This window comes from Polypterus senegalus, chromosome 17 (assembly GCF_016835505.1).
Source record: "Polypterus senegalus isolate Bchr_013 chromosome 17, ASM1683550v1, whole genome shotgun sequence".
NCBI classification, from domain to species: domain Eukaryota; kingdom Metazoa; phylum Chordata; class Cladistia; order Polypteriformes; family Polypteridae; genus Polypterus; species Polypterus senegalus.
Genome location: NC_053170.1, coordinates 75,894,509 through 75,966,597, shown reverse-complemented (window position 1 = coordinate 75,966,597; position 72,089 = coordinate 75,894,509).

The window sequence follows — 72,089 nt, the reverse complement described above, 5'->3', positions numbered from 1 at the left end:
GTAGGGAAAAATGGAAGAAACCTCGGGAAAGGCAGTTCAAAGAGAGACCCCTTTCCAGGTAGGTTGGGCGTGCAGTGTGTGTCAAAAGTAGGGGGTCAATACAATACAATACACAGAACAGAACAATTCCTTAATACAGCATAATAATAAAAATTTTAGAAGTATGGTTTAACAGTAGATTATATGACATACAGTAGTGTGAAAAACTATTTGCCCCCTTCCTGATTTCTTATTCTTTTGCATGTTTGTCACACAAAATGTTTCTGATCATCAAACACATTTAACCATTAGTCAAATATAACACAAGTAAACACAAAATGCAGTTTTTAAATGATGGTTTTATTATTTAGGAGAAAAAATCCAAACCTACATGGACCTGTGTGAAAAAGTAATTGCCCCCTGAACCTAATAACTGGTTGGGCCATTCTTTTCAGCAATAACTGCAATCAAGCGTTTGCGATAACTTGCAATGAGTCTTTTACAGCGCTCTGGAGGAATTTTGGCCCACTCATCTTTGCAGAATTGTTGTAATTCAGCTTTATTTGAGGGTTTTCTAGCATGAACCGCCTTTTTAAGGTCATGCCATAGCATCTCAATCGGATTCAGGTCAGGACTTTGACTAGGCCACTCCAAAGTCTTCATTTTGTTTTTCTTCAGCCATTCAGAGGTGGATTTGCTGGTGTATTTTGGGTCATTGTCCTGTTGCAGCACCCAAGATCGCTTCAGCTTGAGTTGACGAACAGATGGCCGGACATTCTCCTTCAGGATTTTTTGGTAGACAGTAGAATTCATGGTTCCATCTATCACAGCAAGCCTTCCAGGTCCTGAAGCAGCAAAACAACCCCAGACCATCACACTACCACCACCATATTTTACTGTTGGTATGATGTTCTTTTTCTGAAATGCTGTGTTCCTTTTACGCCAGATGTAACGGGACATTTGCCTTCCAAAAGTTCAACTTTTGTCTCATCAGTCCACAAGGTATTTTCCCAAAAGTCTTGGCAATCATTGAGATGTTTCTTAGCAAAATTGAGACGAGCCCTAATGTTCTTTTTGCTTAACAGAGGTTTGCGTCTTAGAAATCTGCCATGCAGGCTGTTTTTGCCCAGTCTCTTTCTTATGGTGGAGTAGTGAACACTGACGTAAATTGAGGCAAGTGAGGCCTGCAGTTCTTTAGACGTTGTCCTGGGGTCTTTTGTGACCTCTCGGATGAGTCGTCTCTGCGCTCTTGGGGTAATTTTGGTCGGCCGGCCACTGCTGGGAAGGTTCACCACTGTTCCATGTTTTTGCCATTTGTGGATAATGGCTCTCACTGTGGTTCGCTGGAGTCCCAAAGCTTTAGAAATGGCTTTATAACCTTTACCAGACTGATAGATCTCAATTACTTCTGTTCTCATTTGTTCCTGAATTTCTTTGGATCTTGGCATGATGTCTAGCTTTTGAGGTGCTTTTGGTCTACTTCTCTGTGTCAGGCAGCTCCTATTTAAGTGATTTCTTGATTGAAACAGGTGTGGCAGTAATCAGGCCTGGGGTGGCTACGGAAATTGAACTCAGGTGTGATACACCACAGTTAGGTTATTTTTAACAAGGGGCAATTACTTTTCACACAGGGCAATGTAGGTTTGGATTTTTTTTCTCCCTAAATAATAAAAACCATCATTTAAAAACTGCATTTTGTGTTTACTTGTGTTATATTTGACTAATGGTTAAATGTGTTTGATGATCAGAAACATTTTGTGTGACAAACATGCAAAAGAATAAGAAATCAGGAAGGGGGCAAATAGTTTTTCACACCACTGTAATTAGGTTTGGATATTTTTAGAGTCCTGGAGACCTCATCCATCTAGCTGCCTCCCCATTTGGCCATGCCACGGCTGAAAGCGTTGCTCGATGAAAGGACCCTCTTTCCCATGATTCCTGTGATCCTCCATCAGGGATGACTTTACCATAGGCAGGCAAACAACTTGGCAGGTGGGCGTGGCACCAATGCCACATTTGGGTACCGAGAAAGAAACAGAATAGGTGAGGGTTAGTATTCAAATATAATTATCATGTTACTTATGTTTAGTGCTAATGACTAACAACAGAGATGCAGTATGTACAGTTAATCAGCAGCTCTAGTCAGGATATGCTAAACTGAAGTAGTGAGTCTTCAGCCGGGATTTAAAGGCTGAGACTGAAGGGGCATCTCTTATGGAAGCAGGAAGACCATTCCACAGTTTAGGGGCCCTGTAACTAAAAGCTCGACCTCCCACTGTTATTTTATTAATCCTTGGAATCCTAAGCAGACCGGCATCTTGAGATCTTAATGTGGCTCAGGTTTGTAAGTCATGATAAGTTCAGACAAGTAAGCGGACCTTGGCCATTTAATGCTTTATATGTTAAAAGGAGGATTTTGAAATCTGCCCTAAACTTAACCGGGAGCCAGTGTAAAGATTTAAGAACTGGAGTTATGTGTTCATATTTTCTTGTTCTTGTAATAATTCTTGCAGGCATTTTGGATTAACTGGAGGCTGTATAGAGAACAGTTTGAACAGCCAGTGAACACCGCATTGCAGTAGTCAATCCTACTAGAGATAAATGCATGAATTAATTTCTCACAATCCTGTTTATTTAGAAAGCGCCTTAATTTCCTAACATTTTTAAGATGGAAAAACATGTTTTGGACGACTTTGTAATATGTGCTTTAAATGACATGCTAGAGTCAAAGATAACTCCTAGATTGCGGGCTGATTCAGTAAAATTAATTGGGATTCCAACTGAGTTAAATGATGACAAAATATTGCTGTGATCAGCGTCATTCCCTCAACAATTAACATCTCTGTTTTATCTGTATTTAAAGACAAGTAGTTCTCATTCATCCATTCCTTTAATTCACTAACACAACTAATTAAAGACAACATCGGAGAAACTTCATTTGATTTAAATGAAAGGTATAACTGGGTGTCATCTGCATACAGTGAAAATTAACATTATGTTTCCTAATGAGAGATCCCAGTGGAAGCATGTAAAGTGAAAACAGTAAAGGTCCCAGTACTGAGCCCTGCGGACACCATATTGAACTTCTGTGTATAATGATGGAGTACTGTCTGCACATTTCTGTACATACTGGAATCGATTTGATAAATAAGAACTGAACCAAGCGAGCACGGGCCTGTAAGCCCAACATCGTTTTCTAGCCTGTGCAGTAAAATAGAATGGTCAATGGTGTCAAATGCTGCACTTAAGTCCAACAACATAATTACAGTGGAGTTTCCTTCATCAGAGGATATCAGAATGTCATTTACAACCCGTGTTAGTGCGTTTCTGTACTATGACCAGTGCGAAAGCCAGACTGGAATTTCTCAAATAAATTGTAATGCGTAAGGTGTGACTGAAGCTGACTGGCAACTACTTTTCTAGTATTTTAGAGAGAAATGGTAAATTTGAAATAGGCCTATAGTTATTTAGTATGTGTGGGTCTAGGTCTGACTTTTTAAGTAAAGGTTTAATGACTGACACTTTTAGTGCATCAGGTATGTGCCATGCAGTAATGAACTATTGATAATGGTTAGAATAGGCTGCAAGAACATCCATTGCACTTTTACTAGTTTTGTTGGCACTGGATCTAGGGAACAAGTAGTGGGCTTCATTTTAGTAATTAAAGTTAAGACTTCCTGGTGAGTTACAGGATTAAAATTACTAAAGTGCTGAATGCAATGCGGCAGGGTCTGCTAAGCTAGTATTTGGTTTGTACTGTGATGCTGAGATCTGGGATCTTATATTTTTAATTTTCTCATTGAAGAAGTTCATAAAGTCTGTACTGCTAATATCTGTTGGTATTTTGCACTGTTGATCTGAATTCCATTTGTTAATTTAGCCACTGCTCTAAACAGTACCGAGGATTTTTATTATTGCTATCTATTAATGTAGAATAGTATTCTGAGCGAGCTTTAAAGAGGGCTTTTTTATATTTATTAACACTCTCTGTCCATGCAATTTGAAAGACATGTAGCTTTGTTGTTCTCCATCTGCACCAGTTTTCGACACTCTAATTTAAGAGCTCGAGTATTTTCATTAAACCAGGGAGAGTTTCTATGTGCTTTGATCACTTTTGTTTTAGGGAGCCACTGTGTCCAGAGCATCTCTCAAGGTCACATTATAATGTGATATTAGCTGATCTAAATGGTTTTCCACAATTACACTCGACTTACTCAAGGTATCTATAAATTTTGAAGCAGAATTACAATCTAGATGTCGCACTGTCTTTGTTTTAATCTGTGAGTGCGTTGGCATGGGCAGAACTAAATCAAATGTAATTAAGAAGTGATCGGAAATAACTACATTTAATGGAGTAATATTTAAATTTTGAATTTCAACTTTGTAAGTTATAATTAAATCTAATGTGTGGTTATGATTATGAGTTGGACCTTTGACAATCTGACAAAATCCTACTGAATTTAACAAATAAGTAAAACATTTGCTAAAAGTGTCAGTTTCCACATCAATGTGTACATTAAAATCCCCCATCAGAACTACGTGATCATAATTTATAGCCAAATCAGACAGAAGGTTGCTAAATTCAGTCATGAACAATGAATATGGCCCTGGTGGTCTGTAGACTAGCACTATAATTGTGTTGGAATCTGTTTTAATATTTAAAATGAATGCCTCAAAGGATGTAAAGTTGCCTAAATTTTTAGGAGTGATTTGCATTTTGTTACAATGAATTATTCCAAGGCCTCCTCCTCGACCAGAATCTCTAGACTTATGAAGGAACGAGTATCCATCTGGTGACGCCTCAGCTAGGGGAACAGTGTCACATTTACTAAGCCAGGTTTCAGTAAGAAGACACAGATCAGATTTTGTACTTAATATATATCATTTACCAAAACAGCTTTAGTGCCAAGAGAGCAATGTTCAATAAACAGCATTTAAAACTGCATGGTTCTTTCTGAACTGCTGATATATTTTTGTTTTAATTTGAATTAAATTTCTATTACAGATGCCCCTGGTGGAGTGTCTGGTTTTATCCCTTGGTCTAATTATACACCTTATTTTTGGTTATCAATTAATTTAAGGTTTGTATCAAGACTAAATTTACTGGATGCCCCACAACAGGGATTATGGGTAACAGCTTCAGGAAAATAACAGGTGGGATAAAGAACAGCCTGTGATTTAAGATCACATGACTGCGGCCTGGATGGTGCTCTAATCAGTCAACCAGGCAGTTTTGCTGCCATATTTTGGGATAATACATAAGATCCCTCCAGTTAGGATGAAGACCATCTCTTCTGAAAAATCCAGGCCTTTCCCAAAAATCATCCCAATTGTTCACAAATGCTATGCTTTTATTTGCACACCAGGTTTCTAGCCAGCAGTGAAAGGAATGCAATCTGCTATAAATCACATCCCTCTATATAATCTTGGTAAGGGACCAGATACAATTAAATTCCGACATTTTGTTTTAGCTTTGGTGCATAGAGATGAAGTTCGCTTTAATACCTCAGATTGCTGTAAATAAATATCATTAGTGCCGACATGCAGCAATAAGGTAGATACTTCATCGTCGGCAACACGGTCCAATGCGGCCTTTATGCCAGAAATCTTGGCCCCTGCAGGTACTTAACATTAACTGCTGGTTTAACATAGTTTGGAATTCTAACATTCTGCACTATGGAATCGCCAATTATGAGCACTTTATTATTCTCAGTTTCCACAGGCGCGCTGCGGAGAGCTGAGAACCTGTTCTGGGTCCGAATTGGTGACCTGGGTGCTGGGGACTAAATTTTGGATTCTTAGACCTCCGTCTTACTGTTACCCACTTGCTCTGTGGCCGAATTGGTGCTGCTGATTTCGGCTGCGCACTGACTACAGTGGGACCTGGAGAGACTGAAGCCGAATCAGAAGTAGCCGAATTGGCTAAACAAACCGAGTCGATCCAATTTTGGTTTGCCTAATCGCTATCAGATTCCTAACGCGGTCCTCCAATTCGCGTATTTTCCCGACCAACTCTAAATTAACTAAACATTTTTGGCAGGGGAAGCTATCTGCACTGTCGGCCGGAAAACCTGAGCTGTACATACTGCAGGACACACAACATATAAACGTGCCCTCGATGGGCAGAGAGCAGATAGAACTTACATTAAGTGTTGAAGTCATCTTTGCCGTTTTATAGGTGCTTGCGCTTTCCGTGTTCAGCTGAATCACCGTCGCTTTAAGTTTCCACCACCCGCTGAGCGATCGACTTTAATTTCTCACTGCCGGTTATTTGTACTGGTCAGCTGCCGGTTTTACCTCAGGTGAACTTGCTCGGGTGCTTTCGAAGGGTTACATGCCTGTGGGAGACGCCGCCGCTCTCTGCTTCCGCTCGCTGATCTGCTCTCTGCTTACGCTCGCTGATCCGCTCTCTGCTTCCATCCACTAATCCACAATACCGACTGTCGCAATAACGAGACATACTCAAGATAAAGATTTGCGGCAGCCACCCGTATAATCTGGTATCCCGGCTGCAAAGTCGTTCTTTTTTTCAGAATATACAGCACTGAAGTGCATACAAACAAGTCCAAAACAAGACTGAGGGAAAAGGGAAAAGGGGCAGGTTTTTAAAGGGGGAGACAGGAAGTGAGGTCATAAGGATCGACCACGTGGTCTTCAACCATTGGATCACAGCCGGACGTGACGTCAGAGGGACCGGAGCTGGTGAGGTCGACTTCCATTGGCTCGGTCCCGGAAGTGATGTCAATAGAGCCAGGTGGACTCCCCCGGGAATGGTCTACAGGGAAGGGAGAAAAAGAGTCAGTGTACTCTGCCACATCCCGGCATTCCTCTGAACTGCCTTCACTCAAGCCCTTTAGCTGTCTCCCATGCGCATGTGTATGACAGTGTACTCTTCAAATTCGTTTCCGGGTTGGTTTACTGTCGCACCTTAAGATTAACACACACATACATAGATATATGCACACACACAGACCCTAACGAAAAAAGTACAGTATGAAAGACATGTACACATGCATGTTATTTCCTAGCACTTTAACTCACACTAGTACCATACGAATAACACATGCACAGTCCGCTTCCACTAGTACTCCAAGTGAGTTACCTTTCATAGTCACAAACAACGTGCAATGTCTTAGATATATCTCAGACCTAAATATTACCTTTGGTCTCAAAGAATAGATTCAGACATTAAAAGGCTCAACATCCCTGGCTATAGGCCATTTATCAACCAGTGAATGTTTTACTTATAGTACTGTTCATTATTGGACAGAGCTCTACGTCCTCAGCTCGATACACCTTGCAGCTTAAATCATATGGCACTTCCTCACTGCTCCAGGTGCTCAAAAAAATTACCTTATTACTTCAATTACTCTACCCATGAAGACAAAGTATAAAAAGGTAAAAACAATGTGGTATTTATTAAAGAGCAATAATACCAGTAGAGAAAAGCATAAAAGATAATGTGGATACCTACATCTGGATATACATAGACTTTAGAGAAAGTCTTATGAAAAGTTAAAGATGTCAAAGATGACTGCCCCAGGGCAGCACTGATTTAGCAATTGATGATGTTCATGATATGCTTTAGCAGACGATCAGAAGAAAGTAGTCGTATGTGGCTGGTGCTCTCTTCTGATGTTGCTCTGTTCTCTTCTAATGTCGCTCTCAGATGAGGCATATTTATTATAGAATTCCATGGGGATTTTGCAACATTTGATTGTTACATACTCTCATTGGCTGGCTGTCAATTTGATGGATGAATTAGCTCAAACTCTTTAATCTGCTTGAGTAGTCCTTTTTTGATATTTTAAGAATCTCCTGTCTCAAGCTGTAAGCTGTGTAGCATACAGCCGGGGCCCTTGCCCAGCTAGGACACCTCCACACTGAGAGGACAGAGGGAGCAGAGTGTTACCTTCTCCGGGACGCTAGATGGCAGCCCCCCTGGGGTTCAGCGGAGCCTTGGACTCTCACAGGGCTTCATGGAAGTTGGAGTTTGGTGCAGCCCTGTTGGGATCAGTGGGTGCCATAACGGGGTGCTGCAGCAAGAGCTGTTGAGCCCTTTTGGGCAGTTCTTCCGCCACACCTGGAAGTGCTGCTGGAAACTAGGTCATCAAGCACCTGGAGCATTTCCAGGTGCAGTATAAAAGGAGCCAGCACCCACTACTTGAGGAGCCAGAGTCGGGAGGAGGAAGATGAAGCTTGACCAGAGGAGTGGAGAAGAAAAGAAAGAGAGAAAGAGAAGGAAGAGTATTGTGCATTGTGCTGGGAACTGTGCTGTTCATGTGGGAAACGGGGGAAAGCGTTTCCCACGAGATAAAAAATAAAAAATAAAAATTGTGTGTGCCTTCAACTTGTGTCCCATGCCTGTCTGTGTTGGGTTGAGGTGGCGGTGCCAGCCTGGGTGGTCCACAACTAGTATGGCAGTTTCTAGTCCCACAACATCTCCTTCTGTTTGCAGGTTATAAAGTAATCGGATACAAGTAGGATCCTAAGCTTTAAACCAATTTAGTCCAGGTAACCATCTCATCACAGATAACAAAATCATCAATACACCATGAGGCATCTCCTGAATTCCTGCTCATTTCCAACAGATGTTGGTGTGATATTGATATTGGTACAATTGAGGAAAACCGAATGCTGTGATGTTAAACTGTCCATGCAAGTGTCCTGTATTTCAGTTCATTTTGTTTTGTCTTGAGAAAAATATAATGAAAATATAGACATAAATTTGCAGGTTTTGCACACCACAACAGTATATATGTAATTTGTGTGTGTTTGTGCAGTTAGTTAACAATATATTGATTATAATTACTCATCCATCCATTTTCTAACGCACTTATCCCTTATTCCTTTTTTTCCAATAGATATGTTGCCCTTCAAGTTCAGGTGATGGCACCATTTTAACATACTATTTAGTGACAGAAGAAGATGAAATTCAACCATATTCATCTATTAAACCAAATAATATGTTTTCAATAATGTCACTATTTGCTTCATTAAGACAAAACAATGAATCAGTGAAAATGATCGATCCTTAAATTCAGAAAAAATGATCTTTATGAGAGGAAAGTAATTCTGTGAAAGGTAAGGAAATATAAACAGCTATATTTTCAAAGAATTTAACCTTGAGACATTACAATTCCATGTCAAGACTTGTATTCTCCAACTTAGGAATGGTACTACATTAGGGCAGTTTCATATGAAACAGAACATTAAATAACTGGTTCATTAAACTATACTTACCAAGCATTATTGACTGTTCCAATGTTTTATTGTCAGACTTTTGAATTCAGTAGATTACTACTTTATGCATGTTTGCATCATCTAGTTGCACTCATTTATTCAAAAACCAGTTGCACCCATATGTCGGGGCACTGACTCTGAAACACACCTGAGAAAGCTATCAAGAGAATTCTGAGGGCAGTCTCTTGGGAGTACCCTGCTCTGTCACTCTCCAAAATGACTGAATATCTCTGAAGTTTCCCTTTGAAGCTAAAAAGATGACGAGCCAACAATCTTTTCTCTTTGTGGACAAGAAAGCTGAGATCTTGTCTAGTTTGAGCACTGATCCCAGTCTGAAGACTGACAAGCAGTTATTACATCAAGAACACAACTTCAGCATCTTAACTCTTATACCTGAAAAAGCAATGCTTTTCTCTATGAAGTTGCAGATGAAACAGCAAAGGGCCTAAATGAAGATACCACTGCACGTGACAAAAGATCACGTGGCAAAGAGAAAGAGTGCACTCCAATGCAAGAAGGATCTTCCACCTGAACCTGGAGAAGCAATAAAGAAAGAACTCCACACAACATAGGACATCTTCTTTAAAGACTTGGTATTGTAAAAATATTTATCTGTGCCAAGATAAATTACAACTCTAAATAACCAGTAAACAGCCAGCTTCTTATGTGTTATATGTTTGCCCGTCTGGTCTGTCTGTATCCTGTCTTATGTATCAATATATATATGCAGTTACCATATTTCTATAATCCTTGTACTTATCAATCAATTGTATTAGTCTGTCTCTTAAAAATTAGGGGGTTTCAGTCACCTTGATATAAACCTAATGGCTGGAGACAATTTGCTACAACAGAGAATTGTCAAGTAAATAAAGTAGGAGCCTTATTCATTACTGGCATTGAGAAGATGTTCAAATAATTAAGCAGGCCACATCTCTTCCTATTCTTAAATTACTAATTTAAAGAAAAAGATTGAAACAGTAAAGAGATCAGGCAAGGGTTGAAACACTAATGATTTACAAAACAGGATGAAGAAAACAAGGTTATCACTTTTAACCATAACCCAACATCCATTTACTACATAAAAAGTCTCCAAAAAGAAACATTAAAAAAAAGGTAAGGATCTGATTTTGCTCTATATAATCCTGGCTAGTTACCATCTTCTGTCCCAGTAAAGGTATGTTCAAACATGGTTTAGCACAGTAACATTCAAGAACACCTGTCAAATTAACAATCATCATAAACATACATAATGACAAATATACAAACAATGTATATGTGACAAAAATAGGTTAATCTGATTTGGAGGGTTATAGTTTGATGGATAATCGCTCAAAAAGTTACATTTTTCACATCACCATTTGTTAATCTGGGACCACAGATGCTAAGTGCCTCCAAAATATTCCAAAATCCATTTTACTGAAGCTATTCTCCTACTACTGTGCCGTCACACACATTCTTAACTTACATTAAAAAAGAAAATGAACCATGACAGCACAGGTACAGATAAGTATAAATACAAAATATATACAAATATCATGTTGCTTGTATACCATACATAGTGTATTTTACTGAAACATGTAATTTAGAGGGATAGAAAGAGAGCAAGCTATATCTAATCTATCCTTTCAATCTTTATAATGATAAGTGCCAACGTAACAATAGGTTTCATGGCAATAACTCCTAGGAAAATTGGAAATTTAGGTCAAAGCTATTTCATTTTCAATTAAGACTACAAAATGACATCAAAAATTCAGAATCAATGTCTCCATGACCGGGTAGTTTACTTTTTTGAGCTGGAATGTTAAAGGCCTTAATCACGAATTAAAGAGAAAAAAAGTATTCTCTCACCTAACCGGTCTAAACGCTAAAACAGTATTTTTACAGGAGACCCATTTATTAATCAAGGATCAGTTCCGGTTGCAAAAAAAACTGGACTGGCCAAATATTCCATTCCAGCCTTACAAAGAAAATTAGAGGTGTGGGAATTCTCATACATAGAAGAGTCTCATTTGTAGTGTCAGATGCAATATCTGATCCTGAAGGGAGATATGTGATTGTCATGGGTAAATTATTTAACTGTAAAGTGATTTTGATAAATGTTTATGCACCCAATGTGGATGATAGGGAATTCATGCAAACTGTATTTTCATCCATTCCCAATGTGAATACTCATAAAACTATAATGGCTGGGGACTTAAATTGTGTTTTAAATCCAGACCTAGATCGATCTCCTGTCACAGGGGTGATGACATCTAACACTGCAAAGACAATTACACAGTTTGTAATGGATCACAACTTATCAGACCTCTGGACATTTCTAAGCCCAAACTCAAGAGCACATTCCTTCTACTCACCAGTGCATCATTGCTACTCAAGAATTGATTGTTTCTTTGTAGATAATGATTTCTTGCCTACGATTAAATCTTGCAAGTACGATGCTATTGTTATTTCTGACCATGCCCCTTTGATCTTGGAGCTAAAATCATTATGCCCCACATACTCATCTTGCAGATGGCGTCTTAACTTACTTTTATTAGCAGATGAAAACTCTACAGTATTTATATCCAAACAAATCTGCTAGAGACAAATACATCCTCAGAAGTCTCTGTGGGAAACCCTGAAGACCTTCTTAAGCGGACAGATTATTTCATATCTTTCCCACAGAAATAAATTAGAAACCAAGAAGATATCAGAGCTAATCAACGAAATTACTAGAATAGACCAAGAATATTCCAGGTGTCCAAGTGAGGCTCTTCATAGGAAAAGGCAGGCTCTACATTCAGAACTCAACCTCTTGACAACTAAAGAAACTGAACAACTCATTTCTAAAGCAAGACATCATTACTATGAACATGGAGAGAAAGCCAATAAGATCTTAGATCAACAAATCCATAAGTAAGAAGTTTGCAATGCAATCCCAGCAATCACCAACACAAACGGAGCCAAAATCATTGACCATAAAAATATAATGCACACATTTAGAGACTACTATAAATCCTTATATTCTGCTGAGTTTAAAGACGACAAGACACAATCTAATGCATTTCTGGATGCATTACAGATACCACAAATAGATACTCTCAGTGTAGAGGAACTGGATAAACCTTTGGTGCTATCAGAATTACTAGATGCTTTAAAGTCACTTCAGAGTAGGAAAGCAGCAGGCCCTGATGGCTACCCTGCGGAATTTTATAAGAAATTCTCCACTCAGCTAACTCCCCTCTTATTAGCAACATTTACAGAAGCTTGACACAATAAAATTTTACCTCAAACTTTTTGCCAAGCCTTAATCACCGTCTTTCCTAAACAAAATAAGGACTTATTACAATGTGCATCATACAGACCAATTTAACTTCTGAATAATGATGTTAAGATACTCTCCAAAGGAAAAAGTGCTGCCTTTGGTAATTTCACAAGATCAAACAGGATTTATTAAAGACCGACACTTAGCTTCCAATCTTCGACGCCTGTTTAATGTAATACATTCACCCGCAAAGTCAAACACCCCAGAGATATTATTATCATTGGATGCAGAAAAAAGCATTTGATATAATTGAATGGAACTACCTTTTCACTGGAGAAATTTGAGTTTGGCCCAAACATTTGTGCATAGATCAAACTACTGTATACAAATCCAGAAGCTTCAGTTTGTATTAACATTAGTTCAGACTACTTTAAATTAGAATGTGGTACCAGACAAGGATTGCCCTTGTCACCACTGCTTTTTGCAATCGCCTCTGGCAGTTCACTGTTGAAATGCTTATGAGATAAAGGGGATTATCAGAGAAGAACTTGAACAGAAAAGTTTTCTATACACAGATAATATGGTACTGTATATATCAGACCCACAAAATACTGTGCCTGCAGTCTTAAAAGCACTCACAGAATTTCAAAAGATTTCTGGTCTCAGAATTAATTTGACTAAAAGTGTGCTCTTTCAAGTGAATTCTAAAGCACACAATGTTAGATTGGATAGCTTCCCTTTTATCATTGCAGATCATTTTAATTACCTAGGGGTAAATATTACAAGTAGACATAAAGCTCTCTATCAACAAAATTTTGCTGTCTGGATGGAAAAAATTAAGCAAGACTTGCATAGATGGTCAACCCTTCATCTCACTTTAGCTGGAAGAATTAACATTGTTAAGATGAATATCCCTCCTAAGCTTCTCTTTTCATTTCAAAACATTCCAATATACATCAATAAATCATTTTTTAAGAAATTTGATTCAACCATAACTTAAATTATTTGGAATTCAAAACACCCACGTATCCAAAGAACGACCCTACAAAGACCTAAGGCAGAAGGTGGCATGTGTATACCTAACTTTCAATTTTATTACTGGGCAGCAAATATACAAGCTATAAAAACCTGGACATGGACACACATAGATGAACATACACAGAAATAAAATCCTGCAGTACATCTTTATATTCCTTGCTTTGACCCTAATAAATGCAAGTTATCGCCAATATAATACCAACTCAATTGTGCTTCACTCACTCAGAATATGGAACCAATATAGAAAGCATTTTAAGATAAAGAAGCTTTTATCTGTGGCACTTCTGCATGAGAACCACCTTTTTCCACCCTCTCAAACATATGCAGTTTTCAATGTCTGGAAAACATTTGGGATTAAATCACTTAGAGATCTGTACATAGACAATGTCTTTCCATCCTATTACATTCCAAATTTAACTTCCCAGCAACCCATTTCTTTTACTACATTCAAATCAGAAACTTTGTTAAACAGAACCTGCCCAATTTTCCTCACCTCCCTCTATCCTGGAAAAAATATTGATCAGTCTCAAGGACTCAGACAGCATTTCTGTAATATAAAAAACCATTTTACAGTTCTTCCCTTTCAAAGATCCAAGATAACAGTGGGAAAAGGATCTCTCACTCAACATATCAGAAAAGGAGTGGAAAGTAGTAATGCAGAGAATCCACTCAAGCTCCAAATGTACAAAGCATACAATTATTCAACTCACAATTATATATCGAGCACATCTGTCTCAATTAAAATTGTCCAAAATGTTTTCAGGGCAAGATCCAACCTGCGAATGTTGTAATCAAGTTCCAGCCTCACTGGGTCACATGTTTTGGGCCTGCACCAAATTAACATCATTCTGGACCAAAATCTTGAAATGCCTTTCTGACAGCCTTGGTGTCACCACAATACCTCCTATGTCATTAACAGCTGTGTTTCGGGTACTTCCAGATGAGCTTAAAGTGGAGAAGGATGAACAAACTGTAAATGCTTTTACTACACTATTGGCAAGCAGACTTATCTTCCTCAACTGGAAGAATCCTAACTCTCCTATTCTAAGTCACTGGGTAATTGATGTTATATATTACTTGAAACTGGAAAAATTCAAATTCTCACTTAGAGGATCTGTGCAGAACATTTTCATAAACTGGCAGGATCTAATCAATAACATTTTAGAATAAGCTTTTAAAGCACTGAGGAAACAGATTATCTCCCATTTGTATCCCCATTTATCATTATTCACTTAATAATTCATCTACTTACCTATTTTTACTAGCTTTAAGCTTTACTCTGCTGGCTTAGCTCTTTTTCGGGGTGGGGGTGGCTTTGCTTTCGATCTTATCTTTGTAAAAATTGATTTATTTTTATGGAATGTTGTGTGATTTTAATTTTAAAATCAATAAAATAAAATAAAAAAAGAGAAAATCTTCAAAAACATACTCATACAAAGTCAGGCCAGGAGTCAAGCCTAGGCTCCTGGTGCTGTGAGGTCAGTGTGTCACTAGTGTTTCATAAAAAATATTCCTCTCCTGCTTAAGAAACATCATTTGCAGATTAGTGACACAGAATATATTAATATTAAAGGTTTATTCAACCCAAAAGCATTCTTGCATTGCACTTCCCTTCACAAAATAATTTCCCTGAATGGTTTATTAATAATATTTTTCTGAAAAACACATTTGGGATATTTTGAGCAAACAACTGACATGAGTAATTTGAGATTTTTTCAAGGATGTTTTCATATCTTTTGCAATTTTTTTGAACATAAAACAATTTTCTTTGCCATAGCCACTAACAACACAAAGTGTGTAACAAGTGTGATATATCTTTAGAAAGGCATGTAAGCTAGCAACATATAACTTTCATTTCACTTGAAATGGGGTTTTCCCTGCTCTTTCAGTTGATTTATTTTAAAATGCTGTTGAAATTATGTGCAGTTTTGAATTTAATTGAGAAAGAAAAGTTAAAATATTGTCTGGCTCAATGTGTTTAGTCAAAAAATACTTTATGACCAATGTGATAGTGAAATGTGTAAAAATTTGTGCTTGTATAGTATATTTTGTATAATCATCACAAAGTATTCATGTTCATAACTACTTAAACTTTTATGGAAATGTATTTCTCTGTTGTATTATATAGAAGAAAATACAAAAGGCAAAGCATTTGTTTCTTTTTAAACCATTGGAATTATCATCTGGGTACTGCCCATTGAATCCAATTCAGAATTATGGTGTAAATCACAACAAAACAAAAAAATGATATATATATAGTAAACTCTCCTTTAACAAGAACTCAGTCAACTGGCACTCTCAAGCAACCAGCAAAAAATTGAAGAAATAATTCTTAAAATAAAATTAAAAAAATTTCGCGGAGATGTCTTGGGGCGCCTTGAGCATACACCCCTTGTGTAAGGCCATGCCTCACGCTCCACATGTTTGTTTACCTCTCCCACGTGTGTAAATATATGATCTAACGTCATCTACCCTTTCACTGACTATATAATTTGTTATGCTCACCAAACCCTAAGTATGCCAAAACAGGCACCAAGTAAATGTAAGCCTGTAGTGCTTACTCCTCAAGAAGAAGATGAAAACGTGTAAGAGGCATGAGAAAGGTAAAAATCACACAGTGCTTATGAAGGAATTTAATGTGAGTTCATCACCAATCTATGACATTAAGGCTCAGTCAGAAGATAAAGGCTATCTTATGCTAAGTCGGAGAGTGACAAGTGTGTGGAAAAGCATCATACTCTTCATACACCAAAGATAGAATTGCTTGACCAGGCCATGTATGAGTGGTTTTCTCTGAAAAGGTCTGAGCGTGGTTTTATTTCTGGATTCATGTTGCAGGAAAAAGCAAGAGAGTTTAATGCGAAAATGAACATTGAGGGTCAGTTTTCAGTAGAGGAGGAAGAAAGTGATAACAATGGGTTTGCAGTGGAAAAGTATCCTGGCAGAGTACTATAGCAGCATTTGAAACTGTAATAGCCTTTGCAGAACAGCAACCCTTCTTCAGTTCTCAGCATATTATGCAGCTGCACCTCATGCAAACATGGCTTTGCATGAGAAACCTAGGGCCTATAAGCAAGCTGATGTTCGTACATTATTCAAGAAAGCTGCAGATATGTTTTCCAGTACAATATCATCTACTGATGTGGATCCAAAACCATCCTAATGCACTTATCTTGATTCTATTCCAGTATCCCAGCTACATTATCATTAGATCTGGATGTGATGTTCACTCAGTAAACTCTCTGTGCTGCTTTAACAGTTTTAAGTGTGTGTGTGTTTTTTTTTTTTCAAGTGACTTTAAGTTAAAAAAGTTATGTTATTAAATTTAATTATGTTGAAAATTTTGACTGTCATTTTATTACAATTATTGTAGACAAAAGTCTATTTTTATAATTAAACTGTGTTACATTAAGTTACTTTTTCAAGTAACATTAGTAAAACCTTAGCTATGACAATCTATATTTAATGGTACAGTATAGTATTTTGCTTTAATTTGCTTTTAATTACTATGGACTACACTATTAGGCCTATTTTTAATAGTAGCTCTCAAGCAACCAAAAACTATATCAGTTAACTAAGAGTCTACTCTATATATATTTACATACACCGTGTGCACAATTATTAGGTAATTGAGCATTTTGACCATATCATCATTTTTATTTATGTATTCTGACTCTAAGCTGTACAAACTTGAATTGTTATTGAATTTAAGCATATCAGGTGATGTGTATTTGTGTAATGGAGGGTGTGGCCTAAAGAGATCAACACCCTATGTCAAGGTGGGCATAATTATTAGGCAGCTTGTTTTCTTCAGAAAAAATGGGCCAGAAAAGTGATTTAACTGACACTAAAAACTCAAAAATTATAAAAAAGTCTTTCAGGGGGAGGCAGCACTCTTGAAATTACTCAGATATTGGGGTGTGATCACAGAACCATCGAACACTTTGTTGCAAATAGTCAACAGGGCCACAAGAAACGTGTTGGGAAAAAAAAGACGCAAATTAACTGCCAAAGATTTGAGAAGAATCAAACGTGAAGTTATCAGGAACCCATTATCCTCCAGTGCTGTCATATTCCAGAACTGCAACCTATATGGAGTGCCCAGAAGTACAAGGTATTTAGTGCTCAGAGACATGGCCAAGGTAAGGAAGACTGAAACCCAACCACCACTGAACAAGACACATAAGTTGAAACATCAAGACTGGGCCAAGAAGTACCTGAAGACAGATTTTTCAAAGGTTTTATGGACTGATGAGATGAGAGTGACTCTTGACGGAGCAGATGGATGAGCCTATGGCTGGATCAGTAACAGAGCTCCATTTTGACTCAGACACCAGTAAGGGGTGGGATACTGGTATGGTCTGGTATTATTAAAGATGAGCTAGTTGGACCTTTTCAGGTTTAAGATGGACTCAAAATCAATTCCCAAACCTACTGCCAGTTTTTAGAAGACAAAGACACTTTAAAGCAGTGGTAAAAGAAAAAGTCTGCATCTTTCTAGAAGACCATGCTTTTTATGCAGGACAATGCTCCATCACATGCATTGAAGTACTCCACTGCGTGGCTAGCCAGTAAAGGCCTTAAAAATAAAAGAAAAATGACCTGACCCCTTTCCTCACCTGACCTTAAGCCCTTCTTAAACAGGAGATTAACAGGAAAGGAAAAGAGAACACCTCTCTGAACAGTGTCTGGGAGAGGCTGTGGTTGCTGCTGCACAAAACATTGTTCAACAGATCAAGAAACTGACAGACTCCATGAATTGAAAGGCTTATGACTGTTATTGAAAAGAAGGATGGCTATATTGGTCACTGATTTTTTTTTTTGAAATGTCATAAATGTTTATTTGTAAATTTTGAGTTGTTTATTATTCTTACTTTAACAGATGAAAACAAGCAAGTGAGATGGGAAAAATTTTGTTTTTCCTTTAGTTGTATAATAATTTTGCACACTAATAGTTGCCACAAAATTGTGTACACAAATGTATTCCACTAAGAATGTTCACACTCACATATCCTTTATAAAACATTCAAGTTACAGGTTTATTAACATTTTGGGTTGACTGATAGCATTGTATTTGTTCCATATTAAAATGAATCCTCAAAAATACAACTTGCTCAATAATTGTGCACACAGTGTATATTGGCTTTAAGGCTTCCAAGTGTCAAATGTCTTTTAGAGATAGTGGTCAAATACCTAATAATTTGATTTGCAAAAGCAAAGAAAATATACAGTAAATGCAGAGTAGTCTTTTCAGACTTTATTGGAATTCTGAACTGAAACAAAATGGCCAATTTCCAGGTTATGAATTCAAGTAGCAGGAAGGGGACGGTCCAGGCTGGTGGACACAGAATGATATCATTGATGGAGTGGCTGTCAATCTCCCATTCTGCAGAGGGAGGAGAAGAGAAGGCATGAGTACACAGTGCCAACCCCTGGTCCGGTGAACAATTACCATCACCAAAGCCCTTAAGCTGTCTCCCATGCATACATGTGTGACAGGAGAAACCAGAATTGGAATGCAGACCATCCGAACCAGAGTCTTCAAAGCAGTTGTCCATGAGAAGCTGTATTCTTTCTCAAACCTGTGGCAACTATGAAAGAAACCAAAGAAGCAAGCAAATGGGAATACTAGAGCCGACAAGGGCAAATGAAATTAATATTTCAGAAAACAAAATTACAACAATAAAGGCAAGTTTACATTTCAGAAAAAAATTACAACAGTAAAGATAAGTTCATATTTAAAAAAAAAAAATACAATAGTAAAGATAACTCCGAAAGCAAATTTACAAGTGGCAAATCGAATGGAAAGGGGTAAGCTCAATATACAGGAAGTGCTTGTTGCTGACCTTTTGTGTCAGTCAAACTGTTTTGTGAGAAGACAATGAATGGAGTGATGATGGAATTTTGTGGAAACCATCTTAGTCAGTTGGCTCGCTTTTGCTGTTCTTGTGGGAAGTGATTAGACTTTCTTAAAGAGACACACCAGATGCAAGAACCAGATGCACAGCTGATGCCTAAACCACCTGGAAATGTTAATCATCATCTACCTAGAGCCAGCTATTCTAGGAAGACATATTTTTAGTTTTTTAAATAGAATATAACCCAACCCATAATCTGTCTCTCTGTTCTCTTTTCTTCACAGATTGGCATAGTCGGCAGGATTTATTGTTTGCAAAATGACCGAAGAACAGGACCTGAATACTGTACTGGGTACAATCATGACGGACCTCCAGACCCTGAAGCTTGAGGTGGTGGAAAACTGAACCAAACTCGCTGACACAGAGGAGCAGCTCGCGGTTACGGAGGTGGTACAGTCGAAGGCTGTGTGGCCTCCCTCAAGCCCCTTAGTACCTCTGTCAGAATCTGACGACTTTGAATTGTAACTCCTCATTTTTGAGAGAGTGGCTTCGCAAAACCACTGGCCGAGGACAGAATGGGCCCACATACTTGCGCCATACCTTAACGGAAACGTGCAGCAGGCCTATTACGATCTCCCTGAGAAGGAGACTACTGCGTATGACAGTCTAAGTCAAGAGATATACCAACGCTATGGCATCACGTCGGGCCAGCAGGTGGCATTGGAATTTGATCCGGACCGACCAGTGAGGGCACAAGCGTTTGAAATCTGGGGGAAGCTCGGCCGATGGCTACGGCTAGACGTAAATAACTCGAGGCAGATGTTAGAACAACTCACCTGTGAAACCTTTGTTAATGCCATGCCTGACTACCTCATCCAGCAGGTCCGAAAGCATCCATATAACGACATGAATGCCCTTTTAGAGATGGTCGAATGTCACCTAGCGATCAACCAAGCGAGGTGCTGGAATGGCCTACTCACTGAACCGTAGTGATTGGAAAACATAGAAATAGCAAGAGTATTTGAAACAAAACTTGATCCCTTAGGTTTAAAAGTCAAGGCAGAGGTAAAGAATTTAGGGGTAATCATTGACTCTGAACTAAACTTTAAATCACATATTAATCAGATAACTAGGGCTACATTTTTCAGTTAAGGAATACAGCAAATGTTAGACCTCTTAAAACTTGACAACACAGTTGAATAGATTACTGTAATGTGTGCCTTCAAGGACTACCTGAGAAAGACATCAATCAATTGCAATTAGTACAGAATGCAGCAGCCAGAATCTTAACTAGAAAGAGAAAATTAGAGTACATCTCACCAGTTTTAACACTGTTATACTGGTTACCTGTGTCATTTAGACTTTAACCTTGGCCATTTAATGCTTTATATGTTAAAAGGAGGATTTTGAAATCTGCCCTAAACTTAACCGGGAGCCAGTGTAAGGATTTAAGAACTGGAGTTATGTGTTCGTACTTTCTTGTTCTTGTAATAATTCTTGCTGCAGCATTTTGGATTAACTGGAGGTTGTATAAAGAACAGTTTGATCATCCAGTGAACACCGCATTGCAGTAGTCAATCCTACTAGAAATAAATGCATGAATTAATTTCTCAGAATCCTGTTTATTTAAAAAGCGCCTTCATTTCCCAACATTTTTAAGATGGAAGAAACATAATTTGGACAACTTTGTAATATGTGCTTTAAATGACATGCTAGAGTCAAAGATAGCTCCTAGATTGCGCGCTGATTCAGTAAAATTAATGGTGATTTCAACTGAGTTAAATGATGACAAAATATTGTTGTGATCAGCATCATTCCCTCCAACAATTAACACAGCTGTTTTATCTGTGTTTAAAGACGATTAGTTCTCACCCATCCACTCCTTTAACTCACTAACACAACTAATTAAAGACAACATCGGAGAAACTTCACTTGATCTAAATGAAAGGTATAACTGGGTGTCATCTGCATATGAGTGAAAATTAACATTATGTTTCCTAATGATAGATCCCAGTGGAAGCATGTAAAGTGAAAACAGTAAATATCCCAGTACTGGGCCTTGTGGGGCACCATATCTCACTTCTGTGTATAATGATGGAGTACTGTCAGCACATTTCTGTACCTATTGGAATCGATTTCATAAATAAGAACTAAACCAAGCGAGCACAGTGCCTGTAAACCAGACATCATTTTCTAGCCTGTGCAATAAAATAGAATGGTCAATGGTGTCAAATGCGGCACTTAAGTATAACAACATAATTACAGTGGAGTTTCCTTCATCAGAGGATATCAGAATGTCGTTTACAACCCACGTTACTGCCGTTTCTGTACTATGACTAGTGTGGAAACCAGACTGGAATTTCTCAAATAAATTGTAATGCATAAGGTGTGACTGAAGCTGATTGGCGACTACTTTTTCTAGTATTTCAGAGAGAAAAGGTAAATTTGAAATAGGCCTGTAATTATTTAGTATGTGTGGGTTTAGATTTGACTTTTTAAGTAATGGTTTAATGACTGACACTTTTAGTGCATCAGGTACTGTGCCATGTAATAATGAACTGTTAATAATGTTTAGAATAGGTGCTGCAAGAACATCCATTGCACTTTTTACTAGTTTTGTTGGCTCTGGATCTAGGGAACAAGTAGTGGGTTTCATTTTAGTAATTAAAGTTAAGACTTCCTGCTCAGTTACAGTATTAAAATTACTAAAGTGCTGAATGCAATGTGAGACAGGGTCTGCTAAGCTAGTATGCAGTTTATACTATAATGCTGAGATCTGGGATCTTATATTTTTAATTTTCTCATTGAAGAAGTTCATAAAGTCTGTACTGCTAATATCTGTTGATATTTTGCACTGTAGATCTGAATTAACCTTTGGTTAATTTAGCAACTGTTCTAAACAGTACCCGAGGATTTTTATTATTGCTATCTGAACCCGAGCAGTGTTTTGTTATTGGACTTCTGTGCTCGTCATGGATTGTCTATAACGAACGCCATGTTCAAGCATGGGGTGTTCATATGTGCACTTGGCACCAGGAAACCCTAGGTCTTAATTTCGATGATCGACTTTGTGGTCGTGTCGTTGGACTTGCAGCCACATGTTTTGGACACTTGGGCGAAGAGAGGAGCAGAGCTGTCAACTGATCACCACCTGGTGGTGAGCTGGCTTCGATGGTGGGGGAGGATGCCGGCTAGGCCTGGTAGGTCCAAACGTGTTGTGAGGGTCTGCTGGGAACGCCTGGCAGAGTCCCCTGTCAGAAGTAGTTTCAACTCCCACCTCCGGCAGAACTTCGACCACGTCCGAGGGAGGTGTGGGACATTGAGTCCGAATGGGCCATGTTCAGTGCCTCTATTGTTGAGGCGGCTGACCGGAGCTGTGGCCGTAAGGTGGTTGGTGCCTGTCATGGTAGCAATCCCTGAACCCATTGGTGGACACTGGTGGTGAGGGATGCCGTCAAACTAAAGAAGGAGTCCTACCGGAACCTTTTGTCCTGTGGGACACTGGAGGCAGCTAATAGGTATCAAAAGGCCAAGCGGAATGCGGCTTTGGTGGTTGCTGAGGCAAAAACTCAGGCATGAGAGGAGTTTGGGGAGGTAATGGAGAACAACTTTCAGTTGGCTTCGAGGAGATTCTGGTCCACCGTCCGGCATCTCAGGAGGGGAAAGCAGTGCAGTGTCAACACCGTATATGGTAGGGATGGTGCGCTGTTGACCTTGCCTCGGGACTTTGTGGGTTGGTGGGGGGAGTACTTCGAAGACCTCCTCAATCCCATTAACATGCCTTCCAATGAGGAAGCAGAGCCTGGGGACTCTGAGGTGGGCTCTCCCAGCTCTGCGGCTGAGGTCACTGAGGTGGTCAAAAACTGCTTGGTGGCAGGGCCCTGGTGGTGGATGAGATACGCCCGGAGTTCCTCAAGTCTCTGGATGTTGTAGGACTGTCTTGGTTGACACGTCTCTGCAACATCGCATGGACATCGGGGACAGTGCCTCTGGATTGGCAGACCGGGGTGGTGGTTCCCCTCTTTACAAAGGTGGACCGGAGGGTGTGTTTCAACTACAGAGGGATCACACTCCTCAGCCTCCCTGGAAAGTCTATTCGGGGATTCTGGAGAGGAGGGTCCGTATGATAGTCGAACCTTGGATTCAGGAGGAACAGTGTGGTTTTCGTCCTGGTCGCGGAACAGTGGACCAGCTCTTCAACCTTAGCAGAATCCTGGAGGGTGTATGGGAGATTGCCCAACCAGTATAAATGTGTTTTGTGGACTTGGAAAAGGCATTCTACCGTGTCCCTCGTGGAATCTTGTGGGGGGTGCTCCAGGAGTATGGGGTACCAGACGCCCTGATAAGAGCTGTTCGGTCCCTTTACAACTGGTGTCAGAGATTGGTCTGCATTGCCGGCAGTAAGTCAAGCCCGTTTCCAGTGAGAGTTGGACTCCACCAGGGCTGTCCTTTGTCACCGATTCTGTTCATAACTTTTATGGACAGAATTTCTAGGCACAGCTAGGGTGTTGAGGGGTCGGTTTGGTGGACTCAGGATTGGGTCACTGCTTTTTGCAGATGATGTTGTCCTGTTTGCTTCATCAGGCCGTGATCTTCAGCTCTCTGTGAACTGGTTCGCAGCTGTGTGAAGCGGCTGGGATGGGAATCAGCACCTCCAAATCCGAGACTATGGTCCTCAGCCAGAAAAGGGTGGAGTGCCCTCTTAGGGTTGGGGGAGAGATCTGGTGAGGTGTTCCGGGCATGTCCAAACAAGAGGAGGCCCCCGGGGAAGACCCGGGACACGCTGGAGGACTAATGTATCCCGTTTGGCCTGGGAACACCTTGGGATTCTCCCGGAAGAGCTAGAAGAAGTGGCCGGGGAGAGGGAAGTCTGGGCCTCTCTGCTCAAGCTGCTGCCCCTGCAACCCAACCTCGGATAAGTGAAAGAGGATGGATGGATGGATGGATGGTTTATTGTAGAATAGTATTCTGATCATGCTTTAAAGAGAGCTTTTTTATATTTTTCAACACTCTCTGTCCATGCAGTTTGGAAGACATGTAGCATTGTTGTTCTCCATCTGTGCTCCAGTTTTTGACACTCTAATTTAGGAGATCAGGTTTTTTCATTAAACCAGGGAGAGTTTCTATGTGCTTTGATCACTTTTGTTTTAAGGGGAGCCACTACGTCCAGAGCATCTCTCAAGGTCACATTATAATGTGATGTTAGCTGATCTAAATTGATTTCCACATTTACATTTGATGTTAACTGATCTAGATGGTTTTCCACAATTACACTCAACTTACTCAAAGTATCTATACATTTTGAAGCAGAATTACAATCTAGATGTCACACTGTCTTTGTTTTAATCTGTGAATGTGTTGGCTAGAGCAGGACTAAATCAAATGTAATTAAGTAGTGATTGGAAATAACTTCATTTAATGGAGTAATATTTAAATTTTGAATTTCACTTTTTAAGTTATAATTAAATCTAATGTGTGGTTATGAGTTGGACCTTTGACAATCTGACAAAATTCTACTGAATTTAACAAATAAGTAAAACATTTGCTAAAAGTGTCAGTTTCCACCTCAATGTGTACATTAAAATCCCCCATCAGTATTATGTGATCATAAGTTATAGCCAAATCAGATAAAAGGTTGCTAAATTCAGTCATGAACAATGAATATGGCCCTTGTGGTCTGTAGACTAGCACTATGAATGTGTTGGAATCTGTTTTAACATTTAAAATGAATGCCTCAAAGGATGTAAAGTCGCCTAAATTTTTAGACGTGATTTGCATTTTGCTACAATGAATTATTCCAAGGCCTCCCCCTCGACCAGAATTTCTAGACTTATGAAGGACGAGTATCCATCTAGTGATACCTCAGCTAGGGGAAGAGTGTCACATTTACTAAGCCAGGTTTCAGTGAGAAGACACAGATCAGATTTTTTACTTAATATAATATACCATTTACCAAAACACCTTTACTGCCAAGGGAGCGAATGTTCAACAAGCAGCATTTAAAACTGCATGCTTCTTTCTGAACTGGTGACATATTTTTTGTTTAATTTGAAGTATGTTTCTATTACAGATGCCCCTGGTGGAGGGTCTGGTTTTATCCCTTGGTCTAATTATACACCTTACTTTTTGGTTATCAAGTAATTTAAGGTTTACGTCAAGACTAAATTTACTGGATGCCCCACAACAGGGATTATGGGTAACAGCTTCAGGATAGTAACAGGTGAGATAAACAACAGCCTGTGATTTAAGATCACATGACAGTGGCCTGGATGATGCTCTATTCAGTCAGCCAGGAGGTTTCGCTACCATATTTTAGGATAATACATAAGATCCCCTCCAGTTAGGATGAAGACCATCTCTTTTGAAAAATCCAAGCCTTTCCCAAAAATCACCCCAAATACTATGCTTTTATTTGCACACCAGGGGCCTCATGTATAAACGTTGCGTATGCACAAAAATGTTGCGTACGAAAGTTTCCACGCTCAGATCGTGATGTATAAAAGCTTAATCTTGATGTAAAGCCATGCACAATTTAATGGTAGCTCCGACCCTGGCTTATGTAAGTTCTCCGCTTGCAAACTGGCGGCACTCAACGTCAAAGCAGTGCTACTGTTCCTGTGTGGTTACCCTTTCTTTTTTAGATCCACATCCCTGACACGGCTTTATCATATACACTGAAACTAACTGCATATTATTTATTAGTTTAAGACATCTGATTGTAAATTAACCTGTAACCAGTGCTGGATTAACCATTTAAGCAAAGTAAGCACATGCTTAGGGCATCAAGGGTAAAGGGGGCACCACAAAAATTTTCATGGCTGAATTTATCACATAAATCTATACTAATAAAAGGCAAAGCCCTCACTCACTCACTGACTCACTCACTGACTCATCACTAATTCTCCAACTTCCCGTGTGGGTGGAAGGCTGAAATTTGGCAGGTTCATTCCTTACAGCTTCCTTACAAAAGTTGGGCAGGTTTTATATCGAAATTCTACGCGTAATGGTCATAACTGGAAGCAGTTTTTCTCCATTTACTGTAATGGAGATGAGCTTCAACACCGTGGGGGGAGTTCGTGTGACATCATCACGCCTCCCACGTAATCACGCAGTACATAGAAAACCAGGAAGACCTCAAAAAAGCGCTCAAGAAAACATGCATTATATAATTGAGAAGGCAGCGAAACAATAAGAAGCGAGCGAGTGACATATACTACCATATATTCATGAGTGTTGCCAGCTCGGAAAGAAAGCACGGTGTAAACCTAAACTTTAAATTAAGTTCATAGACAGGCTACCGCTGGCGTTTCACATACACACAGGTAATGCGGGATACAAGTTTAATGAGAGGGCGAGGATATAAGCGAGAGTTTTGATCACTTTGTAACTAAGTTAAAATTGTAGGTGAAGGGTGTGCTTATGCAAATTCGAGACTGTGTTTGTGGGGATTGACAGTTAAGGCGGGTGGGGAGTCACGTCATCATCTCCCTCCCACCTCATTTTGCTCTGAGCTGAGCTCCATGCTAACGCTGTCTTCGAAGCAAATTCCTCAGACTGCCACCAAATACTCACAGAAAAATCCACAAGTTAATACACATGCTGTCTCTATAGAGTTTCTACACACTGAATCCTCCAGGCACTACTTACAAAAGGTCACATTGACAATCGTGTTACGTTATTTTAAAATCTTTCCTTTTCTTAGCACAAGCACAGCCGAGAAGCTTGATGCATGTGCTCCATAAGCGCTTAAAAATAATGCATTTAATCACACTTTGCATTACAAGCAAAGGGGAGCTTTTGTCAATGCATGATTTCCTGGTACACGGATTACATTGATCAGCGCATCCCGATTCATTTTACCCTCGCACCACCTTAGTTTGAGAAGAAGTATGAAAAATATGAGGTTAACACAGAAAAACAGATCACCAATTCAAGCTTTATGAATAATCGATTCGCCATCAATAATTGTTTTGGTAAAGCCATCCTCCTTCCATTTTATAATTTTTCCGCCACTAGCCATGATTAAATGAACGGTAAAAAAGTAAGAGCAAAGCGAGGGTGACTTATTTAGGCAGGCATATATATGACAGCAACACTCATGACAATGTCAATCATGTTACGTTATTATTAAAATGTTTCCTTTTCTTTTTCATTACTTCTTTAACACACTACTTCTCCGCTGCGAGGCGCGGGTATTTTGCTATATATATATATATATATATATATGAATGACCTCCAAAGAGCTGAGACTTTTGATATCATGAACGTGTCTGCAAAAACTGGGGTCTCCTGCCCAGCAAAGTCGAGTAGCCAGCGCGCGTGCATAGCTGTGCCGGCCGTTGAGATGCTGACTGCGCTTCTGCCTTAAGTCAAAGTGGGCACTTTTAATTTTTTTCATCCTCCCCCTGCGCTATAGCCCAGACAAGTGCAAACACGGGACCCCTTTTCTACACCACGGCAAAATAATATTAAGGCGATTCACAATCGAGCGAGGCACAAATTTGAGCGTTCACATAGAAAATGTAATTTCAATGTACCTGTACTTCTTAAAACGTTAATGTTTTACTGTTTAATAACTTATAGACTATAATTTATTATTTTTCCCTTGCACTCAGTGACCAAACCTATACACACACATATAGACACATACAAACATACACACAAGTATATGTATGTGTATATATATATACACACACACACACACACACATACATACACAGATATATATAATTTGTGTGTGTGTATGTATGTATGTGTGTGAATATATCATGTAGATAGGTATGTATGTATATAAATATATATATGTGTATATGTAGATATGTAGATATGAAGATATGTATATATATATATCTATATATATATATGTCTATATATATATGTCTATATATATATATGTATGTATGTATGTATGTGTATATATATATGTGTGTGTGTGTGTATATATATGACAGCAGCAATCCAAGCTGTGAGAAAACAGTAAAAAGGAGGCGTGTCAGACGTCGTGGTACATTTTCTGATGCAGCTGCCGAAAACAACCGTGGCGCTGCCGCCAAATACACAAAACAATTACTTTGACAATCATGTCACATTATTTTTAAAATGTTTCCTTTTCTTTTTCATAACTTCTTTAACACATGACATCGCTGTGAAGCGCGGGTATTTTGCTATATATATATATATATATATCACAGTGACACTCATAACAGTGACAAAACAATTACATTGACAATCATGTTACGTTATTTTCAAAATGTTTCCTTTTCTTTTTCATTACTTCTTTAACACACTACTTCTCCGCTGCGAAGCGCGGGTATTTTGCTAGTCATTAAATAAATTTATAGCCATTTTCAAAATTTAATGACAAATGAATAATGCCTCCCTGTACCTCCCTATGCCGTCACTGTTCGTAGATGGCGCCTTACACAGTGCATTCTGCGTACTGGTGCCATCTATAATGGGGAATTCCCATTTCATGGTGATTCCCTTAAACTCCATGTTATGTCAAAATATTGTGAAAATAATTCAATTCAAAACAATATGTTTTTATATTTTTAAATAATAGTTAATAGTTGATTAAAAATTATTATCACATAATTGTTTTGTTTCGTGAATTATCTGTTATTTAACATAAAATAAATTTCTAGTGCGTAGAAAGCGTTATTTTCTGTTTTAAGCAAAAACAAAAAATCATCCCAGTTTGAGGAACAAATATTCTGGTAATTCTATTCTTGGATATTTTTTAAATTCATGTACATTATGTAAAAGTGAAAATCGTACAGCTGATTACTATTGGATAAAATTGTTTATAACTTTTTTACTAATAAAGATTTATTAACAAAATTTTTACAAAATATCAAATCAAAGAGTTTGCAAGGAAAAAAGTAGAAGATAAAAATAAAATGAAGCATTCAGAAATAAATATTATTTTCCTTCTTACTATAAGTATGTTTTGTTTAATTTCAAATTAATAAAATAAAATTTTATTTTCTAGTTTAATGTTTTAATATTTTGAATTACTAGTGTAAGAGGGCACCAAAATTACTTGGTGCTTAGGGCATTTAAGGGTCTTGATCAGGTCCTGCCTGTAACAATATAATGGTCCAGGGAATAGCCAAAGTATTCCAAATACCATACCTGTTTTAGTGTTGTTACTCTCACAGCACCTTCTTTTTCTTCTTTCAGCTGCTCCCATTAGGGGTTGCCACAGCTGATCATCTTTTTCCATATTACTCTCACAGAGAGCTGTAATATTATGAATGTAATGGATTCTGTGTCCTGTCGGAGGAAGAGAAAGCCCAGAAGCACATAGTGATTCACACACATAGAGCATATAGAAGATCAAATACAAAACAAAACATTTAACGTGCTACTTTAGTTATGATGGGATTTGAGAAACTATATGTTTAACGTGGAAATTTCGAGATTAAAGTTGACATTTCGTGCTTTTTTCCCACTGTGTGCCTTTTTTTTTCTCTGTACCCTAATAAGCTTTCATATGACACTCAGATGGTGGGCTACGACACACCTTTTCACAGTGACAACTTCTTTTTTATTTCGGGCACTGTGCGACTTTGTGAACTTGAGCTTTTGAGTTTTTCCGAAATGCTATGTCACTCGATCAACTTCCTTTTGTTGTTTATACCAACACATAGTACATTTTTCCTTGCCTCCACTTGGTATTTGCTGAAATTCTTCTGTTTTCCCTCATGCTTTTGCCATTGTCTTTTCACAGAAGGCTGAGCTTAAGGGCTATTTATATTGATTTGCATAATCAAAGAGGCGTAATTCTGTTGGGGTGGGACAGCAGGCACGTGCATGTGCGTTACTTTTCACTCTGACTGGATTTATGTAGCAGAAGAATGTGGAAGTTGGCATTCACACAGATTTATGCATCTGGATTTTTTTGTGCGTACAAACATTTCTGCTTTTATGCTTACGCCATGTTATAGTGTGAGTTCTACGCACAGAGTTATACATGAGGCCCTAGGTTTCTAGCCAGCATTGGAGGGAATGCAATCTGCTATAAATCACATCCCCTCTATATAATCTTTGCCAACAGAAATTCACCAGGCGAATACTGTAAAATGTTTTAAAAACTTGTTAAAAAACATTAGTTTAATTTGAGTTCCTCATAACTACATTTTAGTTGTATTCATAAAAAACTTTACTGGCATAGAATTATCACATCCTCCAGGGATCTGCATAACCTTTGCTGTTCTCTGATGCCTTTTCTAGTAAGTGTAAGTACTAATTTGCAAATGTAAGTCATTTATTTGATCAAGTCACATGTATAAAACAGACACTTGACTTTATGTTGAGACCAGAGTTTTTGCTCTAAATATATGAAGCATGAAATGGCATAAGAATATTGTGAAATCTAGCAAAACTATTTTGGTTATTATGAGTTACCATAATTTTAAATTTAATATTAAACTCCATAATACTTTGTTGCACTAAGGTAGTAATTTTAACATGTTTCAGTGATGCAACGAGACATTCATCAACAGTTTTATTTTTGTTTTCAGTTTTTTTTTGTGTTGTGTTAGATATTTAAATTCCTTTAAGCCACTTTATTTTCCAGATAGTAATATCTAATACTGTAGATACTTTAGATATACCTGAATATAACCTGACCAAGTCTGCCTGCTAAAGGTAAGCAAAAAAATTGATAAAATGTGACAACTCGCTTTGTAGACAGTTTAGATTAGATGAAAGAAACTGGCAAATTGTTTCTAAAGTATCTATAAAATGGTCAACCTAAAAAAAAGCACTTCAGGCATTTAAGTTGTAATTACCGGTACTTAAGAAGCATGTTTTAGTGTAAAATGGGTAGAGTGGCCTTTTAACAAATAGGAATTATAATTTCCCTACTGTAAATACACAGGCCTTTATGCACCATGCGTTGAAGAAGAGGATGAAGAGCCAGTTCCTGTAAATTTGGAAAATTTACCAGACACAACCATATAAGCTGGTAGTTATTGACAGTTGCAATACAGTTTTTTTACACATTTACTGGTATGAGACTGAATTACTTTTATGTGTAAAAGCTGCCTTTAACTGCACATCAGTGCAAAAGCAGCAAATTGTGTACTGCCTGGCATTTTCACCAATGTAACTTAGTCTTCTGTAATTAATATTGTTTTTTTTTTTGTATCAGTATACTGCTGCTGGATTATGTGAATTTCCCCTTGGGATTAATAAAGTATCTATCTATCTATCTATCTATCTATCTATCTATCTATCTATCTATCTATCTATCTATCTAAACATTAGACCACCCCATATCATTGCAAACTTGTCATATTGACCATGGAAGATTCAGCTGGTTTAACATTGCAAGGGGGTGGAACGGTCTGAGGTTTCAAGTGTGCAACATATTCACAAGTCTGTGACATTCTGATAAGATTTATTGATGATGCTGGTGTATTTGAGGATGGAATCGATACAGGTGGTCCAAGATTAGAGTTTCTAACTCTACTAACAAACCACCTTAAAGGCCAAGCAATTTTTGATGAACTAGCTGGGCAACATTGCTTAATCCAGTTTAGTTTCTCATCCTTTAAGTAATTGCGACCCGAGTTTTCATAACAGTTTTAATTTTGCCCCCTTAACGTTTTTTTGAAAGGAGCCCACTAATATCAATTTGTTTTTTTTAAATAATGATATATCATAGATGCATATGTTATTATACCTACTTAACTTTTATCGACATTTATCTAACTCTATATTTATTTTTCTAGTATCAGAATGTAGTTTGTTAATTTGTTTTGGTTTCAATAGATGTGTTTTTCATATTTTCGATTCTAGTTTTCTTTTTTTCACATCTTTGCACCCCCCTTTTTGTTACTTCTCACCCCCCTAGGGGGGCCTGCCCCACAGTTTGAGAACCACTGGCTTAGTCTACAATGCCAATGGTATGTATACATGGTGCTAGATGAGTTGTACTTATATATCACATCCCTGATACGCTTTGTTACTTGAACTGTTCCAGAGACATCTGGCAAAAACATGCTGAGGTTTGTCTCAATTTTAATGGATCATAGAACATATCTGAATTTTTCCAGAAGCTGTTGCTACATCTGTGTGAAACAGTAGAAATAAAATAAAAAGCAAGTCAGGATTGTGGTTGTAAACCACCCAAAATTGTAAAATATGAATGATTTTCATTCATAGCTCTCACTGAGGATGAGTAGTTCTTGGCAGGAAAGATGAATGCAGCTTCAGTTTTGCATGGAGGTCCACGCACACATTTCCTCTTGGAAAATCTTGTACAGTACCTTGATAACCTTCATTCAAATCAACAGTGAATGACCTAACTGTGGAAGAAATATTTATTATTGCAATGCTTTGAGAAAATCTTTACTCCCTTGATAACATACACAGAGTAATGACTGGATTTATGGTTTTGTGATTGTACAAGGTAAGGGTTAAACTACATACGTAATGGAACAGAAATTTAAGAGATAACCGAATATACTGCATATGCCCTTTTCTTTCTTGCCTTTTAGATTCACAGCGCTGTTTCTGTAGAAGCTCTGTGAGAATGTACTCTAAGACACAGCACAATGTTACTGACAGCTGGTTGTCTGAGACATGTGGCTACTCTTGAAGAAGAGAGAACAATTGTGTCAGTCTGCCTCAGATGGTATATTATCAGCTTGTGTGTAACTGATAGGTGCCATGATATCCTAATCATAGAGTTTTTGTTAGTTATCTTGCCATGTTCAAAGCAAACATGATGCCAGTCTGCAATTCAGTTGTTAACATACAATTTATGACTACTGCATTAGTTTAAGGACAGTTCCAATAATTTCGCCATCCTCCAGTTTGTTTTTCCGGAATTGTTACATATGCATTATTTTTAAAACTTCAGTAAAAACAATATTTGGAATTAACTTCTGCTATATTTTGTATGGTCTTCTACTGTTAAATTTTCGTCTGCTGTTATCGCTTTCTTTATCTCTGATTCCTCTATTTCTTGTGAAAGTCCAAATTGCTGCATCGTTAAATCTTCTGATTCTAACAATTCTTTGATGATCGAAAGAGCTGTTTGTTAATTCGAATTTTCGGATAATGGTTCTTTGAACGCTTCCCATAATTGTAAAGCATCAACTTCACCTGCCATAATTAAGTACACGAAGAAGTCTCTTAATTTGTCAGACATCATTACAGAAGTGGCATCAGACATCATATAGTCATCCGATTTACATAATCCAGCTGCTCGTGCCGCTTCTTGAAAAGTACAGTATACTTCCAGCTATAGTTAGAACATCTTTATATGACATTGCTCCTTTCGATTCATGTAACAACAATTTTAAATGAAACCGTTCGATATCTTTTGGTGATACAATATTTAATCGAGCAACACTTTTGCAATTCATTTTTCTTGGATGCCACACTCTTTTTTGTTTCTGCCATGTGTAATGTTGAGGAATTTGCGCATACGTATATGCTTTTGCATTTGCATCATGATATAACTGTTGCAATGCTCTTGGACTACCTTGATATGATGATGGTAATATTACTGCTTTACCTATTTGCAATTTGTATGCACTATTGATATTTGAATTTTGAACGTGATCAAAGAGACCTTGCATATGTTCCGTTCTAAGTTTTACATGATTAGATTTAATAAAGAAGAGACGATTAGCTTTGACTTTTAGATGCACATTAATAATGTAACTGAGCGGTTAGATGACCATGTTCTTGTATGCACTGCATACATCCATAGCTCTTTGGGGAGGTTACTCTCAATGAGCATGCACCTGGTCATGTCAAATAGTGTTCTCCACTGTCATTCAGCAGTACCATTCTGGTGCAGTGAGTGTGGTGCAGAGGTTTCATGCCTGATACCATTTTTGGTCAGCAGTGATTTAAAGCTTTTCAGACATAAATTCTGTACCACTGTCTGACCGCACACATTTGATTTTCCCATAAGGGACACTGCCAGTAATAAACTTCTCCAAAGCTACCACGGTACCACTTTTATCCTTTTAAAAAAGATAAACATTACACTGGAAAAGTCATCACTGAATACCAACACATATTTATATCCCCCTTTGATACTGGGTCAATTGGACCTGCTAAATCTGTATGAACTAATTCAAGTATTTCTTTGGCTCTTTTGTCAGGGCATCTGTTTCTACTCTGGGTAAATTTTTCCTGAATGCAAACTTCACAGGTAAGACTGGTCTTATCACCTTTACCCTTGATTTTTAATCCATCAACAACATGTTGTAGCTTCAATATGTGATCATAATTACAATGGCCAAGAATTTAATGCCATGACTGCACATCCTGACAACTTTTACAACTGTCATCGTTCCCATCACATACCGTGTTTAAGAAGTACAGTCTGTTATACTATTTGATGTCAAATGTATTACCGTCTTTGAGCTGAATTATATCTCTATCTTGCTTGAAGATCACACTGGCTCCACTGGCCATTGCTGCTTTCACTGAGAAAATGTCCTGTGGGTACAAGGGAATGTATAGCACTTCTCTGAGTGTCACTGTGCACTGTCGTCCTCTTCTGTCAATCAGTTCAACTTCTGCATCTCCTCTCCATTGCGCGATTTCTCTGGTTTTGGTTCCATCAGCCAGCTGCATGGTGTGCCTCCCTGGCTGGAACTTGTCATCAAATGTCTTAAACCTTTTGATGTCTGTAATGATATGGGATGTTGCCCCTGTGTCGACCATCAAACCTTGTAGCTTCAGCCTTGGCTGTCTCAGGTTTTCACTTTTCTTGAAAACACAAGTGTGTTCGGTATCCTCCTCAGTCATCTGCTTTGCATTGTCATTGTCCTGCCATCTCCTTCGACATGTAACATCTCTGTGTGTCTTACATTTGCAATAGCTGCACCACTGGGTCTGTCCAGAATGCTTTTTTAGACATGCTGTAGCTATATGTCCTTTCTGGCCACAACTATAGCATATAATATCCTCCCAGCTTTGTGCTGATGCACTGGGCTTTTCTTGTATCTGTACTCTCATCACGTGATCATCTGATGCACAAACACTGTATTTCTCCATGTCTTCATAACTTCTCAGTTTTACTTTAAAGTCTGCAAAGGTCATAGTCTCATCGATATGCGTCACATACATAGTAAACGGCTTAAATGTTTCTGGAAGGCCCTTCAAAATCATTGCTATCAGGAGACCATCACTTAATGTTTCCCCCGCACTTCTTAGTGCTGTAATGGTGTTCTCTGCTCGTATTATATAATTGATTATATTTTCTTCATGTGCCTTCTGTAATGAGGTCAACTCAGTGTACAAACTAATTATTCATGCCTTGCCCTCACCAGCGTAATAATCTCTTAAGATTTTTAGTGCTTTTCTGCCGTCATCTGCAGCTTCTCACATAATGAGGGAGAGGCTCTTATCATCTAGAAACTGTATTCATTCAGCAAAGACCTCACCATTTCTTTTGGTGTCTTCCTCTCTGCCTTCATCTTCACTTGGCTCGTGCAGTATTGTCTCTTTTAACCCTTGTAACCGCAGGTGGCCCAAAAATGTTGTTTCCCACAGTTCATAGTTCTTCTCTTCTCCATCGAACACTAACCTACTCCATCTGTTACCCGGTTCTCTCTTTTTAATTCCAGTAGCCCGAGTGTCTGCAGTACCCACCATGTCGTTTTACTCTAAATTTCTTGCTAATTAACTCACGTGTGTTCTGGGCCCATAACCTGTTGACATGTAGACTAAATGTTCTTGCGATGGCAATAAAACTATTAACAGTGTACGCTTGGGTAATATGCTGATGTCGGATGAATAACAACACTCTCTGAAGTTTCTGGACCAGGGTAAAAATACATCGGTCATGCAGTCTATTTTTTATTATAAAAAAAAAACTTTTACATGCACATGCACACCACCGTTCATCCAAAATCACGTGATCACTTAACAAAGGGAACACATCTTTCAACTGACAGCATTTTACATTTATATGTTAACACTGTCACAAATTACTCCTGACACTTTTCTCCACCCATTCCACCCTGTCTGCACTCTCTTTTTCATCTCTCTTCCACAATCCCCATTGCTCTGTACTGTTGATCCCAAGTATTTAAACTCATCCACCTTCGCCAGCTCTACTCCTTGCATCCTGACCATTCCAATGACCTCATTCTCATTTACACACATGTATTCTGTCTTGTTCCTACTGACCTTCATTCCTCTCCCCTCTAGAGAATATCTCCACCTCTCCAGGGTCTCCTCAACCTGTTCGCTACTATCGCTACAGATCACAATGTCATCAGCAAACATCATAGTCCACGGGGACTCCTGTCTAATCTCGTCTGTCAACTTGTCCATCACCATTGCAAATATGACTAGATACACTAAAACACATTTTTGACTCTGCCATTAGCCGAAACATCTTTAAAAACCTTAGATATTTAAAATTACTGTTCTTTAAGTATTATGTTTTAATGAATTGAAGAAATTCTAAGACTTGGTGTCAATTGTAATTACGAAATATGACATGTTCTTAATAGTTGGTGACTTTAACTTTAATATCGATAATCAGTGTGACCCGAAAGTAAAAGAATTCATGAACCTTCTGGACTCTTTTGATTTGAGCCAGCACCTTAGCCAGCCTTCACAAAAAGCAGGTCATACATTAGATTTAGTAATTACTAAAGGACTAAAAGTTGATGTGAAGCAGATCATTGATATTGGTCTATCAGACCATTTTCTCTTACTATTTAATATAGAAATAATGATAGAGAAAATGCACAAGAAGCATATTGTTAAAAAACACGTCTTTGATTCATCAGCAGCTTCAAAATTAACAAACATTCTAAGCAACCAGTCCATTTGTAGTGCTTACTACAATAGCAAGGATAATGTAAAGAGCAAGGTGGAAAATTTTAACGCTAAAGTGACAGCTGCTGCTGACAAAGTCGCACCTGAACAGACAGTTAAAAAATCTTCTACAACTATTATACCATGGAAGACCCAAGGAGTGTCTGAGAACATGCTGGAGAGCTGAGTGTAAATGGAGAAAAACTAAAGTGATTATCCACTATGATATACTGAAGGCTAAAATAACAGAATACAACAACATAGTCTGTCTTGAGAGGCGGTGTTATTTCTCTAGAATTATAATAATGCTAGTAACCCCAGAGCCTTATTCTGTACAATTGATTGTTTGCTAAACCCAGGTCACTCAATTGAATGTCTCCAAAAAACCTCCAGTGAAACTTGTGAGGCTTTTGCTGTATTTTTTAATTAACAAAATTCTTAATATTAGAAATACTATAGCACATCTCCCCAATACTGATCCTCTTAAACCCTAGTATAGATTTACCTGATTTATATAAAATAATTTCTCAACTCAGACTATCCACCTGCGTCCTTGACCCAATACCTACAAGTTTTTTTCAAAGAAGTATCCAGCGAGCTAATTGATAGTATTCTTGACATAAAAACTTGTCATTAAATACGGGTGTCTTCCCAGACTGTCTTAATACTGCTGTAGTTAAACCCCTGTTCAAGAAAAAAAATCTCAACTCCTCTGCTTTTGAAAATTTTAGACCTATTTCTAACCTGCCTTTCTTAAGTAAAATACTAGAGAAGGCAGTCATTATGCAGCTAAATGACCACCTCAATAAACATGCTATTCTTGATAAGTTTCAGTCGGGTTTCAGAACAAATCACAGAAACTGCAATCGTTAAAGTAGTAAATGACTTGCGGGTAAATGCAGATTTATCTGTTCTCATTCTCTTATCCCTGAGTGATACCACTGATCACAATATTCTCAGAAATCGCCTTAAGTCAATGGGTGGGCCTCTCTGGCAGTGTCTTAAGTTGGTTTGAGTCCTACCTGGCAAATAGAAAATTCTTTGTTAGTTTTGGTACCTATACCTCAAAGACATAATATTCTATATGGTGTTCCACAAGCTCTATCCTGGGTCCGCTGCTCTTTTTGATTTACATGCTTCCATCAGGTCAGATTATCTCGGGGCATAACGTGAGCTACCACAGATATGCTGATGACACACAGCTGTATTTATCAATAGCGCCTAATGACCCAGACACTCTTGATTCACTAACACAATGTCTTACTTGTGTTTCTGAATTAATGTCCAGTCATTTTCTCAAACTAAATAAGGAGAAAATAGAACTTTAAGTGATTGGCAAAAATGGATATAATAAGGTTATTAGAAATAAACTTGATGCATTAGGATTAAAAGTCAAGACGGAGGTAAAGAATTTAGGGGTAATTATGGACTCTGACCGGAATTTTAAATCACATATTAACCAGGTTACTAGGACAGCATTTTTTCACATAAGAAATATAGCAAAAGTTAGACCTCTTATAACATTGCAAGATGCTGAGAAATTAGTTCACATTTTTATGTTTAGTCGGCTCTCCTCTCAGGACTACCCAAAAAAGACATCAATCGATTGCAACAAGTGCAGAATGCAGCTGCTAGCATCTTAACTAGGAAAAGAAAATCTGAGCACATCTCTCCAGTTTTGATGTCACTACATTGGTTACCGGTGTCATTTAAAATTGACTTTAAAATACTGCTTATAGTTTTCAAAGCCTTAAATAATGTTGCTCCATCCTATATTTCAGAATGTCTTTCACCTCACCCTTCAAATCATAACCTTAGATCTTCAAATGAAATATTTATTTCTCTTTAGATACCACACACATACATTACGTATACACATCTATTAAAGTACTTGAAGTAAGCTTGAAAAATGATGGTTATTTCTAGCTGAAGAATTAGGCCAGCAAATGTACAATCAGCACAGTAACATACAACCGTCCCTCACAATGACCCCTGTTGTGTGCCACACAGAAAAGATGGTCACTGCCCTTGAACTTGAGAGACTTTTCAAACCTGACCTCAGTCCATTAGGGAGCAACAGGAGACTTAGAGAAGGACAAACATTAGGCTACTGGGCAGACTATCTCCTCGATTGTGAAAGTTTACAAAACAGACTGCATAATAAATTCACTTTTTATAAATAGTTAAAATAATACTTACTTAACAATATAGCAAACTGTGCATGAACAATTCTGTTTCCTTGCAGAAGGGCAGACTGCTGTGTGTGTGTTGAAGATGTTGGAACTGTGCTAACTTCATTTCCCCTGGCTGTATTGGAACTGTTGCTGAAGATTCAGTTCCTGAATGATTCACCATTTCCAATGGTAAACATATGTTCAAACACCTTGGAAATTTCACTGCTAGATTCCTACAATGGGTTTAAACCTCATACGGATTTTGGAATTCAGAGTTTGCAAGAATTTGGCTGTTTCTAAACCATGTATGATTGGGTCCACTGGATGTGGACAGGTGTGTGCCTTAAATCACTGCAGCCAGAGAGTTTACATTCATCTGCACTGGTGGACCCAGTGGTGCCATGCTTTTAAACACATTATGTACTGTTATCATTTCATTTTGTAGTATAACCCTGATACATTTGTATATTTGAGATTTTGTGGAAACCACATGTTTGGTTGCTGAATATTTAAGCTGTAAATGAAAATGTGTTAATGTGTTCTTGTTTATATTATGTAACAGTTGGACAGTTTCATTAAATCCTGAGATCTGCAAGAGATATTTCTTGAAAAAAGCCAAATGAAGATTACTTGAAATTAAACAGATTTATTTTTCATACTTACATAATAGTGTAATAAATATTTATACTTTACATTAGTTTTACTCCCTTTATTTCATTTCACACTTCACTTTGTGAGAATTTAGGTCAGATGTGGGAGCTTTTCCAGTACCATTTAAAATTCATGGACACAAGTAAATCTTCGTATGCCTGAGACACTATTTCATTCATGTGTACATTTTTAGGTTTCTAGTACACAGGACAATTGTATCTGAGCAACTTCTTTAAGATGCTTTTAAAGTTTTGACACAGACTCCCAGTTATCTAGCTTCTGCAAGTGACTGTGGTACATTAAAAAGACCAAGTACTCTTGCATTTTGGGTCACTGCAGGGATGCATTGGCTGACTTGACTCTGGGACAGTGTACAGTTCTGTTCTTTCAATCCTAAATCCACAGTCTATGAAGCCAAATCTAGATTGAGGAATGGATTTGTATAACAGCATTCATTTATATATAAGCTACAAATAAAAGAAAAAGCTATGGGAAAGCACAAATCCATTACCTGTGTGATAAGTAGTACAGTTCATTGGGCACTCCTTCAACATATGATACGGTTCTAGAATTGTGCATCCTGTGACTGTTCCACAGAGACGCACATTCATCCAGGTGCTTCTGTATGACATCACTGAAGCAAAATCTTAGCAAACAGTGATGTCCTTAACTCCCATTTAAGTAGCCTGCAAATAACTCCATCCTGAAACGAGATCTATTTAAATTATTGGGTTAAATTTTAAATTCATTTTGATGAATTCTGTCAATTGCTGAAGCACGCCAGTTTAGTTACACCAGTGGGTGGTGCAAGGCATGATATCCAGGTAGAGAAAACAAATGTTTACAAGGGACCAGTGTTTGGGAATGTTATTTTTAAAATAACTTAGTTACGTTGCTCATTACTTACTTTTCTTTTTCATTTTTTTTTACAGTAAGAGATATGAATCCCATACTTGTAATAAAAATAAATCTATTCTGTTGAGCTACTGCATTGCCAAACAAGATGACAGCAGGATGTCACTAGATGACTGGAGGAAACGTGTGCATGATGATAAAGCCTTAGAAGGCAAAGACTTTGGGAAAAATGCAGTATTTATACTAAATAAAGCAATAATAATAATAATAAATATTATTGTTATAATTATTTTTTGAGTGGTTTAAGTAACGTTTGGAATTTTTCCTTCAATAAAATAAATACTGCATTAAGTTACTTGTTACTTTAAAAAGTAATCTGACTATGTAAAGTAACTTTTAACACATTGCCCCCAAAACTACAAGGAACAGATGATTGTACAGATAAATATTTTCTACCTAACATAGCCGAGGCTGGGTATTTGTCTTTAGCATCCACTGCTGTAATGGACCAAGTCAATGTCATTTTGTTACTCAGGTCTGTATCGTTGAACCTTTGGTTTTAAAAAACAGCTGTTCCTGGAGTATTTCCTTGCTTGATAGTGCAACTGACAGCAAACAACTGACTATTGGTGGCAAGCCACTTTCAAAATATCTCAGGGATAGAGTTGTTGACAGGCATAAGGCAGGAGATGGATACAAAAAAATCTCAAAGGCTTTATCAATCCTAAGGAGCACAGTAAAGTCCATAATAAAGAAGTGGCAAGTGTTTGGTACTACTAGGACCCTCCCTGGATCCGGCCGTCCCTCCAAACTGGATGGAAGAGCAAGGAGGAAACTGGAGAGGCTACCAAGAGGCCAATGACCACTTTGAAGAAGTTGCAGGATTTTATGGCAAAGAGTGGCCATTGTGTGCATGTGACAACAATTTCACAAGCGCTGCACAATTGTGGCTTGTTTGTTAGGGTTGCAAGGAAAAAGACACTTTTCAAGAAAGGCCACATTCAGGCTTGTTTGAGATTTCCCAGAATACACCTTGAAGATTCCAATGCCAAGTGGAAAAAGGTCTTATGGTCAGATGAGACCAGAATCTAATTATTTGGCCTCAATACCAAATGGTACACCTGGCAGAAATCCAATGCAGCTCACCTTCCACAACATACTATACTTACAGCAACGCATTCGGTTTCAGCATCCTGTTGTGGAGGTGTTTCTCTGCCGCAGGGCCTGGGGCTCTCATTAGGGTAGAAGGAAAAATGGACGGGGCAAAATTCTGTCAAACTCTTGAGGAAAACCTGCTACCCACTGCCAGAAAGTTGAAAATGGCCAGAATGTTCATCTTTCAACACAAGAACGACCCGAAGCACATAGTAAAATTGACCACACAGTGGCTGAAGGAGAAAAAAGTGAATGTCCTTTTGTGGCCCAATCAGAGCCCAGACCTTAATCCCACTGAAAATATGTGGAAAAATTTGAAGATAGCAGTCCACCAATGCTCGCCATCCAATTTGACCGAACTTCAACAGTTCTGTAAAGAAGAGAGGGGAAATATTGCTCAATCTAGATGTGCAAAGCTGATAGAGAAGTATCCCAAGAGACTCAAAGCTGTAATTAAAGTAAAAGGTGATTCAGCAAAATATTGACATTGGGGGGTGATCCTTTATCAATCTCAGTATGTCTTGTTTTGATTTTTTATAATTTTTCTGAACTGTAGCTGTGATATCTTTCATTTGGATGTTATAGGTTACATTGAGTAAGTAAAGCTGGGAAGAAATATTTTTGTGTGTGTTTTCATTTAAGGCAGCGTTTCTCAACCTTTATTTGTGAGTTTTCATAACAGTTTTAATCTCACCCCCTAACATTTTTTTGAAATGTAGATGCATATTTTATTATACCTACTTAACTTTTATCGACATTTATCTAACTCTATATTTATTGTTCTAGTATCAGAATGTAGTTTAAGTTAATTTGTTTTGGTTTCAACAGATGTTTTTTTCATATTTTTGATTCTTGTTTTCTTTTTTTCACATCTTTGCGCCCCTCTTTTTGTTACTTCGTAAGGTAATCTGCCCTTCCTGACTACGTAAAGTTGGTCCAAATGTTTTCCATAATTCCTTACTAGGATGTGATAATTCTGTAATGAGTTTACCTTTAGATGCACATTGTATTAACACTTGTCACACACGTGCGCATGGGAGGCAGCTAAAGGGTTTGAGTGAAGGCAGTTCGGAGGCATGCCGGGATGTGGCAGAGTACACTGACTCTTTTTCTCCCTTGCCTGTAGACCATTCCTGGGGGATTCCACCTGGCTCTCTTGACATCACTTCCGGGACTGAGCCAATGGAAGTCGACCTCACCAGCTCCGACCCCTCTGATGTCACGTCCGGGTGTGATCCAATGGTTGAAGACCACGTGCTCGATCCTTATGACCTCACTTCCTGTCTCTTCCGCACCTACTGTTTCTTTTTTGTATTTGAACAGGAAATGCACCAATTCAGTGATTTTGACTATACAAATCATCACAATTATTGGAATCATACAGAAAACAAATTTATAGCACAGACCAGTGGAGACATTTATTTTATGTTATGATTATTAGGTTTTTTTTACTTTTCATGTCACCTGCCTCCCCTGATCGCATGTCCCTGATTTGGTTAATATATCTACATTTTGTTTGGTATGAATAATGTTAACAGTGATGTGTGTGTATGCGCATTGATAAACATTCTCTTAGGAATACAGCATGTTACAAAAACCAGCTGTATAATAAAGGTATTGAAAAGATCTCACCTTGCAGCATTTTTCTATTCTATTTAAGGTAGAATGTTGTAAGACACAACAAAAGGCAACAAGAATGTACATTATTGTTTGTTTTCAAAATACTATTGAAGCAAAACTGAATATGTTCGGAGCTATTCGTAGAAAGCAACAGGGAGAAATGAGCATCAAAAAGCAGGTGCATTCGCAGGAAGCCAGCTACCCAGGATATGCAGCGCAAAGAGGGACAGTGAGTAAAAAAAAGTTAAACAAACAAAAAAGTGAACAGATTAGAAAGGAAAATAGCTAGATGTGTAGTGGAAATGGACAGTTGTGATAGTTCGGTGGAAGACTGGGCCACATTTGCCTTGCAAATGAGATTAATGACGAAAAGAAAACTGCCGTGTTAGTTAGCCGATAAAACCGATAACTTGCTTTGCAGTTTAGTGGCACCAGCGAAACCAGCCAAGAAAACATTCAGCTAATCAGTTGAAGTCTTGCAGAATCACTTTAATCCTAAACTGTTTGTGATTGTGGAGTGTTTTCATTTTCATAAACGTCACCAAACAAAGACGGAAACCATAACGGGGTACATACACTGTAAAAAATAAATCTTGCATGTGTGAAAAATAATAACAAAAAATAGCTAACTATACACAAAATAATCATTACTTTAATTAATAAAAATGGTTTACCCTTTTTATTGATTATTTAATTCTAATTCAATAAAAAAATTAAGAATAATGTTAACTTATTATTTTTCTTAAAATGTAAACATTTTTTACAACTTATTCTAAGTAAAAAAAACTATACTGTGAATTGAACACATTTAAGTTAAGTTAAATGTAATGACTCAGCACTTCCTCTCACATCGATTTCTTGGTCTTTACAACAACGCATTAGGCTGTAACTAATATCCATAATAAGTGCTATTTTACTACGAATGTGTAAGTATAAAGCGTATCAATTCCTTAATGAATAACTAGTATTTCATTTCGTATAGTTAAAGACGTAAGCATTTGTTGTTTTCACGAAACCTTTCCTTTCATGTGGGAAACATGGCAAGCAAGGTAGCATCTTTCTAACAACCTACCTCGTTGGTTTGCTTTAAAAAGCAAGCACATTTCTTGGATAGTTACGTATGTTCATTTTTTTTATCGTTTAAAACTTTTATTTTACACAGAAAAAGAAAATGACACTTTGAGATAAGTTTGTGAATGCTATGGCATTTGCCCTAAACTATGACCTGTAAACAACATAAAAAGACGTTTGCCTAACCGTCACAGTATTATTTGACCTCTTATTTAATTAGTGTTCTACATAGGTAATGTATTTTCTGGTTAATTTTTAATGCTGTTATTTATTTAGCAATGTTTGATTTACTACGTCCTATTTTATTTCAGGATTTTCACTATCAATAATGTAGTGGAAAAGGCGGCCATTCATTTAAGCGGATATGAGCATCTGCCGCAGAATTTCACTCTTTCACGCTCTACGTTTCCTTCCCGTTTACCACTCATTCCTGGAACATTATTTGATTTAGATATACTTTTTGTGTAAGTTTAAAAAAAGAAAAGAAAATTTGCATTGGCATTTGAATGTCAGTAATTCAGTAAAAATTATCCTCAGACATTTGATTTCATTTTCCTTTGAAAATATAACTCCGTTGTTGACTATCTGTGTATGTTCAAATAAATAAAGATATATGGAATTTTAGCATGTATTTGTTATACAGTTGTTACTATCCAGCGTTGCATTATTACTCATTTTATTTGAGTACTGTAATTGAAATGAAAATCGGAGAAAAATAAAACCATTTTTGCCACTACTTAAATTTAATCAAACTCATTTATTTTAAGTAAATTTGAGTAAATTAATAAATTAAGTTTACTTAATAGTGCAATATATTAAATCTACTCAAAAATATTGCTTGTAATTTGTTGCCTTATTTTTTTAAGTACTTTTAACACATTTTTTTTTACAGTGAAGAACTGACAAGGCTCTAGGAGCACTGTGAATTCAGGGTAAACTTGTTGGATTCTTTTAAGAGACAGGCTCTCAGTGAAAATATACAAAAATTGCTCTAGACTGAGCATCCATTAACCCTGCCTAGTGATACAGAAATTGTTGCATCAATGTAGACATCCGCTCAAGACACTCTCAAACTGCAGCAAAAGATCGCAAAAGAGTGTAACACACGGTAAAAGACTGATGAGAAGACAGCAAAAAGGTTTGGGGTTTTCCGGCCCCGTATATTGTCGAGAATCCACAATATATATTCAAAATATAAGGTCAAAACATAAACAAAACTGTTCATATGCGCGACGCCGTATCATGGCGCGGCGGCCATTTTATTAGGGAGGAGCCGGAAGTGGAGGGATGCTGGGAAGGACCGTGAGGGAGGATGGGATTGATGACGTTAGGACAAGATGGCGGAGGAAGGGCGGAAGTACCGTACTTTGGTCAAAACCTGGCTTATGGTGGCGGAGGGTCCTTTTTCCTATGAGGAAGCAGAGGGAGAAGGTTAGTACCCCGCCATTACCTGCCGGCGAATGTGTTCCCAGGTGCGTTCAAATCCGTCCACGGTCTCCTACTTGCGCGTGTGTGACAACACATAAATTTGAAGCAACACGTGTGAAAAATGCACCCTGCTACCGATGTGGGAGAAAGTCACACACTGCTTCTGAGTGCTGGATTAAAGACAAAGTGTGTCGTCAATATCAGCAACCAGGGCATATACAAAAAATGTGTAAACCCCCTAACGTGAGAAAACATTTGCAAAGAATAAACAGAAGCATACAAAACGTGCACAAAATTAATACAGTCACATCAGACTTTTCTAAAAACAAGCTGGCTTGCTCTGATATCTATGCAGTTAAAGTGGCTGAAAGAGGAATCTTGTGGGTGTCCCTTGAAGTGGAAGGAGTGCCTTTTAAGATGGAGCTGGAGAGAAAAATAGCTTCCAGTTATGACCATTATGCGTAGAATTTCGAAATGAAACCTGCCCAACTTTTGTAAGTAAGCTGTAAGGAATGAGCGTGCCAAATTTCAGCCTTCTACCCACACGGGAACTTGGAGAATTACTGATGAGTCAGTGAGTCAGTCAGTCAGTGAGGGCTTTGCCTTTTATTAGTATAGATTTGTGCAAATAATTTTCCCTCTAGTATAATAAAGGGATAATAAATCTACCTAACCTAACAATTCCTGCTAAGACTTCCCATATTTATTACTTGATCCATAATATTTTGCTGGCTTGAAGAACCGTCCTGTATGTTTGCTCACACAGTCCGGTAACTAACACTGGCTCCTTGTAGCATGGCCACATAATCTATTGTCTTTTTTTTATCTTGTGTGTCACTATCACCCTCAGTGTAATCCCTGTCAGTGCCTAAGCCCCTATAATAAGATGGTGGGCAAGAAATTAAACAGGCACATTGAGGCAGACGGCTGTAAGGAAGACCTTTTTAGGGTGTGGTCTGTTGCCATAACTTCTGAGTTGGGGGTTTGACAATTGCCATGGAAAGAAGACACTAATGTACAGATGAAAAAAAGCTGCAAAGGTAAGAGAAGGGAGATTCAGCACAACCTCTGCCAAACAGTAAACATAGTCTCAAGGATCTCAAGGATCTGAGTCCATTCCCACTTTTGGAGGTGGCCACCTTGAAGACTTCACTGCCCAACATGCTCTGGGATAAAAGAAGATGGGACAGTCATAATGTAATAACTTGGGTGAGCTGAAATAAATATTTATTTGCCTGGGATAGTGCATTTTGGAGACTCTGGGAAAAATGAAATTGAAAAAGCACTACCATTAATCAGAAGTGTCTGCATTGCTTGGACTTTGTAGGTTGTCTTTATTTTTGCTTTTATGGATCCAGTCGCTGCCATTTATGTTTGTGTAGTTTTACAAGATTGTAGTTACAGTATTTCTGCTTTGTCTGTTTTTCTCTGTCATTTTGTTGATATTAGTTAAATTACATTTTTTAAATCTATCTTTAATGCAGGAAGGGGTCCGAGGGCAGTTTAGGGTCGACCTACTATCTGACTCAAATACACCACCATTATTTTTTCCCCCAGACTTCTAAAAACAGCCTCATTGCACTGGCTGCCTACCTTGTGTAGGATTGATTTCAAAGTCTTATTAATTTTATATAAGGATTTTGAGCATTTGTTGTAAATCTCTTTATTTGGAGTGTCTGTCCCCATGCATTTCTCGGTTTACTCTTACCTCCTCAAAAATTGCATTAGTTATTTATTTGAAGATCAAGCATAATAATGGGCAAGGCAGTGCTCTGTACTCATGCAACAAAAACCTGGAATGCTTTCCCATAGAGAAGTGCCAGGTTACAAATGTCAAGCATTTCAAAAAACCTAAACAAGCTCACTTTTCTAATTTGGCTTTTTTTAATTACTTGCAGCAGTTGTGATAGATTATAAAAGACACTGTATACAGTTGGTAAGATTTGCAGTGGGCAGCAACCTCTGCTATTTTCTTTTTGTTTTCTTTTTCTAGTTTATTACAGTGATGTCCTGCATCTCCTTCATCTGTTAAGTCAACTCCAATTGCCTGTGATGCTTGGGGAGAAGAAAAGTTTGCAATTGTCCTGAAATGGAATTGTGATTGGACTGACACAGCCACATTTATATCTATGTTGGGATGTGCAGAAGGGACTGAGCGGGCTTTGGCCTGGGACCCCCAAAGGCTTATTATCTCCAGCATCCTTGATGGCTGCAAGTTTGTCTTTCTCCCTTGCCATTTGACTGTGCAATATATTTATTAAAAAGGACATCATCCCCATTTGCTTATTAACTTTTATAATGCTTTCAGTTTTCTTTGTAACTATATTTTTTGTAGAGAAATTTGAGCTGCACTTGTAAGAGAAGATGATAGAGAAACAAATGTTACGGGATGGTCCTCCCTGCGTGGAGTTTGCATGTTCTCCCTGTGTATGTGTGGGTTTCCTCCCACAGTCCAAAGATGTGCACGTTAGGTGCATTGCCAATTCTCAATTGTCCCTAGTGTGTGTGGGTGTGTGTGTGTGCGCGCGCCCTGCGGTGGGCTGGCGCCCTGCCCAGAGTTTGTTTCCTGCCTTGCGCCCTGTGTTGGCTGAGATTGGCTCCAGCAGACTCCCGTGACCCTGTATTTAGGATATAGCAGGTTGGATAATGGAAGGATGGATGTTAAGGGACTGATTAAGAAAAATATCAATTTAAATATAACAAGATGTGTATGGTTTATTTGCTGGATAATAACTCCTTGACTCTGAATAACATTTTTATGAAAGCACAATTTTATTATTCATAAAGCTAAAGTAGCATCACCCCATTTTTGACAGATTTAATAATTAACATTTATTTTGTTCAAGACCTAGGTTAACACTTTTAAAAATACTAAGGCCATAGTTTTCTTTTTGACCTTTTCCCTAAAGATTTTTAACACAGCCATTTTCATTGTATTAGTTTTCTAGTTAAATGTATTTACCAATTATATATCTGTATGCTTACTGATTTTTCTACTCATTCTCACAGTTAAATTTGCAATTTAATTATTTCATTTTTAAGTTATGAAAAATTACTGGCACTGTATCAATTTGGGAGAATAAAAATGTTTTTATTACATGAGGAATCTGCACACTCAAACAAAGCTGTTGTGTGGTACTTAGATGTTGTCACACACATGCGAGTTGGAGGCAGTCAAAGAGCCTAAAGGTGAGTGAAATATCGCATGACAAAGGGTCATCACGTGATACTTACCTGAATCTCTTTTCACCTATAGAAAACTTGAAGAAAAATAAGATGTTCCATTTCTGGGTTCAAAATGGCCGCAACGATGTCACTTCCGGTTCACCCTGATGACATCACTTCCGGCTCCATCAATCCATTGCTCCTGTTCACTTCTGATGACGTTGGTTCCGCCTTCTTGCCTCCAGTCGTCACTTCCTGCCAACCATTTCCTGTCCCATAATCCATCCTGTTATATAAACTCCATTTTGATTGCAGTTCATTGTTCATTTGCACTGAAAAGTCATATGAATCAACCTCTTTATTCATTTGTCTGGACGGCAATATATGGGGATGATCCCCAAACCTTTTTTTTGTGTTTGGAAATATTTCTTTGTGGAATAACCTTATCACAATGTGTAAGTAGGAATTTCATGGCACTCTGTTCATGTGCTGTTAATCATAAACTAAACTCTTTGATGATGCTGTTTTAATTCTGGTCTGTTACTAGAGAATGTTTTCTTGTTATAGCTTTTAAATTCAAAAAAATTTTGTCTCATTAGTTAAGTGATGATTCTCAGCAGGCTTTAGAGAAAGTTTTACAAAGAACGTTAACTTATTACAAATAAATATAATGTAGCATCAACATGTAAAACATTAGATCAAATATATTACAAATAGAAATTTAATTAGCATCTGTATTCGACTAATTATTGATTCAAATGATAAAAAATATAAGTCTCTGGATGTCAAATTGAACTTTTATAGAAAATGAATAGCAGTTGGAATGAAGGAGCATTTGAACTGATAGCTTTTAATACTTTAATCCTTCAGCCTGTGACCTGATTGCAGCAACTGGGATTGACAATGGATTAAAGAACCTTAGCAAGTGGGCAGTCATAGTTAACACTGGCATAAGGGAAAACACCGACATTGCAATGCCATGCAAACCAATCTTACATTGTTTTTCATTCTTGAAAAAAGAACTATTTATTTCTATAAAACTGGTGGGCTACATTAGGTTTTGTAAACCTGATACCTTAAGACAAATAATTTTATTAATAATAATTAATATCTAAAGCTATTTTAAGCTAACCCAATTTGTAAAGAGGGAAATTGCAACAATACATTAGTTCAAAATGGAAAGGGTACATTATATAATTCATTAAAGGACTGGAAATAGAAGACTGCAGTATTTTTTTCATCCTTTCTTATGTGTAAATTTGCCTTGTTGTGTAATGAAAATAAGAACAATAACATGCTTAATCCACCCCTGAAGACATAAGCTACAACGAATCAATTCAGAACAACAAAGTATTTCCATAATATTCTCATCACAGTCAAGTGATTTGGAACTGAAATGAAAATACAGTACTGCCAGATGTAAATTGGCATGAGCAGGTCAGATTAGGCCATGCCATGAAGTGGAATGTTTAGTTGTTTTTTTTTATTTCATGAAGCACATGTGGAGTGAGTCACACTGGCTCGGTAATGACATCATCACACATGCCGTAAATGGCCTTATCTGTTTTATGCATGCATGAACAATTTATGACATGTGGGCTTTCAACATGCATGTGCTCACAGATTGGACAGGCATGCAGATCAGACACTAACATGGCCTCTGACTGCAGAGATGCCAGTGATGTCATGGTGCTAGCGTGCCTCAAGAACACGTAACAGGCATATTTGTAAAGAGCCTCAAAGCTAATTAATTTATCTTTTCTGTTGCAATTTTCTTTTCTGAAATGTAAATTTGCATTTACCTGTCTTTACTATTTTAATTTTGTTTTGTGAAATGTTAATTTCATTTGCCCTTCTTGACCACTGTAAAAATGGACCCAGGTCAGAATACTAATTGGGAGGATTTTGTCACACACCAACCTTGCTTGGTTCATAAATTGTTCATTAAAACAGCATTTGGAGTATTCTCAGACAGGATAATATTGCGAAGTAAAAAATCTGTTTTATAATGCTTAATTTGACACATTCTAATCCACCCACCAAAACAGAGGGAAAAGGATGCCCTCTTCTAATTAAAGTTAGACAAAATTACATTTTCATTTGAGGAACTATTCAAAGCTTCTTTAACATTTGTCAATAATTTGTTTTTGTTGTCCTTAAGTTGGAATGTCGGGCTTTTGGTGAAAGTTTAAAAGCAAACAATGTATTGGCCATTTTGATTTCATAGCTTTCCAGAAGGTTTGACTTGAAGTTGACTTTAATATAAAATATGATATTACTAAATGCATGCTCAATCATTCTGAATCAAGGTTATTACAATAAATTTTATAAAACTAACAAAAGTATAAAAAGAGAATTAGGAATAGACAAACAAAAACACAGAATTAAAAAATTAAATACATGTTAAAAAGCTGCAAAAATTATAATTCTCTGAAAATCCTGAAGCTTAATGTCATATGTATGTATGTATGAGGGGACACCCAGAAATGTAAAAAAAAACCCCAAAGTTACTGCAATTTCCTTGAATCACTGTCAAAATACTCCACTTGAGATGCAATATACTAGTCCTAGTGCTTTATGCACTCCTAGAAACATTTTCTATACTCATCTTTTCTTATAATGTATAGAGTCTCCTGCAATGTTTTTCTGGATTTTTAACACAGTGGCAAACAGTCTTCCCTTCAGTCTTATTTTTAATTTTGAGTACAAAAAAGTCATATAGAGTGGTATTTGGTGAAGTTTGGTTGTGAGAAGCCACAACCACATTTGGTCAAAAACTCTGTGACTGATAATGCTGGGTATGGAAGTGCACTGTAATGATGCAGAATCCAGTTTTGCATGTGCCACTGCACTGGGCATTTTTTACCTGATGCTTTCCTGCAGATGTCTCAGCAGCCAGTTTTCAGTGTAATGTTGCTGATTAAACAGTCTATTCATAAGAAAATTATTTTTTAACAAGTCCATTAATGTAAAAAAAAAAAAAATCAAGATCATCATTGCTTTGATGTTCAATCAACTCAGCAAAATGACATTTGGCAGAGTGATTAACAGGACTGTAGGCATGCGATACCTAATAACGTAGTTGATAACTATACTCTATGCCCGTGCTATTTGCCGATTCTGGTAATTTTTCGATTCCTTCTGTTGTGATGTGAGATTTTGCATATAACTTGTTAAATGTTTTGTATGTCTTTATTTGTAATCTAGGCGAAGCAATGTAATTTAGTGTTACTTTGGTGAGAGGCATTCTTGTTTAGACCCAATTTACGACTTTTCTTTGTAATTTTATGACAGGATTTGGGGGATGTGTCTTAAACCAGTTTGATGAGTATTTCTCTGATAAAGTCTTTCAACCCCCTTGCAAGGAAGCCAGGATGTTTAACATGTGGTTTTGGGGCAGGAGATAAGATGTTCTATTCCACCCATTGGTCTGAGATATGGCTGTCTGGATTAGCTGGATGGGTTGGACAGAAAACCTATAAATTTACTTGCTCAACCACATTCTCTCTTTCTAACAAACATATGATGAAGAAGCATCTCTCTTGCTAACCTGTGAGGATGAAGACAACACAATGAAGAGCACAGCTCACAGCCATATTGAACAGACATGTGGCTGAAAGCTGTGCACCAACGATGCCTTAACTAGAGACATTTTAAGTAACTGCAAGTCTGTGTGCCACCTGAATTACACATCACCATTTTATCAGGTTGTATGGTTGCCAATATTCAAATGGACTTTGCATTTTGTTATTATTTATGAATATTATCAGTAATACATTATTTTATGTGTAACTTAACTCCTGCTTATCTTTTTTTTTACTACATCTAATTGCCTGAGGTTATAGATATAGAAAGGAAGGTGTGGATAAGTTACATACAATAATACCTTATATACAGTGGTAAGTTTGTGAGATTAGGCATTCTAAGGCTACATATTAATAATACAATAGGGGAAAGTAGAGCAATATATATATTACTCTACCAAGATAAAACACTCCTCATATATTCCTTTTTAATGGGATGTTTGGTTTGTAATGTACCATACTATGAAGAAATAAAAGATGTTACATCCTGTGGCACCAAAGTCAGAATAAGATCTTCATGACTTGGAAGGATTCTAAGGAGACTCACCTAGCACACCAGAATGCAGTAAGTCAGTATGAAAAAAAATCTAACACAAGAAGCATGGCAGAAAGCCTACATGTGACCTTTTCATGTGAAATAGCTATTGGAATATACGTCATAGGACACGGAAGATGTTGCTCAACAGAGAATGTAGGAGTTACAGCTGACCATACAGTGCCCTAAATTATTGACGTCTTAGTGGTTATTTGTGGTTTGGTATTCTAGCAGAGGATGAAAACATAGAAGACCAAAAAGCAGCCACTTATACAGAAACAGATGATTAAAAAATTGAAATATATCCAAAACACTAAACTCAACATTGTCAAAAATCAGCAGCAAAGAATAAAAAAAACCCCCAGAAAATTCAAATGAACACAAATGTTTTACAGAACATCCACAATCTTTAACAACCAAGAAGTGCACAATGACAATCATGCTTTTCCAATGATAACGTCACATGTTGCACACTTCCAGTTATCCCAGCATTGTTTACTGACTGCATGAGCTGGCTGAAGCTTCTAGTGTCATTGCTATTTTTGGAATGTCAAAAATTTCAAGCCATGCATCAGAACCATGATCAGAACATGTTTTAAAAATTGTGGTCAGAAAATGGTGTGGGAAACTATGATATTTAAAACTAAAAAGGGAACACATAACCAGAGCCAAATCATAAATCATAGTCAAACAATGGCAAAAATCTTTGTAATTAATATTCAGTGAGAAGTCAAGCAAAATTACACTAAAAAGATTATAATATGCAAGCTTTCGAGGCAACTCAGGCCCCTTCTTCAGGCAAGCTGTAATACACAGAATGAAATTCCTGTGTTTATGTAGACACTAGGACAAATAACAACATTGTAAAACCTTTAAGTGAGACATCTTAAATGTAAAAAATTAATAGACCTCTCCAGGCTAAGATTCATTTAGCTAGAGAGGAGAACAATGTATGGTCAAGATTTTTTAAAAAGATAATTATCCAACAATGTCTTTTGAAGATTTTGTTGAGTTTTCCATACAATGTGGATCTGTACTCAGGTTGTCTGGGTCAGTCTGAGAGATGTAAACAATCCTTATATCTTGTTATAAAACTCTATTTAAACCATGTTGTAATGTATTAAATTTTAGCATGAGTTTAACTTATTTTTTTCGCTCTTGCTGTGTTTTGAAGTTGCCCATAAGTACTGTGACTTTAAAGTCCTTCTCACAGTGTCCATGGCTGCTGAAGTGATCTCCTACAGGAGCATCACTATTGTCACACTTAATGTGGAAACTGTGTAAATTCATTCTTTGGTAGCATGTTTGTCCAGTTTCTCCCACACAGAGAGCAGTGTTGGGACATTTCATACAGAGAATTAGGCAGACCACATTAGATGATATGCAGGAAAATGATCCCTTTATGTGATGTTCTAGCTGGCAGTGCAGTATAACTACACAATCTGTGTTATAAATGTAAGGACACGTTTTGCATTTTTTCTGTAGGCAGATAGCTGTGCCATTATCTGTTGATTCACCCAGGGAGCTTCAGATAATGAGTTGCAGCAGGTTTGGTGGTCGTCTGTATGCCAGGATGGGATGTTCTTAAAATATCTCTTTCAGCATTTCATCATTATTTAGTATTGGTTGAAGATCTTTTATAATTTTTCGAAGTGCTTCAAGATGTGGATTATTGATGACAACAAGGGGGATGCGGTTATCGTTGTCTTTGTTTTTATATTCTAGAATGTTTTCTCTGGATATGGCAGTAGCTCTTCTTATTTGATTGTCTGTTGTTTTATTGAGTATAACCTTGTGTGATAAAGCCTTGTTTAAGCTCCTGCAGTTGTTTATCCTGGTCTGTCGGGTATGAGCAAATACAGTTGTAACGTATTGCTTGGCTGAAAATGATAATAAAAAGGTGTTATCTTTCAGCTGAATGATGGTGTCAAGGAAGGTGACTTCTGTTTTTGAGTAATTAAACTTCAACTTTATTTTGGGGTGTAAAGAATTATATTTGTTATCAAAATGGAGGAGGTCCTTCTCACTGGCAGTCCAGATTATGAAGATGTCATCTATGTAGCAGAGATCCAACATTGGTTTTAAGATGCACATTGACATAAAATCCTCCTCCAAGTTTGCCATAAATAGTTAGGTGCAAACCAACAGCCCATTGTTGTCCCCATTTGTTTCAAGTAGAAGTCTTGTCCAAATGAGAATAAGTTGTATATCAGAGTGAATTTCATCATGTGTATAACTGACTCAACTCTGTGGGCAAATAATGTTGTTGAAAGTATGTTTCACATGCTAATATGCCATCATCATGTGCTTGAGTAAAGTTCCTAAACATCCATTGTGGCCAGTAAAGTTCCCTCAACGTAAGGGGCCTATAGCAGACAGTTTGTTTAGGAAATCAGTGGTGTCCTGCTTGTAGCTGGTTGCATTGCAGGTGAGGGGTTTAAGGATATGTTCCACCCATCCTGAAACATTTTCGTGTAGGTGAACCTGTTCCTGAGATTATAGGCCTTCCTGGGTTCCCTTCTTTGCAGATCTTAGGAAGCATGTACAAGTAACCCGTTTTCGTCTTCTCAGGAATTAAACTGCTTACATGATCCCTGATGATCAGAGGACAGTTACTTACTATCTTTTTTTAGTTCCTTCTTGTAGAGATCTTGTGAGGTCTTCCTGTAGTTTGTAATAATGTGTGGTATGGAACAATTGTCTTTGTGCCTACTATATTGTTGTGATGTGAGATTTTGCATACATGTTGATAGTACTAGGTTGTTGTACCGTGTTAGCCATTATGAATGTAGAGAAAAGCCAAGCAAAATGACACCTTTTATTGGCTAACTAAAGAACTGAAGAAGGGGCCTGAGTTGCCTCGAAAGCTTGCATATTGTAATCTTTTTAGTTAGCCAATAAAAGGTGTCATTTTGCTTGGCTTTTCTCTGCATACATGTTGATAAATATTTTGTATGTCTTTAATTGTAATTTAGGCAAAGCAATGTGATATTGGTGTTACATTCGTTAGAAGCATTCATATTTGCCCCTGCCTTTTGGGACTGAGTCTCTTTGAAATTTAAGAAAGGATTTGGGGGAAGTGCCTGAAACCAGTTTGGCAAGTGTTTCTCTGCTAAAGTCTCTCAACCCCTGCAAGAAGTCCAGGCTGCCTAACTGCCAAGCTTTACCTTAACATATGGTTTTGAGGGATGGCAGGTGTTAAGATTTTTTCTGTTCCCCCATTGGTCTGAAGTATGGCTGTTTGGAACTGGCTTGCATCAGAAGCCTTTAAGTACCACGATGCCCTATTGGCTCTAGGGGTTGGACAGAGAATCTATAAATCTGCTTGCTTAACCTCACTCTCTCTCTCTTACTAACATCTGCTAGAATCTCTCTCTCTCTTATCAAACTGATCAAATGAAAGGACAACACAATGGAGAGCACAGCTCAGCAGCCATATTAAAACAGGCATGCAGCCTGTTCTGAAGAAAGCAGACCACAAATGATGCTTTAACCAGAGACATTTTTTTGTAACAAATAAGTCTGTGTGCTGCCTGAACTACATATCAGCATTTAATCAGGTTGTATGGTTGCCAATATTCAAAGGTACTTTGTATATTGTTATTATTTATGAATATTATCAATAATACATTGTTTAAATTGTATAAATTGTACCTTAACTCCTGCTTGTCTTTTACTACACCTAATTGCCTGAGAGTATTGATGTAGGAGGGAAGATGGAGAGAAGTTATATACTATAATACCTTATAAACAGTGGTAAATCAGTGAGATTAGAGGCATTCTGAGAAAGGCAACATATTAATAATGCAAAAGGGGAAAGTAGAGCAATATATTACTCTACCAAGACAAAACAGTATATAGTCAGATGTGTTCATGATAACTAAGACACCCCCTTTGTCTGCTGGTTTATTAATAATCTCTGTATTTTTCCTTAGTGAACATATAGTTCTCCACTTGTGAATAGTGATGTTCTGTATCCAATTTTGCTGTCAGTTTAGAACAGCAATTATTAATTGATATTAAAAAAAAAACAAAGAGTGAATGCAAAAGTTTTTTGGAGAATAAAATCTTGAACAACCAGTATATGTATAATGCTAATCTTTGCAAGTTTGATGTGGTAATGTCATGTGCAGCATGAATTTGGTCGACCTTTCCTAAAATGCCAGCGATTTCTCCTTCAATCCTTCTATTTAGTTCAGAAATAGTTGCAGGACGTGTGTGGTACACTTGGCTTTTACAATGTCTCCACAGAAAAAAAATCAGAAACAGCAAGATCTGGGGATCTTGGAGGCCATGGAATGTCACTGTTTTGTGAAGTAACACACCTTCCAACAGTGGCTCCATCTGGGGACTTCATTTTAAGGCTGAACCAGTTTCTTTGAAATAACGCACCCATGTTGTAATCGCATGAGAACACGGGACACAATCATGACATCATAACTGGTAATGACTCCGAAATTCCCTATACGCAGCAGTCACACTATCACCATTCTTATAAAAGGCTTTCACAGTGAACACTTGTTGCGCACCACTCCACTGCTCCATTATAACTAATAGTAAGGGGTTCTAAACAAGGTCACATTGGTCCCAAACAACTGCCAAAGCCCCAGGGTCACAAACACCTAGTTCCAAAATTTTCAGTTTCCCTGCGCCCTACTTCCCAAGGGGAGTAGCTAAGTTTAAAAATATAAGTTTTAAGTCTGGATTTGAAGACGGGAAGTGAATTAATGCTGTGCATATCTTGAGGAAAGGAGTTTTAAAGACGAGGAGCAACAAAGCAAAAAGGATCTAGGCCTCATGGTAGATAAACGAGCAGAGGGTGTAGCAAAGAGATTTAAATAAGAGTATGAACAGACGTATAAATATGTAGCAGATCCGAAAGATATGAAGATGCCAGGCTATGAAGAACTTTGAATGTTAATAACAGAATCTTGAAGTTGATACAGTATTTAACAGGAAGCCAGTAAAGTTCACAAAGAACCAGAGTAATGTGTTCTATGGGAGGGGTTAAAGTAAAAACTTGAGCAGCAGAATTTTGGATCAGCTGAAGCCTATACAGAAGCTTGTGAGAGAGGCCAGCTAATATAGAATGACAGCAATCTATATGTGATGTTACTAGAGCATGTAAAAGAACAGCGGTAATAATAGTTGTAAGAAATGGATGGAGATTTATATTGCGAAGGTGAAAATATGAGAACTGGTTAATATTTTTAATATTAGCTTTGAAAGACAAGAGTGCTGTCGAGGATGTCACCCAAGCTCTTAACCTAAGAAGAAGTAGAAACTACAGAACCATCAATTGTCAAGAAAAAACTGTCAAGTTGTGCAAGAGCAGATTTAGTGCCAATGAGGAGAACCTCAGTTTCATCATTATTAAGTTTGAGAAAATTAGAAGAGAACCAGGTTTTTATTTCAGAAACACAGTCAGATAGGATGAGGGAAGGAAGGGCAGAATTGGGCTTAGTAGATAAATACAGCTGGGTTTCACCAGCGTAACAGTGAAACTGAAAACCAAATCCAAAAGATATTACCAAGTGGTAAAAGATAGATAATAAATAAAAGAGGTCCCAAAACAGAGCCTTGGGGAAGATCACTAGTGACTGGGGTAGGCTGAGTTGAACCAACTGTGTACGAACGGAGAGATATGATGCAAACCAAGTGTAAGAAATATCAGATTCCAATGGAAACTAATCTGTATAACAAAATACTATGGGAAACTGTATCAAACGCTGCACTCAGGTTGAGCAATACCAAAATGGTCAGTAGCCCAGAATCCATGGCCATTAACAAATCATTAGTGATTTTAACCAAAGTTGTCTCTGTACTATGAATGAATTACAAAAACCAGACAGAAACTCTTCAAATAGATTACTATCAGTAAGATATGCTTGTACCTGTGCTGCAACTCTTTTTTCAATTGTTTTACATAAAAATAGCTGATTTGAAATGGGTCAGAAATTGTTCAGAATATCAGGGTCAGCACCTGGTTTCTTTAAAATGGGAGTTATAACAGCCATCTTAAGAGTGGAAGGAACAATACCAGAAGAAAGCGATGAATGTATAGTATCAGTTATTAATCTATACTAATAAAAGGCAAAGCCCTCACTGACTGACTGACTGACTGACTCATCACTAAATCTCCAAGTTCACATGTGGGTAGAAGGCTGAAATTTGGCAGGCTCATTCCTTACAGCTTACTTACAAAAGTTGGGCAGGTTTCATTTCGAAATTCTACACGTAATGGTCAGAACTGGAAGGTATTTTTCTCCATTTACTGTAATAGAGTTGAGCTCGAAAGCCGTGGGGGGTGGAGTTTCGTGTGACATCATCACGCCTCCCACGTAATCACATGAACTGACTGTCAACGCATTGCGTAGAAAACCAGGAAGACCTCCAAAAAGCGCTGAATAAAACATGCATTATATAATTGAGAAGGCAGCGAAACAATAAGAAGCGAGCTTGTGACATATACTACCATATTCATGAGTGCTGCTACTTCGGAAAGAAATCAAGGTGTAAACCTAAACTTTAATTTAAGTTCATAGACAGGCTGCCGCTGGCGTTTTTTATGCCCACGGGTAATGCAGGACACAAGTTTAATGAGAGGACGCAGTATATAAACGAGAGTTTTGATCACTTTGTAACCAAGTTAAAATTGCAGGTGAAGGGCTGTGCTTATGCAAATTCCGAGAGACTGTGTTTGTGGGGATTGACAGTTAAAGGGGGTGGGGAGTCACGCCATCATCTCCCTCCCATTTACCTCATTTCGCTCTGAGCTGAGCTCCGCGGCTAACACCGTCTTCCGAAGCAACTTCGTCACACTGCCACCAAATACTCACAGAAAAATCCACAAGTTAATACACACGCTAGGTATATCTCGAGTTTCTCCACACTGAATCCTCCAGGCACTACTTACAAAAGGTTACATTGACAATCGTGTTACGTTATTTTTAAAATCTTTCCTTTTCTTAGCACAAGCACAGCTGAGAAGCTTTGATGCATGTGCTCCATAACGCGTTAAAAAATAATGCATTTAATCACACTTTGCATTACAAGCAAAGGGGAGCTTTGTCAATGCATGATTTCCTGGTACTGTACACCGATTACATTGATCAGCGTATCCCGATTCATTTTACCCTCGCACCACCTTAGTTTGAGAAGAAGTATGAAAAAATATGAGGTTAACACAGAAAAACAGATCACCAATTCAAGCTTTATGAATAATCGATTCGCCATCAATAATTGTTTTGGTAAAGCCATCCTCCTTCCATTTTATAATTTTTCCGCCACTAGCCATGATTAAATGAACGGTAAAAAAGAGAAAAGCGAGGGTGACTTATTTAGGCAGGCATATATATGACAGCAACACTCATGACAATGTCAATCATGTTACGTTATTATTAAAATGTTTCCTTTTCTTTTCATTACTTCTTTAACACACTACTTCTCCGCTGCGAGGCGCGGGGATTTTGCTATATATATATATATGAATGACCTCCAAAGAGTGCTGAGACTTTTGATATCATGAACGTGTCTGCAAAAACTGGGGTCTCCAGCCCAGCAAAAGTCGAGCAGCCGGCGCGCGTGCATAGCTGTGCCGGCCTTTGAGACCCTGACTGCGCTTCTGCCTTAAGTCAAAGTGAGCACTTTTAATTTTTTTCATCCTCCCCTGCGCTATAGCCCAGACAAGTGCAAACACGGGACCCCTTTTCTACACCACGGAAAAATAATATTAAGGCGATTCACACTTTCTTTTGCACGTATACGATTATGAGGTCCTCATCTCGGATTATGAAGACACGCACAGGAGTGGAGGACTGACAGTGCCATCACAGCCGATTAATGGCGGGACGCCTCACCAGTCTACACAAGACCCACCGCGACTGTCCCCAAAAGGCGATCATAACGTCAGCGAACACATCTCTCTATACTATATAAAAGAAAAAGGCAACTTTCCTTTCTTTACACCTTTTTTCCTTTTATCCTAAACCAAAGCCTTTCTTTCTTAACACTGCAGAGGACACAGAACTAATTTTCTTTAAATGCCGGTAAGGCACATTACCAGAGGCACAAATTTGAACGTTCACATAGAAAATGTAATTTCAATGTACCTGTACTTCTTAAAACGTTAATGTTTTACTGTTTAATAACTTATAGACTATAATTTATTTTTTACCCTTGCACTCAGTGACCAAACCTATACACACACATATAGACACATACAAACATACACAAAAGTATATGTATGTGTATATATATATACACACACACACACACACACACACACACACATACATACATACATACATACATACACACATATATATAATTTGTGTGTGTATGTATGTATGTGTGTGTATATATGATGTAGATAGGTATGTATGTATATATATATATGTGTATATGTAGATATGTATATAGATATGTAGATATGAAGATATGTATGTGTATATATATGTATATATATATATATCTATACTAATAAAAGGCAAAGCCCTCACTCACTCACTCACTCACTCATCACTAATTCTCCAACTTCCCGTGTGGGAGGAAGGCTGAAATTTGGCAGGTTCATTCCTTACAGCTTCCTTACAAAAGTTGGGCAGGTTTTATATTGAAATTCTACGCGTAATGGTCATAACTGGAAGCAGTTTTCTCCATTTACTGTAATGGAGATGAGCTTCAACGCCGTGGGCGGAGTTTCGTGTGACATCATCACGCCTCCCACGTAATCACGCAGTACATAGAAAACCAGGAAGACCTCAAAAAAGCGCTGAAGAAAACATGCATTATATAATTGAGAAGGCAGCGAAACAATAAGAAGCGAGCGAGTGACATATACAACCATATTCATGAGTTCTGCTACTGAAACAAAGCACGATGTAAACCTACACTTTAAATTAAGTTCATAGACAGGCTGCGCTGGCGTTTGTAATTTAGTGCCTGCCCATATAAGGCCGTCCGTCAGCGGCAATCCAATAGCAAACTGCCACGGGTAAATATTCACGGGTGAAGGACTGTGCTTATGGAGAGGAAGATGAGATGGTCAGGGTGGTGTTTGACACAAACTCAGCGAAACTGCGAGAGAAAGTTTTAAGTGCCAGGATTAAGGTAACATTAAATACAGCCATGGACATAGCACGAGATGGCACCAGCACAGCTGGGAACCTTCGATGCATGTACACCGAGTGGCTCACGTGAACTGGCGCAGTGCACAGATAAAAGCAACAGTTCCAAAGAGCGCTGAACAAAACCGAATTACACAATTGAAAAGGCAGCAAAAATATGAAGCGCCTGATACATACAAGCATATTCATAAATCCAACTACTGCGGAAACAAAGCACACGTTGGAAAAAGTCAATGTCCCGCTAAAGGAAGACAGTGTAAAAACCCGTGCATGCAGTGTGTCAGGTCTCAGATAAAGAAGAAGACGAGCTGTTTATTGATGCAGTAAGAAACGAATCGATGAATGAAACCTGTCATCTTTACAACGATTGACAAACACGGAATGTAACTTGAACACAACACATCCTACAAATACGAACCTGATTGAAAGAAATAATGATAATCAAATCCTTGATGACAGCAACACTCAGTAACACTCACAAAACAAATACTGTATATTGACAGTCATGTTACGTTATTTTTAAAATGTTCCCTTTTCTTTTCTAGCTTTTTAACACACTACTTCTCGCTATGATACGCTGGTATATATATATGTATATATATATATCCCGATCTACATACTCGAATAATGGATACTTTATTCGCCATCAATGATTGTTTTGGTAAAGCCATACTCAGTGTATTCATTAGATGAACGGTAAAAAGTAAGAGCGAGGGAGGATGACTTATTGAGGCATGCAGGCTGTAGTGCGTCAACTCTATCTGAATTGCGCGATCACATTTGAAAAATATATCTTTTCAAGTTCTATTTAGTCCATATGTGTCAAACTCAAGGGCGGGCCACATCCGCCCGGCGTAATTATATCCGCCCCGAGATCATTTTATATACTGTATTATTGTTATTAATGGCCCGGTATATGAAGCGCTGGTAACACAATAAACTACAGATCCCATAATGCAGCGCTTCAGCTGCCTTGCCGAACACTTACGCGTTAATCAAGTCTAGCTTATGATGCTGCAAGTTATTGCGAAGCTAGCTCACACGATGCTGAAGAGAAAAGTTAATTCTGAAAATAGAGCCTTTAAAAACCGATGGGAGGCTGAGTATATGTTTACTGAACCCGTGTCTCATTTGTGGAGCTAATGTGGCTGTAATTACAGAATTTAATCTAAGACGGCACTATGAGACAAAACATCAGGGTAACCTGAATGCAATGCAGAAGATACAGAAAGCAGAAGAATTAAATAAGAATCTGACACTTCAGCGGACGTTTTACCGTGCACAATCACAAAGTGATTTCAAGTGAAGCTGCTTTTATGGGAGACACAAATGCACCAGTGCAATTTGCCCCACTTTCCCTGTTGCCAAGTAATGTTAAACCAAGTCGTCACTACGGTGTTCCCAAATCGCACTTTGCTGATAAACTGAGCGCACTGAGTTTGCACGGCGCTTTGGTGACTTTGAAGAACAAAAAAAGTCCGTCTACATGCGGCTCGAACCTTGTGCATGTTTGGTAGCACATATCTGTGTGAGAAGCTCTTCTCAGTGATAAAGACTAACAAAACAGCACACAGGAGTCGCCTCACTGATGAGCACCTGCAATCCATCCTGAGAATCTCCACAACACAGAACCTCACACCAAACATAAACGAACTTGTTGCCAAAAAGATGCCAGGCGTCCAGCTCTAAAATGACATATGAGCAAAGACAACTGAATGATTTGATTTGTTATTGCTGAAAGGAACACATTTTATTTATATTTCTAGGTTTTGTTATGCAGCATGTTCATATTTGAATTTGTATAATTTTGACAGGATATATTTTTATGGAGAGCAAAATCTTTTGGGATATTTAAAATCTAAGTTTATTTTTATATAAAATTACATAAGAGTAAAGAAATTTGAATGTTTGTTCTTTTAACGTTTACTTTATTTCTAACTTGTATAATTTAGACAGGATATATTTTTATGGAGAGCAAAATATTGTAAGTTGTTTAAGGTTTGAGTTGATTTATTCAGGAATAATATTCCTGTCTTTTTTTACCATTCCTACCAAAGATATTTCTGTCGACTAAATAAAAATTCCTTCTATTTAAAATTTAAATAGAACTTGAACAAATACGATAGTTCATAATATCCACGCAGACTTGCACGTAAGAGCGGAGTTATCCGTTTTAACAAGCAGCGTATTGCACTGATCTGAAATAGCTGTGTGTGTATATATGTAGATATGTATGTATATGTATATATATGTTTATATATGTGTGTGTGTATGTATGTATATATATATGTATTGTGTGTGTATGTATATATATATGTATTTGTGTGTGTATGTATGTATGTGTGTATGTATTTATGTGTGTGTGTATAGATATGTATATATATATATATATATGTTTATGTGTGTGTGTAAATATATATATATATATATATATATATATGACAACAACACTCATCACTCACAACAGTGACAAAACAATTACATTGACAATCATGTTACGTTATTTTCAAAATGTTTCCTTTTCTTTTTCATTGCTTCTTTAACACACTACTTGTCCGCTGCGAAGCGCGGATATTTTGCTAGTATATATATATGTATGTATGTATGTATGTATGTATGTATGTATGTGTGTGTGTATATATATATATGACAGCAGCAATCCAAGCTGTGAGAAAACAGTAAAAAAGAGGCGTGTCAGACGTTGTGGTACATTTTCTGATGCAGCTACCGAAAACAACTTTGTGACGCTGCCGCCAAATACACAAAACAATTACTTTGACAATCATATTACATTATTTTTAAAATGTTTCCTTTTCTTTTTCATAACTTCTTTAACACATGACATCGCTGCGAAGCCTTGGTATTTTACTATATATATATATCACAGCGACACTCATAACCGTGACAAAACAATTACATTGACAATCATGTTACGTTATTTTCAAAATGTTTCCTTTTCTTTCTCTTTCCTTCTTTAACACACTACTTCTCCGCTGCCAAGCGGGTATATATATATATATATATATATATATATATATAGATAGATAGAGATATATATATATAGATAGATATGAGAACAACATATATATATATATATATATATATAGTGGAACCTCGGTTCCTGAAGCGTCAGTTCACGCATAACCTCGGTTCACGACCAAAAAGATCGCCAAACTTTTGCCTCGGTTCACAACCACACACTCGGTATACGAACAAGCCAGGTTCCCTTGTCTGCCTGCAAGCTGAGCTGAAGGAGAGAGAGAAAGAGAGAGAGAAAGGGCGAGCGAGCACGTGCCTGCTAGGGAGGTGGAGGAGGAGATTGCTGCACGTGTTTGCCTGCCTATTTGTAGGCTGTAGTGCAAGCGAAAACATCCCCCTCCCCCCACAGGCAGCCTGAGAGAGAAAGAGAGCTGCCATGCTTTTCATTTAAGCAAAGCCGCTCCTTGTTCATTGTTTTCAATAAGACGTGCACTCTCTTTGTGCTCTACAGTATTTCGTGTGCTTTTGCAGTTAACTATGGCTTCTAAGCAAGTGGAGAGTGGTCAGAAGAAAGTTTTGAAGAAAATTGAAATCAAAGTAAAGAAAGAAATTACAAAAGGTGGAAAAATGTTTACCAGTTTACTCATTTACCAATCGGAGAACCCTCGTGCTTTCAAGCAGCATAATGTAAACAAAGCCAGACTGCCAGTAATGTGGAGGGTCACAAGAACGTTCTTTTGGAATGGCTGCATGAGGCTTTCACTCCCACCAGCTAAACAGCTAAAAGCACCAGAAACCCAAGAAATCACAAGAGAGAAAACACCTGAAGGAAAACACTTCATGCCAGAACTCGTTTCATGCAAGGTTAGTTTTCTTGGTGGTTTTTGTATTACGGATTTTCAAAAGTAATTTTTTAGTTCATAATGCGATTTGTTGCAATGTTATTTTTCTCTTTTTCAAATGTTCGCTTTTTTCCTTGTGCTTAAAACTCATTAAAAATTGTTTACATGGAGGACTTCATCGTGTGATTTGTTGCAATGTTACTTTTTTGGTTGCTTGCGAGTTGGTTTTTAAATGAAGTTCGGATTTGTGCGATGTTTTTTTCTGCTGTGCTTAAAACTCATTTTAAAAACATTGTTTACAGCGATCAGGCTTTAGGTTTAATAGCGTGATCTCCTGCAATCTTACTTTTTTGTTTGCTTGTGAGTTGGTTTTTGTAAGCGCTTCGGATTTTTTTTTCTGCTGTGCTTAAAAGTCATTTTAAAAAAAATGCTGCGCGAGCACGTGCTACAGAGAGATTAGAGAGCCGGGCAGCTGACAGGGAAGGGATTGGGAGGATGGATAGGTGTGTGTGTGTGTGTGTGTGTGTGTGTGTGTGTGTTTGTGCGCTCATGCTACACAGAGAGAGAGCGCTGGCGAGCGAGCCAGCTCCTGTAGCTGATCAGGAGCCTGGGTGTTTTGTGTCAGTGTTATTCAATGTTTTACATTAGTTTACTATTACACTGTGCATTCTATGGTGTAATTAACTATATTTGTACTTAATCTTTACATATTTTACATATTTACATACAGTTTGTACGGTCTGAACGGATTAATTGTATTTACATACAATCCTATGGGGAAACTGCTTCGTTCACGACCAACTCGGTTTACAACCAAAGTTCTGGAACGAATTATGGTCGTGGAACCGAGGTTCCACTGTATATATATATATATATATATATATATATATATATAGATAGATATGAGAACAACACTCATATCAATGACAAAACAATTATATTAACAATCATGTTACGTTATTTTAAAATTTTTCTTTTTTTTTCGTAACTTCTTTACATATATTCTGTAAGCGCTTGGTATTCTGCTAGTATATATATATATATATATATATATATATATATATATATATATATATATATATATATATATATATACTAGTAAAATACCAAGCAAGAAATGAGAAGTAGTGTGTTAAAGAAGTTATGAAAAGAAAAGGAAAATTTTAAAATAACGTAACATGATTGTCAATGTAATTGTTTTTCACTGTTGTGAGTGATGAGTGTTGCTGTCATCATATATATATATATATATATATATATATATATATATATATATATATACACACAAATACATATATATATATACATACACACACACATATATAAACATATATATACATATACATACATATCTACATATATACACACACAGCTATTTCGTATCAGTGCAATACACTGCTTGTTAAAACAGATAACTCCGCTCTTACGTGCAAGTCTGCGTGGATATTATGAACTATCGATTTGTTCAAGTTCTATTTAAATTTTAAATAGAAGGAATTTTTATTTAGTCGACAGAAATATCTTTGGTAGGAATGGTAAAACAGACAGGAATATTATTCCTGAATAAATCAACTCAAACCTTAAACAACTTATAATATTTTGCTCTCCATAAAAATATATCCTGTCTAAATTATACAAGTTAGAAATAAAGTAAACGTTAAAAGAACAAACATTCAAATTTCTTTACTCTTATGTAATTTTATATAAAAAATAAACTTAGATTTTAAATATCCCAAAAGATTTTGCTCTCCATAAAAATATATCCTGTCAAAATTATACAAATTCAAATATGAACATGCTGCATAACAAAACCTGGAAATATAAATAAAATGTGTTCCTTTCAGCAATAACAAATCAAATCATTCAGTTGTCTTTGCTCATATGTCATTTTAGAGCTGGACGCCTGGCATCTTTTTTGGCCACAGGTTCGTTTCTGTTTGCTGTGAGGTTCTGTGTTGTGGAGATTCTCAGGATGGATTGCAGGTGCTCATCAGTGAGGCGACTCCTGTGTGCTGTTTTGTTAGTCTTTATCACTGAGAAGAGCTTCTCACACAGATATGTGCTACCAAACATGCACAAGGTTCGAGCCGCATGTAGACGGACTTTTTGTTCTTCAAAGTCACCAAAGCGCCGTGCAAACTCAGTGCGCTCAGTTTATCAGCAAAGTGCGATTTGGGAACACCGTAGTGACGACTTGGTTTAACATTACTTGGCAACAGGGAAAGTGGGGCAAATTGCACTGGTGCATTTGTGTCTCCCATAAAAGCAGCTTCACTTGAAATCACTTTGTGATTGTGCACGGGTAAAACGTCCGCTGAAGTGTCAGATTCTTATTTAATTCTTCTGCTTTCTGTATCTTCTGCATTGCATTCAGGTTACCCTGATGTTTTGTCTCATAGTGCCGCCTTAGATTAAATTCTGTAATTACAGCCACATTAGCTCCACAAATGAGACACACGGGTTCAGTAAACATATACTCAGCCTCCCATCGGTTTTAAAGGCTCTATTTTCAGAATCAACTTTTCTCTTCAGCATCGTGTGAGCTAGCTTCGCAATAACTTGCAGCATCATAAGCTAGACTTGATTAACGCGTAAGTGTTCGGCAAGGCAGCTGAAGCGCTGCATTATGGGATCTGTAGTTTATTGTGTTACCAGCGCTTCATATACCCGGCCATTAATAACAATAATACAGTATATAAAATGATCTCGCGGGCGGATATAATTACACGCCGGCCGGATGTGGCCCGGCCCTTGAGTTTGACACATATGGACTAAATAGAACTTGAAAAGATATATTTTTCAAATGTGATCGCGCAATTCAGATAGAGTTGACGCGCACTACAGCCTGCATGCCTCAATAAGTCATCCTCCCTCGCCTTACTTTTTACCGCTCATCTAATGAATACACTGAGTATGGCTTTACCAAAACAATCATTGATGGCGAATAAAGTATCCATTATTCGAGTATGTAGATCGGGATATATATATATACATATATATATACCCGCGTATCGCAGCGAGAAGTAGTGTGTTAAAAAGCTAGAAAAGAAAAGGGAACATTTTAAAAATAACGTAACATGACTGTCAATATACAGTATTTGTTTTGTGAGTGTTACTGAGTGTTGCTGTCATCAAGGATTTGATTATCATTATTTCTTTCAATCAGGTTCGTATTTGTAGGATGTGTTGTGTTCAAGTTACATTCCGTGTTTGTCAATCGCTGTAAAGATGACAGGTTTCATTCATCGATTCGTTTCTTACTGCATCAATAAACAGCTCGTCTTCTTCTTTATCTGAGACCTGACACACTGCATGCAGGTTTTTTACACTGTCTTCCTTTAGCGGGACATTGACTTTTTCCAACGTGTGCTTTGTTTCGCAGTAGTTGGATTTATGAATATGCTTGTATGTATCAGACGCTTCATATTTTTGCTGCCTTTTCAATTGTGTAATTCGGTTTTGTTCAGCGCTCTTTGGAACTGTTGCCTTTTATCTGTGCACTGCGCCAGTTCACGTGAGCTCGGTGTACATGCATCGAAGGTTCCCAGCTGCGCTGGTGCCATCTCGCTATGTCCATGGCTGTATTTAATGTTACCTTAGTCCTGGCACTTAAAACTTTCTCTCGCAGTTTCGCTGAGTTTGTGTCAAACACCACCCTGACCATCTCATCTTCCTCTCCATAAGCACAGTCCTTCACCCGTGAATATTTAGTGGCAGTTTGCTATTGGATTGCCGCTGACGGACGGCCTTATATGGGCAGGCACTAAATTACAAACGCCAGCGCAGCCTGTCTATGAACTTAATTTAAAGTGTAGGTTTACATCGTGCTTTGTTTCCGAAGTAGCAGAACTCATGAATATGGTTGTATATGTCACTCGCTTGCTTCTTATTGTTTCGCTGCCTTCTCAATTATATAATGCATGTTTTCTTCAGCGCTTTTTTGAGGTCTTCCTGGTTTTCTATGTACTGCGTGATTACGTGGGAGGCGTGATGATGTCACACGAAACTCCGCCCCCACGGCGTTGAAGCTCATCTCCATTACAGTAAATGGAAAAACTGCTTCCAGTTATGACCATTACGCGTAGAATTTCGATATAAAACCTGCCCAACTTTTGTAAGGAAGCTGTAAGGAATGAACCTGCCAAATTTCAGCCTTCCACCCACACGGGAAGTTGGAGAATTAGTGATGAGTGAGTGAGTGAGTGAGTGAGTGAGGGCTTTGCCTTTTATTAGTATAGATATATATGCTAGCAACACTCATGACAATGACAAAACAATTACATTGTCAATCATGTTACGTTATTATTAAAATGTTTCTTTTTCATAACTTCTTTAATACACTACTTCTCCGCTGTGAAGCGCAGGTATTCTGCTAGTCTATACTAATAAAAGCCCTCACTCACTCACTCACTCACTCACTCATCACTAATTTTCCAACTTTCCCTGTAAGTAGAAGGCTGAAATTTGGCAGGCTTATTCCTTACAGCTTACCTACAAAAGAAAGAAATTCTACACGTAACAGTCATAACGGTCGATAACAGTCGACAACGTCCGCCATGTTGAACTTTCTTATTTATGGCCCCATCTTCACGAAATTTGGTAGGCGGCTTCCCTGCGCTAACCAAAACTGATGTACATACTTATTTAGGTGGTATGCGCCACTGTCGGCCGCCATATTGAACTTTCCAACGTCACTAATTCTCCAACTTCCCATGTAGGTAGAAGGCTGAAATTTGGCAGGCTCATTCCTTACAGCTTACTTACAAAAGTTAAGCAGGTTTCATTTCGAAATTCTATGCGTAACCATCATAACAGTCAACAACGTCCGCCATGTTGAACTTTCTTATTCATGGCCCCATCTTCACGAAATTTGGTAGGCGGCTTCCCTGCGCTAACCGAAACCAATGTACGTACTTATTTCAGTGGTATGACACCACTGTCACCCGCCATATTGAACTTTCCAAGGTCACTAATTCTCCAACTTCCCATGTAGGTAGAAGGCTGAAATTTGGCAGGCTCATTCCTTACAGCTTACTTACAAAAGTTAAGCAGGTTTCATTTCGAAATTCTATGTGTAACCATCATAACGGTCAACAACGTCCGCCATGTTGAACTTTCTTATTCATGGCCCCATCTTCACGAAATTTGGTAGGCGGCTTCCCTGCGCTAACCGAAACCAATGTACGTACTTATTTCTGTGGTATGACACCACTGTCAGCCGCCATATTGAACTTTCCAAGGTCACTAATTCTCCAACTTCCCGTGTAGGAAGAAGGCTGAAATTTGGTACTTATTTCGGTGGTATGATGCCACTGTCGGCCGCCATATTGAACTTTTCAATGGTCTTTGTAACTTATGGGCCCATCTTCAAGAAATTTGGTACGCGGTTTTCCAACGCTAACTGAATCCTAGTTACGTACTGTAAGCTGCATTAAGCAATAGACAACATAAAGGTTTGGGGTTTTCCGGCCCCGTATATTGCAGACAATCCACAATATTTCCAAAAGAAAACCGGTCAAAATATAAACAAAACAGTTCATATGCGCGACGCCCTTCAGAGGTGTCAGCGGCCATTTTATAGAGGAGGAGCCGGAAGTGGAGGAATGCTGGGAAGGAACCGTGAGGGAGGATGGGACTGCTGACATCAGGAAAGATGGCGGAGGAAGGGCGGAAGTGGACGTACTGCGGGCAGGCTATGATGGCGGAGCGTCTCTTTTTCTGGAAGACAAAGG